The 72,089-nt window shown below is 41.9% G+C and overlaps 2 protein-coding genes and 1 non-coding gene across 4 annotated transcripts; 2 read left to right on the top strand and 1 right to left on the bottom strand.

The window, feature by feature from the left end:
* The first annotated feature begins 32,360 nt into the window (after positions 1-32,360).
* Positions 32,361-40,124, top strand: LOC117414332 (interferon-induced very large GTPase 1-like). The gene has a single exon (XM_034917010.2). The coding sequence runs from the start codon at positions 32,686-32,688 to the stop codon at positions 39,610-39,612; it is 6,927 nt and encodes a 2,308-aa protein (XP_034772901.2). The 5' UTR covers positions 32,361-32,685; the 3' UTR covers positions 39,613-40,124.
* Positions 40,125-46,786: 6,662 nt separating this feature from the next.
* LOC117409885 (small nucleolar RNA U3) lies at positions 46,787-47,004 on the bottom strand. The gene has a single exon (XR_004545610.3). It is a non-coding gene; the product is annotated as a small nucleolar RNA U3 (small nucleolar RNA).
* A 2,919-nt stretch (positions 47,005-49,923) lies between these two features.
* LOC117968866 (uncharacterized) lies at positions 49,924-64,652 on the top strand. Of its 2 annotated transcripts, XM_034916705.2 has the most exons (3): positions 49,924-50,430; positions 61,538-61,658; positions 63,573-64,652. In XM_034916705.2, the coding sequence occupies exons 2-3, from the start codon at positions 61,570-61,572 to the stop codon at positions 64,132-64,134; spliced, it is 651 nt and encodes a 216-aa protein (XP_034772596.2). In that variant the 5' UTR covers positions 49,924-50,430; positions 61,538-61,569; the 3' UTR covers positions 64,135-64,652. The 2 variants fall into 2 exon arrangements, with proteins under 2 accessions (XP_034772596.2, XP_058869318.1); XM_059013335.1 differs by lacking the exons at positions 61,538-61,658; positions 63,573-64,652 and adding an exon at positions 54,605-55,916 and having other exon boundaries at positions 50,090-50,430.
* Positions 64,653-72,089: the final 7,437 nt, after the last annotated feature.

The raw sequence follows: 72,089 nt of genomic DNA, 5'->3' as shown, positions 1-72,089 counted from the left end.
AGAGGAACGAGAGAGAAAGAGAGTAACGAGAAAGAGGGGAGTGAGAGAGAAAAAGGAGAACAAGAGAGAAAGAGGAGAACGAGAGAGAAAGAGGGGAACGAGAAAGAAAGAGTGGAAAGAGAGGAACGAGAGAGAAAGAGGGGAGCGAGAAAGAAAGAGGGGAACGAGAGAGAAAGAGAGGAACGAGACAGAAAGAGGAGGGTGACAGAGAAAGAGGGGAACGAGAGAGAAAGAGGGGAGTGATAGAGAAAGAGGGGAACGAGAGAGAAAGAGGGGAAAGAGAGAGAAAGAGAGGAGTGAAAGAGAGAGAGTAACGAGAGAGAAAGAGGGGAGTGATAGAGAAAGAGAGGAACGAGAGAGAAATAGGGGAAAGAGAGAGAAAGAGAGGAGTGAAAGAGAGGAACGATAGAGAAAGAGGGGAACGAGAGATAAAGAGGGGAGTGATAGAGAAACAGAGGAACATGAGAGAAAGAGGGGAACGAGAGAGAAAGAGAGGAGTGAAAGAGAAAGAGAGGAACGAGAGAGAAAGATGGGAACGAGAGAGAAAGAGAGGAGTGAAAGAGAAAGAGAGGAACGAGAGAGAAAGAGAGGAGTGAAAGAGAAAGAGAGGAACGAGAGACAAAGAGGGGAACGAGAGACAAAGAGAAGAACGAGAGAGAAAGAGGGGAGTGATTGAGAAAGAGGGGAACGAGTTAGAGAAAGAGGGGAACGAGAGAGAAAGAGAGGAACGAGAGAGAGAGAGGAGTGAGAGACAAAGAAAGGAATGAGAGACAAAGAAAGGAACGAGAGAGAAATAGGGGAGCGATAGAGAAAGAGAGGAACGAGAAAGAGAAGGGTGACAGAGAAAGAGGGGAACGACAGAGAAAGAGAGGAACGAGAGAGAAAGCGAGGAGCGAGAGAGAAAGAGAGGAACGAGAGAGAAAGAGAGGAACGAGAAAGAAAGAGGGGAACGAGAGAGAAAGAGGGGAACGAGAGAGAAAGAGGGGAAAGAGAGAAAGAGAGGAACCAGAGAGAAAGAGGAGGGTGACAGAGAAAGAGGGGAACGACAGAGAAAGAGAGGAACGAGAGAGAAAGAGGGGAGTGATAGAGAAAGAGGGGAACGAGAGAGAAAGAGAGGAACGAGAGAGAAAGAGAGGAACGAGAGAGAAAGAGGGGAGTGATAGAGAAAGAGGGGAAGGAGAGCGAAAGAGAGGAACAAGAGAGAAAGAGAAGGGTGATAGAGAAAGAGGGGAACTAGAGAGAAAGAGGGGAGTGATAGAGAAAGAGGGGAATGAAAGAGAAAGAGAGGAACGAGAGAGAAAGAGGGGAACGAGAGAGAAAGAGGGGAACGAGAGAGAAAGAGAAGAACGAGAGAGAAAGAGGGGAACGAGAAAGAAAGAGGGGAACGAGAGAGAAAGAGAGGAACGAGAGAGAAAGAGAGGAACGAGAGAGAAAGAGGGGAGTGATAGAGAAAGAGTGGAACGAGAGAGAAAGAGGGGAACGAGAGCGAAAGAGAGGAAGAAGAGAGAAAGAGAGGAACGAGAGAGAAAGAGAGGAACGAGAGAGAAAGAGAGGAACGAGAGAGAAAGAGAGGAACGAGAGAGAAAGAGGAGGGTGACAGAGAAAGAGGGGAACGACAGAGAAAGAGAGGAACGAGAGAGAAAGCGAGGAGTGAGAGAGAAAGAGAGGAACGAGAGAGAAAGAGAGGAACGAGAAAGAAAGAGGGGAACGAGAGAAAAAGAGAGGAACGAGAGAGAAAGAGGGGAACGAGAAAGAAAGAGGGGAATGAGAGAGAAAGAGAGGAACGAGAGAGAAAGAGGAGGGTGACAGAGAAAGAGGGGAACGACAGAGAAAGAGAGGAACAAGAGAGAAAGAGGGGAGTGATAGAGAAAGAGGGGAACGAGAGAGAAAGAGAGGAACGAGAGAGAAAGAGAGGAAGGAGAGAGAAAGAGGGGAGTGATAGAGAAAGAGTGGAACGAGAGAGAAAGAGGGGAACAAGAGCGAAAGAGAGGAACAAGAGAGAAAGAGAAGGGTGATAGAGAAAGAGGGGAACGAGAGAGAAAGAGAGGAACGAGAGAGAAAGAGAGGAACGAGAGAGAAAGAGGGGAACGAGAGAGAAAGAGAAAGAGAGAGAAAGAGAAGAACGAGAGAGAAAGAGGGGAACGAGAGAGAAAGAGGGGAACGAGAGAGAAAGAGGGGAACGAGAGAGAAAGAGGAGGGTGACAGAGAAAGAGGGGAATGAGAGAGAAAGAGGGAACGAGAGAGAAAGAGGAGGGTGACAGAGAAAGAGGGGAACGAGAGAGAAAGAGGGGAACGAGAGAGAAAGAGGAGGGTGACAGAGAAAGAGGGGAACGAGAGGGAAAGAGGGGAGTGATAGAGAAAGAGGGGAACGAAAGATAAAGAGAGGAACGAGAGAGAAAGAGGGGAACGAGAGAGAAAGAGAACGAGAAAGAGAAGAACGAGAGAGAGAGGGGAACGAGAGAGAAAGAGGGGAACGAGAGAGAAAGAGGAGGGTGACAGAGAAAGAGGGGAATGAGAGAGAAAGCGAGGAGCGAGAGAGAAAGAGGGGAACGAGAGAGAAAGAGGAGGGTGACAGAGAAAGAGAAGAACGAGAGAGAAAGAGAAGAACGAGAGAGAAAGAGGGGAAGGAGAGAGAAAGAGGGGAACAAGAGAGAAAGAGGAGGGTGACAGAGAAAGAGGGGAACGAGAGAGAAAGAGGAGCGAGAGAGAAAAAGGGGAACGAGAGAGAAAGAGGGGAACGAGAAAAAAAGAGGAGGGTTACAGAGAAAGAGGGGAACGAGAAAGAAAGAGGGGAACGAGAGAGAAAGAGGAGGGTGACAGAGAAAGAGGGGAACGACAGAGAAAGAGGAACGAGAGAGAAAGAGGGGAACGAGAAAGAAAGAGGGGAACGAGAGAGAAAGAGAGGAACGAGAGAGAAAGAGAGGAACGAGAGAGAAAGAGTGGAACGAGAGAGAAAGAGGGGAACGAGAGCGAAAGAGAGGAAGAAGAGAGAAAGAGAAGGGTGATAGAGAAAGAGGGGAACGACAGAGAAAGAGAGGAACGAGAGAGAAAGCGAGGAGTGAGAGAGAAAGAGAGGAACGAGAGAGAAAGAGAGGAACGAGAAAGAAAGAGGGGAACGAGAGAAAAAGAGAGGAACGAGAGAGAAAGAGGGGAACGAGAAAGAAAGAGGGGAATGAGAGAGAAAGAGAGGAACGAGAGAGAAAGAGAGGAACGAGAGAGAAAGAGAGGAACGAGAGCGAAAGAGAGGAACGAGAGAGAAAGAGGAGGGTGACAGAGAAAGAGGGGAACGACAGAGAAAGAGAGGAACGAGAGAGAAAGTGAGGAGTGAGAGAGAAAGCGAGGAACGAGAGAGAAAGAGAGGAACGAGAAAGAAAGAGGGGAACGAGAGAAAAAGAGAGGAACGAGAGAGAAAGAGGGGAACGAGAAAGAAAGAGGGGAATGAGAGAGAAAGAGAGGAACGAGAGAGAAAGAGGAGGGTGACAGAGAAAGAGGGGAACGACAGAGAAAGAGAGGAACGAGAGAGAAAGAGGGGAGTGATAGAGAAAGAGGGGAACGAGAGAGAAAGAGAGGAACGAGAGAGAAAGAGAGGAAGGAGAGAGAAAGAGGGGAGTGATAGAGAAAGAGTGGAACGAGAGAGAAAGAGGGGAACAAGAGCGAAAGAGAGGAACAAGAGAGAAAGAGAAGGGTGATAGAGAAAGAGGGGAACGAGAGAGAAAGAGTGGAACGAGAGAGAAAGAGAGGAACGAGAGAGAAAGAGGGGAACGAGAGAGAAAGAGGGGAACGAGAGAGAAAGAGAAAGAGAGAGAAAGAGAAGAACGAGAGAGAAAGAGGGGAACGAGAGAGAAAGAGGGGAACGAGAGAGAAAGAGGGGAACGAGAGAGAAAGAGGAGGGTGACAGAGAAAGAGGGGAATGAGAGAGAAAGAGGGAACGAGAGAGAAAGAGGAGGGTGACAGAGAAAGAGGGGAACGAGAGAGAAAGAGGGGAACGAGAGAGAAAGAGGAGGGTGACAGAGAAAGAGGGGAACGAGAGGGAAAGAGGGGAGTGATAGAGAAAGAGGGGAACGAAAGATAAAGAGAGGAACGAGAGAGAAAGAGGGGAACGAGAGAGAAAGAGAACGAGAAAGAGAAGAACGAGAGAGAAAGAGGAGGGTGACAGAGAAAGAGGGGAATGAGAGAGAAAGCAAGGAGCGAGAGAGAAAAAGGGGAACGAGAGAGAAAGAGGGGAACGAGAGAGAAAGAGGAGGGTGACAGAGAAAGAGAAGAACGAGAGAGAAAGAGAAGAACGAGAGAGAAAGAGGGGAAGGAGAGAGAAAGAGGGGAACAAGAGAGAAAGAGGAGGGTGACAGAGAAAGAGGGGAACGAGAGAGAAAGAGGAGCGAGAGAGAAAAAGGGGAACGAGAGAGAAAGAGGGGAACGAGAAAAAAAGAGGAGGGTTACAGAGAAAGAGGGGAACGAGAAAGAAAGAGGGGAACGAGAGAGAAAGAGGAGGGTGACAGAGAAAGAGGGGAACGACAGAGAAAGAGGAACGAGAGAGAAAGAGGGGAACGAGAAAGAAAGAGGGGAACGAGAGAGAAAGAGAGGAACGAGAGAGAAAGAGAGGAACGAGAGAGAAAGAGGGGAGTGATAGAGAAAGAGTGGAACGAGAGAGAAAGAGGGGAACGAGAGCGAAAGAGAGGAAGCAGAGAGAAAGAGAAGGGTGATAGAGAAAGAGAGGAACGAGAGCGAAAGAGAGGAACGAGAGAGAAAGAGGAGGGTGACAGAGAAAGAGGGGAACGACAGAGAAAGAGAGGAACGAGAGAGAAAGAGAGGAACGAGAGAGAAAGAGGGGAACGAGAGAGAAAGCGAGGAATGAGAGAGAAAGAGAGGAACGAGAAAGAAAGAGGGGAACGAGAGAGAAAGAGGGGAACGAGAGAGAAAGAGAGGAACGAGAGAGAAAGAGGAGGGTGACAGAGAAAGAGGGGAACGACAGAGAAAGAGAGGAACGAGAGAGAAAGAGGGGAGTGATAGAGAAAGAGGGGAACGAGAGAGAAAGAGAGGAACGAGAGAGAAAGAGAGGAACGACAGAGAAAGAGGGGAGTGATAGAGAAAGAGTGGAACGAGAGAGAAAGAGGGGAACGAGAGCGAAAGAGAGGAACAAGAGAGAAAGAGAAGGGTGATAGAGAAAGAGGGGAACGAGAGAGAAAGAGAGGAACGAGAGAGAAAGAGGGGAACTATAGAGATAGAGAGGAACAAGAGAGAAAGAGAGGAATGAGAGAGAAAGAGAGGAACGAGAGAGAAAGAGAGGAATGAGAGAGAAAGAGGAGGGTGATAGAGAAAGAGGGGAACGAGAGGGAAAGAGGGGAGTGATAAAGAGGGGAATGAAAGATAAAGAGAGGAACGAGAGAGAAAGAGGGGAACGAGAGAGAAAGAGAACGAGAGAGAAAGAGAAGAACGAGAGAGAAAGAGGGGAACGAGAGAGAAAGAGGGGAACGAGAGAGAAAGAGGAGGGTGACAGAGAAAGAGGGGAATGAGAGAGAAAGCAAGGAGCGAGAGAGAAAAAGGGGAACGAGAGAGAAAGAGGGGAACGAGAGAGAAAGAGGAGGGTGACAGAGAAAGAGGGGAACGAGAGAGAAAGAGAGGAACGAGAGAGAAAGAGAGTAACGAGAAAGAGGGGAGTGATAGAGAAAGAGGAGAACGAGAGAGAAAGAGGGGAACGAGAAAGAAAGAGGGGAAAGAGAGGAACGAGAGAGAAAGAGGGGAACGAGAAAGAAAGAGGGGAATGAGAGAGAAAGAGAGGAACGAGAGAGAAAGAGGAGGGTGACAGAGAAAGAGGGGAACGACAGAGAAAGAGAGGAACGAGAGAGAAAGAGGGGAGTGATAGAGAAAGAAGGGAACGAGAGAGAAAGAGAGGAACGAGAGAGAAAGAGAGGAAGGAGAGAGAAAGAGGGGAGTGATAGAGAAAGAGTGGAACGAGAGAGAAAGAGGGGAACAAGAGCGAAAGAGAGGAACAAGAGAGAAAGAGAAGGGTGATAGAGAAAGAGGGGAACGAGAGAGAAAGAGTGGAACGAGAGAGAAAGAGAGGAACGAGAGAGAAAGAGGGGAACGAGAGAGAAAGAGGGGAACGAGAGAGAAAGAGAAAGAGAGAGAAAGAGAAGAACGAGAGAGAAAGAGGGGAACGAGAGAGAAAGAGGGGAACGAGAGAGAAAGAGGGGAACGAGAGAGAAAGAGGGAACGAGAGAGAAAGAGGAGGGTGACAGAGAAAGAGGGGAACGAGAGAGAAAGAGGGGAACGAGAGAGAAAGAGGAGGGTGACAGAGAAAGAGGGGAACGAGAGGGAAAGAGGGGAGTGATAGAGAAAGAGGGGAACGAAAGATAAAGAGAGGAACGAGAGAGAAAGAGGGGAACGAGAGAGAAAGAGAACGAGAAAGAGAAGAACGAGAGAGAGAGGGGAACGAGAGAGAAAGAGGGGAACGAGAGAGAAAGAGGAGGGTGACAGAGAAAGAGGGGAATGAGAGAGAAAGCAAGGAGCGAGAGAGAAAAAGGGGAACGAGAGAGAAAGAGAAAGAGAGAGAAAGAGAAGAACGAGAGAGAAAGAGGGGAACGAGAGAGAAAGAGGAGGGTGACAGAGAAAGAGAAGAACGAGAGAGAAAGAGAAGAACGAGAGAGAAAGAGGGGAAGGAGAGAGAAAGAGGGGAACAAGAGAGAAAGAGGAGGGTGACAGAGAAAGAGGGGAACGAGAGAGAAAGAGGAGCGAGAGAGAAAAAGGGGAACGAGAGAGAAAGAGGGGAACGAGAAAAAAAGAGGAGGGTTACAGAGAAAGAGGGGAACGAGAAAGAAAGAGGGGAACGAGAGAGAAAGAGGAGGGTGACAGAGAAAGAGGGGAACGACAGAGAAAGAGGAACGAGAGAGAAAGAGGGGAACGAGAAAGAAAGAGGGGAACGAGAGAGAAAGAGAGGAACGAGAGAGAAAGAGAGGAACGAGAGAGAAAGAGGGGAGTGATAGAGAAAGAGTGGAACGAGAGAGAAAGAGGTTAACGAGAGAGAAAGAGAGGAAGAAGAGAGAAAGAGAAGGGTGATAGAGAAAGAGAGGAACGAGAGCGAAAGAGAGGAACGAGAGAGAAAGAGGAGGGTGACAGAGAAAGAGGGGAACGACAGAGAAAGAGAGGAACGAGAGAGAAAGAGAGGAACGAGAGAGAAAGAGGGGAACGAGAGAGAAAGCGAGGAATGAGAGAGAAAGAGAGGAACGAGAAAGAAAGAGGGGAACGAGAGAGAAAGAGGGGAACGAGAGAGAAAGAGAGGAACGAGAGAGAAAGAGGAGGGTGACAGAGAAAGAGGGGAACGACAGAGAAAGAGAGGAACGAGAGAGAAAGAGGGGAGTGATAGAGAAAGAGGGGAACGAGAGAGAAAGAGAGGAACGAGAGAGAAAGAGAGGAACGACAGAGAAAGAGGGGAGTGATAGAGAAAGAGTGGAACGAGAGAGAAAGAGGGGAACGAGAGCGAAAGAGAGGAACAAGAGAGAAAGAGAAGGGTGATAGAGAAAGAGGGGAACGAGAGAGAAAGAGAGGAACGAGAGAGAAAGAGGGGAACTATAGAGAAAGAGAGGAACGAGAGAGAAAGAGAGGAATGAGAGAGAAAGAGAGGAACGAGAGAGAAAGAGAGGAATGAGAGAGAAAGAGGAGGGTGATAGAGAAAGAGGGGAACGAGAGGGAAAGAGGGGAGTGATAAAGAGGGGAATGAAAGATAAAGAGAGGAACGAGAGAGAAAGAGGGGAACGAGAGAGAAAGAGAACGAGAGAGAAAGAGAAGAACGAGAGAGAAAGAGGGGAACGAGAGAGAAAGAGGGGAACGAGAGAGAAAGAGGAGGGTGACAGAGAAAGAGGGGAATGAGAGAGAAAGCAAGGAGCGAGAGAGAAAAAGGGGAACGAGAGAGAAAGAGGGGAACGAGAGAGAAAGAGGAGGGTGACAGAGAAAGAGGAGAACGAGAGAGAAAGAGGGGAACGAGAAAGAAAGAGGGGAAAGAGAGGAACGAGAGAGAAAGAGGGGAACGAGAAGGAAAGAGGAGAACGAGAGAGAAAGAGAGGAACGAGACAGAAAGAGGAGGGTGACAGAGAAAGAGGGGAACGACAGAATAAGAGAGGAACGACAGAATAAGAGAGGAACGAGAGAGAAAGAGGGGAACGAGAGTGAAAGAGAGGAACGAGAGAGAAAGAGAGGAACGAGAGAGAAAGAGAGGAACGAGAATGAGGAGAACGAGAGAGAAAGAGGAGAACGAGAGAGAAAGAGGAGAACGAGAGAGATAGAGGGGAACGAGAAAGAAAGAGGGGAACGAGAGAGAAAGAGGGGAACAAGAGAGAACGAGGAGAAGAAGAGAGAAAGAGGGGAACGAGAGAGAAAGAGGGGAACGAGAGAGAACGAGGAGGGTGATAGAGAAAGAGGGGAACGGGAGAGAAAGAGAGGATCGAGAGAGAAAGAGGAGGGTCACAGAGAAAGAGGGGAACGAGAGAGAAAGAGAGGAACGAGAGAGAAAGAGGAGGGTCACAGAGAAAGAGGGGAACGAGAGAGAAAGAGAGGAACGAGAGAGAAAGAGGGGAGTGATAGAGAAAGAGGGGAGTGATAGAGAAAGAGAGGGGAGTGAGAGAAAGAGAGGAACGAGAGAGAAAGAGGGGAACGAGAGAGAAAGAGGGGAACAAGAGAGAAAGAGGAGAAGAAGAGAGAAAGAGGGGAACGAGAGAGAAAGAGGGGAACGAGAGAGAACGAGGAGGGTGATAGAGAAAGAGGGGAACGGGAGAGAAAGAGAGGATCGAGAGAGAAAGAGGGGAACGAGAGAGAAAGAGAGGAACGAGAGAGAAAGAAGGAAACGAGAGAAAGAGGGGAGTGACAGAGAAAGAGAGGAACGAGAGAGAAAGAGGGGAGTGATAGAGAAAGAGAGGAACGAGAGCGAAAGAGGGGAGCGAGAGAGAAAGAGGGGAGTTATAGAGAAAGAGGGGAGTGAGAGAAAGAGGGGAATGAGAGAAAGAGGGGAGTGATAGAGAAAGAGGGGAACAAGAGCGAAAGGGGAACAATAGAGAAAGAGAGGAACGAGAGAGAAAGATGCGAACGAGAGAGAGAAAGAGGGAAACGAGAGAGAAAGAGGGGAGTGATAGAGAAAGAGGGGAACGAGAGAGAGAAAGAGGGGAACGAGAGAGAAAGAGGGGAACGAGAGAGACAGAGAGGAGCAAGAGAATAAGAGAGGAACGAGAGAGAAAGAGAGGAACGAGAGCGAAAGAGAGGAACGAGAGAGAAAGAGAAGGGTGATAGAGAAAGAGGGGAACAAGAGAGAAAGAGGGGAACGAGAGAGAAAGAGGGGAACGAGAGAGACAGAGGGGAAGGAGAGAGAAAGAGGGGAATGAGAGAGAAAGCGAGGAGCGAGAGAGAAAAAGGGGAACGAGAGAGAAAGAGGGGAACGAGAGAGAAAGCGAGGAGCGAGAGAGAAAAAGGGGAACGAGAGAGAAAGAGGGGAACGAGAGAGAAAGAGGGAAGTGATAGAGAAAGAGGCGAACGAGAGGGAAAGATTGGAGTGATAGAGAAAGAGGGGAACTAAAGAGAAAGAGAGGAACGAGAGAGAAAGAGGGGAACGAGAGAGAAAGAGAAGAACGAGAGAGAAAGAGGGGAAGGAGAGAGAAAGAGGGGAATGAGAGAGAAAGCGAGGAGTGAGAGAGAAAGAGAGGAACGAGAGAGAAAGAGAGGAACAAGAAAGAGGGGAGTGATAGAGAAAGAGGAGAACGAGAGGGAAAGAGGGGAACGAGAAAGAAAGAGGGGAACGAGAGAGAAAGAGGGGAACGAGAGACAAAGAGGGGAACGAGAGAGAAAGAGGGGAGTGATAGAGAAAGAGGGGAACGAGAGAGAAAGAGAGGAACGAGAGAGAAAGAGAGGAACGAGAGAGAAAGAGAGGAACAAGAGAGAAAGTGAGGAGTGAGAGAATAACAGGGGAGTGATAGAGAAAGAGGGGAACGAGAGAGAAAGTGAGGAGCGAGAGAATAAGAGTGGAATGTGGTGGAATTTTCTGCATAGAACCGAGCAGGCACCGGTCCCGTGCTGAGGGAACGATTGAGACAGAGACAAGTTGGAGCAAATTCACACTTTATTAGTCTGCAGACTGGAGCATTCAACAAAGTAACACAGACTCTGCAAGCAACCGCAAAGAAAGCTCAAAATACACTAAGTCAAACAGTTCCTTATATAATCAGTTTTTGCACAGAGTTCATGACTTGTGGTAATTATTATTATTATTATTATTATTATTATTATTATTATTATTATTATTATTTATTTCTTAGCAGACGTCCTTATCCAGGGCGACTTACAATTGTTACAAGATATCACATTATTTTTACATACAATTACCCATTTATACAGTTGGGTTTTTACTGGAGCAATCTAGGTAAAGTACCTTGCTCAAGGGTACAGCAGCAGTGTCCCCCACCTGGGATTGAACCCACAACCCTCCGGTCAAGAGTCCAGAGCCCTATCCACTACTCCACACTGCTTATCTTCCTTAGTCAGCTCAAACCAACCTTGTGGTATTCTTGATACTTTTGTCTACCGACTTTTCTGATTGGTTGATTTTTCTAGTTGCTAGGGAGAGAGTGTCTATCAGGTCCCACAAAGTTGATTGTCCCAATACAAGAATATTAGCTAAGTGACTGGGGAGAAAAGAGGAATTATCGCTGTCTCAAAATATTATCATTTGAGACAGTGTCCTATTCTCATGTTGCTGACTCATGCACTTCTCTGAAAACAAGGCTGCTGACCCTTGGCCACATTCCAGTGTGTTAGTTCAACATTGTAAATCTAATACTTTGTTAACATCAAACTTCATATAATATCATTATTCAGGTTATACAAATCACAGAAATCATCAAAACACATTAAATTAAAACTCTTCGTACGATTAGTCTAAATTACTACGATTAGTCCGAGTTGTTCTAACACAGTATCCCAAAAACGATGTTTGGTGGCCATCTTCGAATTGAAAGGGAACCCGGCTTTTAAAAGAGGCGCTTATTTACAACCACTTTTACAGTATAGCATAATTTACAGACTGTTGCGTAGCCTATTGACATTGTCACTAGCTTTGTGTCTATCAATCACATTTCAAATCTTTAAAGACGTCTGTGAAAGCGTTGTCAGTGAAATCTTTTCGCACACACAAATTGTTAGCTAGGCAGGCAGCGGACTCAAAAGTTAAATCATTATGTAATTGTGACAGACAGAATTGTCTAATGTCTAAGTTTTGTTTATCACACACTGGCCTCTATACTCAAAAGTGTCGGTACCAAAATGTCTTAATAAGGAACGTTTAAAGAATGTGGTACTTCTTTAAATGACTCGCAAAGCCAGACATTACTGGTGTATATGAAAATAATAGGCTCATGATTTTTGGGGATTTTATGCAGGGTCTTTTCAAATATCCAACGGAGAGATTTTATTTTTTTGTCAATCCCTGTGTCCTGTATCAAGTAACAGTTGCGTTACTTTATAAGGCAGTCAATTCTATAAATATTCTCTGCACTGACACCAGCGTCAAAAGAAATATGCGTTATAATAATGGTGAATTTCCATCAGTGCTGGGATGGCGCATAGCCTGTGAGGCATGAACACCTTCTGATGGGGCAGCAGTGTGAATAGAAAGGGAACCCAACTCTGAGATTGATTTATTGTATATATGTATATTATGAATAAAATATCATGAAGGTCTATAGCCTATTTTAAAAAAAAAGTTCTTAAAAAAATCAATTTATTAATTCTAGACTCAAGTTTTTATACAGATTGGATTTGCTTAAAAATCACCCTTAGATTAATCATACTGGTGTATCACTCTTAGATTAATCATATTGGTGTATCACCCTTAGATTAATCATATTGGTGTATCACCCTTAGATTAATCATATTGGTGTATCACCCTTAGATTAATCATATTGGTGTATCACCCTTAGATTAATCATATTGGTGTATCACCCTTAGATCAATCATATTGGTGTATCACTCTTAGATTAATCATATTGGTGTATCACTCTTAGATTAATCATATTGGTGTATCACTCTTAGATTAATCATAGTGGTGTATCACCCTTAGATTAATCATGTTGGTGTATCACTCTTAGATTAATCATGTTGGTGTATCACCCTTAGATTAATCATGTTGGTGTATCACCCTTAGATTAATCATATTGGTGTATAACACTTAGATTAATCATATTGATGTATCACTCTTAGATTAATCATATTGGTGTATCACTCTTAGATTAATCATATTGGTGTATCACCCTTAGATTAATCATATTGGTGTATCACTCTTAGGTTAATCATATTGGTGTATCACTCTTAGATTAATCATAGTGGTGTATCACCCTTAGATTAATCATGTTGGTGTATCACTCTTAGATTAATCATGTTGGTGTATCACCCTTAGATTAATCATATTGGTGTATCACTCTTAGATTAATCATATTGGTGTATCACTCTTAGATTAATCATATTGGTGTATCACCCTTAGATTAATCATATTGATGTATCACTCTTAGATTAATCATATTGGTGTATCACTCTTAGATTAATCATATTGATGTATCACTCTTAGATTAATCATATTGGTGTATCACTCTTAGATTAATCATGTTGGTGTTTTTGCTGTCAACACATGCCCCAGAAAGTGTCATGATTCTACCACCAGCGGATGGAAATATAAAAATATCATACCAGACAAATGTATAAAAACACACAGTTCAAGCTTATCTTTTGGACCTAGAAATGTCATTGTAAAGTATATAGGTGTGTCTGTGTGTGTGAATCATGTGTGTCAGTGCCAGGGCTTGTGCATGTGTGTGTGAGTGTGTGTGTGTGTGTGTGAAGGGTATGAGAAAAAGTTCCAAATAATAATTATTTATTGATTTCTTAGCAGACGGCCCCAGATACCCTTACCAAGGGCGACTTCCAAAAACAATGAATCATGAATCACAGTACAATTAAGAGCAAATGCAAAATATAACTAGAACTGCCAGGCAGCTTTAGGGCTTCCAAGCACAGTCCCAGGTACCAAATACTTTCGTGAATAGTGCAGGAAAGCCATTATATATTAATTCTACTGATTCCTACCAAGTTTGGAGTTAATTTGCTCAACAGTTTTCAAACAGAAGCAGCTTGACGTTTGGGCTGCATCTTGAGGCGGCCATCTTTGTTTTACACAACAGCATTTTGAAAAAAAAGTGAATTGTATTGACACAGGGATGGATGCTTGTCAGGTTCGGAGTTAATAAACTAAACCATTTGCCAACAGAAACGGTTATAAAATTTTAAAAGAAAATATCGATCTGGTGGCCACATTGTTTTACAGAAGAACACCATTCTATCCTATCTGAATTCGAATGCCCCTGGGATTTTGGAATTGGTTGGTGAAGTGTTTTCTCAGCAGAAGCAGTTTAGGTTTCATCAAATTTGGTGGAAGCCATTTTGTAGTTAAAATTTATTGCAGCAACTTATGCTTTGCAAACATGAAGTGGGTTTTGTTGGTGATGATATTTACCAAGTTTCAAATCAATCACTTTACCGGATCCCAAGAAGCAGATTTTAAAAGGTTTCTAAATAAATGTTTCTAGTAGCTATCTTGGTAGTTAAAAGTTAATCAACTGAACTGTTTTTCAAATGAAGTGGTTTTAAAATGAAAATATAGGTCTGGCACCCACCTTGTTTTAACACCATTTTGCCATATTTGTATTCTATTGTTCCTGGGATGAGGCCCACTAAGTTTGGAGTTTGTTTGCTCTGGTATAGTATAAAAACTACATTGAAGATGTACCGGTACAGTATAAGGATGACAGGTTAACCCAAAAACTGAAATCGATCACTGAACCTACAATATCAAATCGATCGATAAAATAATAGATATTTAGAGTTATTTTAGTTTTGCTTACAATACAAAATAAAACACCTCTATATTATACTCTTAACATATTTTAGTATCTTCGCAACCCTCACCTCTATAGAAGAACATGTGCATCTCCCCGCGACGCTTGATGGCATAACCGAGGACTGTCAAGATTAAAACTAAAGTAAAAATCCATCATTAAAAAACAAAGTAGAAACAAATAATATGTTTTCTTCAGAATATTCAAATGAAGAACACATTCAATGCAAACGATAAAAACAGGGTAGCCTGGTACACAAAATATAAGCTTTCAAATTTAAAAAGGATAAATTAATGTCCAGTAGCCTACTTACTGTGTGTTGTCCTTAGGAAATGTACACAGAATTGCAACAGTCCAAAGTATTACTCCTACATGTCAGTGTTCCGTTTGTTAGAAAAAGAAACGAAAACTACGTACATCCAGTGCTCTTCAGATGTGCGTATTTTAAAATATATTTCCGACAATGCACTATGGGATATAAACTTGAGCCGGGTATTTCAAGAAACCATCATGGTAGCGGCGTGTAAATTCAATGACAAAATAGGAAGTTAGCTCAACATTTACTTTCTAAATTCCAGAAATGTAATTAACTTTGCCATTATCGATGATCCACTTTTATTATTGATCATCATCACAAGGAGGGAAATCGATAAAAAATATCCATTTTCAATTTTATCGTTGCAGCTCTAGTACCGTATCTTTATACTGTATATATTTGACTTATAAAACTGCATTACATACATGCAAAAGCAGAGCGCGGCATCATTGTGCAGCTAAACCTTTCTACTCTGGAACACCTGTCTAACATTGGGGCCATAAAATGTATATCTCAATGTGGAAATTGAGCAAATAACTGAATGAATAGAGCCTTGTACTTTTTATTGTAGTATTATCTTTACAAACAACATTATCCAGGGCCTAAACTATTGCAAATAAAACTAAAAGGTACATGGAGTGTTGCCTAGCGCGCCCACGCTAGCTGCGCACATGAACATTTCAGATTAATCTCTCTGAGAAGTTCAAGGAAAGGAACTGAGATTGCCTCAAAATACAAAGTGGCCTTTAAACATTTCAGAGGCAATATAAAATGATTAACATTTCAAAGTAACTATAAAACCATTGCTGATAAAGTCCACAAGTCACACTTTAAAACAGGGATGGTCAAACCCAATCCTGGAGAGCCCCTTTCAACCAATTTGTAATAATGTTAAATTTAAACTCTGTTTTATTATTAAAATGTGTCAAATAACACTGCTGGTCTTACAGTGGATCGTTCCAGTGAGCCAGTGCATTCCAGTGAGTGTCAGACATGCATAAAGGGGGGTGGTGTTCAACAGGGAATAGGTATGTCTGAAAAAAAAAAAAAAAACAGCGGCCCCCGGGTAGTGAGGTTTAAATCCTTGGGTAGTCCTTGTCTCACCGCGCACCAGCCACTCCGATGGCGGCTGGGCGGCTGTGGGCTGGCTGAGTTGACGGCGGAACTGGGTTTCCTCTCACGCAACAGGTCTGGTTGGCTTAACTGTTGGCTTGCAGAGTGAAGGAAAGTTAGCGGCCTGACAGTGCACATTTTGGATGACGCTTAAGTGCGCTTGTCTTTGCCTCTCCAAAGTCACTGCAGGGTTGCAGCAGTCAGACAAGGTCTTAAAAACAATTGGCGATTCTAAATTAGGGTGAAAACGGGGGTAAAATAATTGGCAATTCCAAATTTTGTCGTGCATAAATACATTCTATATGTCTATTATATAGCCTACTAACAGCTTTCAAGAGATCCGAGTTGTAATAAAGCTTACGTTTATACTTTAACTGCAATTTCATAAGTTACATGTATTCTATAGTTAAAAAACGCTATACGATGTTTAATGGAAACTTTAGAATAAAGAATAAATAATTTGGCAAGATAGTTAAAAGCACATTTTCTAGTAAAATACAACAACAAATTCACAATAGGTCATTTTAATAGACAGAAGGACCGAGAGTGATGAGTCGCAAGGACAGCGGCAGCGGACTTCAAACAGCAATTACACAGACCACACACAGACAGGTCAAGCCACCCTGCTGTGAATTGGTTAACTTTCTTTCCATAGACTTCAATGCACGCTGCAGCCCCGCCCGTCCTTTAACAGTAGATTGCAAATACTGGAAAAGAGTTTTTGTTTATTTGTATTTTATTAAGTATTTACTCGTTTAAAATAAAAGCGAACACGAACAGTGATATATTTATCTGATCTGAGTGGACAGTGTGACTATTCAATAGACTAACGTTAACTAAACAGACTATATATCTATTAAAAGAGATTATATATATATAATATATATAAAGCAAATCTGTTTACATGAAACAAGTGATATGCTATTAAGGGGTTAATATATAGAAGATTAGATTTAGATATTAGAAATCTTTATATGACCAACTTGCTTGAAAATTGCCCTTTTTTCAATGAGCCCCTGCCCTTTTAATGTTCTCTGCACGTTGAAATTAGCTGCCAATTACATAATTAACAGATAGTATAGATCATGCAAGTAGAGAAAATGAACACAACGTGCAGCATATAGCATGTATCAGAATGACACCAGCCTATTATGCAATTAATTAACCAGTGTATTAGCAGCATGTGCACTCTGTTACACCACCCTCACTCACACAGTTTGCAGTTCAATTTATAGGTCCAAAAGTTAAGCTTGTATTTTTTTTTTTGTATCCAATTGTTTTACAGCTACTGTAATGTTGCCTGGCAACATCCTGTGCCCTTACCTTCAACTTGCAATTTCCAAGAAATGACTGCATGAAGGGCGCCACCCACCCCTTTGCCTTTTACCGTGTCACGTGAGTTCTCTATATATGGCTCTGGCTGTGGTTAATGAACAGCGCGCGGCGGGCAGGGATAAGTACTGCAGAGACAGCGCGCAGCTGGAGCAGGCCAGTGCAGGAGCAGCTGATGTTGCAGTGCTGTTTTCATGCGTGATTGGAGACCTGTAAGTTAATAATCGCTATTTTAAAAGCATTAAAAGAGTAGTGGAAAATATTTAATTGTTATTTGGAGAACATCTTTTCAGCTCTTTGGTAAAGGTTCGGTTCGGTAGCCTGCGTTTAAAATCATAACTTCAAGAGGTTCAGTTGGGATTTGTATTCGCGTGCGATTTATTTATTTATTTATTTATTTATTTATTTACAGGGTTTTCTTTTCAAAAACTTTAGAGCAGCAAAACTATAGGTTGGGCAGAGCGAGGGTGCGGCTCAGAGTTCAGAGATGGACCGTAATATGCTTTCACTTTTAGAAATGCATTTCTGAAGCTCAACATAAAAAAATAACTTAAAGGGGGTTAATATTGGGTAACTTGGTTGTTTTTTTTTTTAAATGTATGTAAGTGTGCTAGTGATGAAAATAATTGTATTGTCATAAAAATGACAATATTTCAATTCTGAGCTTTCACCAGTTTGTTTCTGTAACTTGAAGATCACAGGTGTAGCATGAGACAGTGCCTCCCATGAGACAGTGCATCATCCTATGAGACAGTGCCTCCCATGAGACAGTGCCTCCCATGAGACAGTGCATCATCCTATGAGACAGTGCATCATCCCATGAGACAGTGCCTCCCATGAGACAGTGCATCATCCTATGAGACAGTGCCTCCCATGAGACAGTGCCTCCCATGAGACAGTGCCTCCCATGAGACAGTGCATCATCCTATGAGACAGTGCATCATCCCATGAGACAGTGCCTCCCATGAGACAGTGCATCATCCTATGAGACAGTGCCTCCCATGAGACAGTGCCTCCCATGAGACAGTGCCTCCCATGAGACAGTGCATCATCCTATGAGACAGTGCTTCCCATGAGACAGTGCCTCCCATGAGACAGTGCATCATCCTATGAGACAGTGCCTCCCATGAGACAGTGCCTCCCATGAGACAGTGCATCATCCTATGAGACAGTGCATCATCCCATGAGACAGTGCCTCCCATGAGACAGTGCCTCCCATGAGACAGTGCATCATCCTATGAGACAGTGCCTCCCATGAGACAGTGCCTCCCATGAGAAAGTGAATCATCCTATGAGACAGTGCCTCCCATGAGACAGTGCCTCCCATGAGACAGTGCCTCCCATGAGACAGTGCATCATCCTATGAGACAGTGCATCATCCCATGAGACAGTGCCTCCCATGAGACAGTGCCTCCCATGAGACAGTGCATCATCCTATGAGACAGTGCATCATCCCATGAGACAGTGCCTCCCATGAGACAGTGCCTCCCATGAGACAGTGCCTCCCATGAGACAGTGCATCATCCTATGAGACAGTGCATCATCCTATGAGACAGTGCCTCCCATGAGACAGTGCCTCCCATGAGACAGTGCATCATCCTATGAGACAGTGCCTCCCATGAGACAGTGCCTCCCATGAGACAGTGCATCATCCTATGAGAGTGCACCCCTGGGGCCAGTTGTATGAAACCCTTTAAGTTAAATTCCATGTTAGTTTTACCCTTCAGTGTTCTTTAAACTATAGGGGGTTGCAGAAGTCAATGCACCAGTTCAGGGAAAATGCATCCTTAGTGTTTTCCTCAAACTTAATACTTAAGGTGTTTTGCAACCAGACCCTGTCCCTTATTAATGGATTTGATGCTATACATATCCTGATTAGACACGGGAAACAGCTGTTACCCATTACTTTCATATGAGCAGCGTATGTTTTCATGCAGAGGATTCACTATATTCCAGGCAGCACTTTCGGTGGCGCGCATGCGTGTTAACTCCTATGGACCTCATGGTTTCTCATGGGATGCAGTTTCTCATGCTACACATGCGGTGCAGTGTTCTGTATGCAAGAGTGCTCTTGCCATAGCGCTTCGAGGCGGAAGTTAGCTCTTATTGAATGGTGTGTTAGAGAGCACTTTTCAAGAAAGCAAGGACTACATCACCCAGCGTTCAATACTGTAGCTACAACACGTTGACAACATTCATACATAGGTTTTAAAAATACATAAATAATGTAGGTTGAACTTATCACATACTGTAGGTGTTGTCAAAAAAAGAAGAAGAAAAAAAACACTTTGGAAAAATCACGTATCGGCCACTGGACTTGTTAGGAAGCGCTCTCGGCGAACAGGGCGTTCAGTAGAACACGTTCCGTAGCGCTCTGCTCTCGATGAACAGGGCGTTCAGTAGAACACGTTCCGTAGCGCTCTGCTCTCGGCGAACAGGGCGTTCAGTAGAACACGTTCCGTAGCGCTCTGCTCTCGGCGAACAGGGCGTTCAGTAGAACACGTTCCGTAGCGCTCTGCTCTCGATGAACAGGGCGTTCAGTAGAACACGTTCCGTAGCGCTCTGCTCTCGATGAACAGGGTGTTCAGTAGAACACGTTCCGTAGCGCTCTGCTCTCGATGAACAGGGTGTTCAGTAGAACACGTTCCGTAGCGCTCTGCTCTCGGCGAACAGGGCGTTCAGTAGAACACGTTCCGTAGCGCTCTGCTCTCGATGAACAGGGCGTTCAGTAGAACACGTTCCGTAGCGCTCTGCTCTCGGCGAGCAGGGCGTTCAGTAGAACACGTTCCGTAGCGCTCTGCTCTCGGCGAACAGGGCGTTCAGTAGAACACGTTCCGTAGCGCTCTGCTCTCGATGAACAGGGCGTTCAGTAGAACACGTTCCGTAGCGCTCTGCTCTGGACGAGCAGGGCGTTCAGTAGAACACGTTCCGTAGCGCTCTGCTCTCGATGAACAGGGTGTTCAGTAGAACACGTTCCGTAGCGCTCTGCTCTCGGCGAGCAGGGCGTTCAGTAGAACACGTTCCGTAGCGCTCTGCTCTCGATGAACAGGGTGTTCAGTAGAACACGTTCCGTAGCGCTCTGCTCTCGATGAACAGGGTGTTCAGTAGAACACGTTCCGTAGCGCTCTGCTCTCGATGAACAGGGCGTTCAGTAGAACACGTTCCGTAGCGCTCTGCTCTCGGCGTTCAGTAGAACACGTTCCGTAGCGCTCTGCTCTCGATGAACAGGGCGTTCAGTAGAACACGTTCCGTAGCGCTCTGCTCTCGATGAACAGGGCGTTCAGTAGAACACGTTCCGTAGCGCTCTGCTCTCGATGAACAGGGCGTTCAGTAGAACACGTTCCGTAGCGCTCTGCTCTCGATGAACAGGGCGTTCAGTAGAACACGTTCCGTAGCGCTCTGCTCTCGGCGAGCAGGGCGTTCAGTAGAACACGTTCCGTAGCGCTCTGCTCTCGACGAACAGGGCGTTCAGTAGAACACGTTCCGTAGCGCTCTGCTCTCGGCGTTCAGTAGAACACGTTCCGTAGCGCTCTGCTCTCGATGAACAGGGCGTTCAGTAGAACACGTTCCGTAGCGCTCTGCTCTCGATGAACAGGGCGTTCAGTAGAACACGTTCCGTAGCGCTCTGCTCTCGATGAACAGGGCGTTCAGTAGAACACGTTCCGTAGCGCTCTGCTCTCGGCGAGCAGGGCGTTCAGTAGAACACGTTCCGTAGCGCTCTGCTCTCGATGAACAGGGTGTTCAGTAGAACACGTTCCGTAGCGCTCTGCTCTCGATGAACAGGGTGTTCAGTAGAACACGTTCCGTAGCGCTCTGCTCTCGATGAACAGGGCGTTCAGTAGAACACGTTCCGTAGCGCTCTGCTCTCGATGAACAGGGCGTTCAGTAGAACACGTTCCGTAGCGCTCTGCTCTCGATGAACAGGGCGTTCAGTAGAACACGTTCCGTAGCGCTCTGCTCTCGGCGAGCAGGGCGTTCAGTAGAACACGTTCCGTAGCGCTCTGCTCTCGACGAACAGGGCGTTCAGTAGAACACGTTCCGTAGCGCTCTGCTCTCGGCGAGCAGGGTGTTCAGTAGAACACGTTCCGTAGCGCTCTGCTCTCGATGAACAGGGCGTTCAGTAGAACACGTTCCGTAGCGCTCTGCTCTCGGCGAACAGGGCGTTCAGTAGAACACGTTCCGTAGCGCTCTGCTCTCGACGAACAGGGCGTTCAGTAGAACACGTTCCGTAGCGCTCTGCTCTCGATGAACAGGGTGTTCAGTAGAACACGTTCCGTAGCGCTCTGCTCTCGATGAACAGGGCGTTCAGTAGAACACGTTCCGTAGCGCTCTGCTCTCGGCGAACAGGGCGTTCAGTAGAACACGTTCCGTAGCGCTCTGCTCTCGACGAACAGGGCGTTCAGTAGAACACGTTCCGTAGCGCTCTGCTCTCGACGAACAGGGCGTTCAGTAGAACACGTTCCGTAGCGCTCTGCTCTCGACGAACAGGGCGTTCAGTAGAACACGTTCCGTAGCGCTCTGCTCTGGACGAGCAGAGCGTTCAGTAGAACACGTTCAGTAGCGCTCTGCTCTCGATGAACAGGGTGTTCAGTAGAACACGTTCAGTAGCGCTCTGCTCTCGACGAACAGGGCGTTCAGTAGAACACGTTCCGTAGCGCTCTGCTCTGGACGAGCAGGGCGTTCAGTAGAACACGTTCAGTAGAACACGTTCCGTAGCGCTCTGCTCTCGGCGAACAGGGCGTTCAGTAGAACACGTTCCGTAGCGCTCTGCCTAGTGAGCGCACCCCGGGTCCTGTGATGGAAGTTTTCCACTCAACTTCTGAAAGAGACTCAGTGAGACAGTCAAGGTTGAATCAAACAAGTTTATAGTTCAAGGGTTGCAAACCTGAGAACACACTCAACACACACAAGTGTTAGAAAACGGAGCAATGTTCTGACTTCACAGAGTCAGTAAGCATAATATATACCTTGTAATCTGCAGTTATTATGAGCCAATCACAGAAGCTTAACTCAGTATTCATAGATAGCAACAACTTGGAAGATTAAGATGAGGCCAATCATATGCAACAATAACAGCTTATTTAAATTGCAAGCATCTCATTCTAACTAATCGGTAACATTTCTGTGAAGTGTCACGGATGCTGCTTGCGGTTGCTAAATAAAGAGAACTTCCTCTTTTCTAGCTCGTAGTCAGTTTCTTTCCATCCCTTATATGGGCCACCTGCCCTGCAGCAAGAACAGAGGAAGTATGTTCAAAAACAACTACTGATACATTATTATCATATTATACCTAGATCTTATAACCCGTAATAGCATTTAAACCTGAGCATGGAAACCCTAAACAGTTTTCCCACCACAGTCCCCACTTGAATGATCAGTTGCGCAACCCAATCGCTCCCGAAATCGCGCAACTCAATTGCGAGCAATTACTGTGTCCACATCTGAGCCATTATTCATGCAACAAGGTTGCCGCGTAGTTTTTCGTTGTTTTTTTTTAAATTGTTTTGACAACTGAGGTGACACTCTGTTATTGTTTTTTTCTGAACCAGACTTTAACGTTTTTAAGTCTTTACTGAAAGCAAACTTTACCACGTTTGAAATAAAATAAATGTGCTTGTAGCAGCCTGTGTTACAGTGCAAATATGTGCACTTATTCCTGGCTGTACACTCGGTCTGCTACCGTGAGCATTTCAAATCCCACTCACTTTTCTTTTTTTCTCTTCCTTACAGGATTCACACAACCCAGACCCGGCGCTAGAAACACCATCCCAGGTCAGTTTAACAATTCATCATTTATTTTCCTATTTTTTAACCCGAACTATACACATAGATATTCATCTATATACATAGATATTCATCTATACACATAGATATTCATCTGTACACATAGAGATTCATCTATATACATAGCTATCTATACACATAGATATTCATCTATACACACAGATATTCATCTATACACATAGATATCTATACACCTAGATATTCATACATTCTTATTTTGTTCCTGATATACAGACAGTAGTTAGCCAGCAAATAATGTTTCACAAATGATGGAACTGATATTTTATTGAAATTCACTCCATCACACTATACAACAACAACGAGTCTTTTTAATGCTGTTGTGTTTTTCACTTCATCATTGGTGGAGTTTGCATGTGTGTGCTAAACTTACTCGAGACAATTTGCTCGAGCCAAAGACAAAATGACCCTATCCCTCTTGGGGTTTACATGCTCTTGGCTTAAAGGCAACAAAGGTAATTCACTCTCTATTACTAGTATATCTGTTAGAAATGTATCTTCGCCTTCAGCCCGGGTGGCTGTGGGCAGTTGGCAAACTGCCCGGGTAGATGATGAAATGACACCAAATTCAATGTTAATTCGGCATCTGCCCGCCGCAGCTGTGCAGTTTGCCGACTGCCCGGGCATTACTGCCCGACTTCAGCAACGGTCCATGACATCCACATTAACGATGTGCAGTTCCTGAATGATTCGTTCTTTTTGACCGAATCATTATCGTGAATCATGAGAATCGGATCAGAGTCCCCTTTAAATTGGTTCTTTTGATTCACCCCATGAACAAACTGCGTGGCACACAGGGGTCGAGTTACCAGCCTGTCAAACTCATGAACTGATTCAGTCCTTCTGATTCGCTGAAACGAGGAAATCTTATCAGCCATGTTGGATCCAAGTTCTCTCTAATTTAGTGCATGATGGGACTCTGGGAGCTAAAATGGTGTCAGTTACACACTGCAAGCCGTAGCGATCTTATCACAGGCAGGGCACTGCTGTACACTGTCCATTCAATCCTATCATAAGAACCTTTGGCTAATTTAGAGTTTTATGTAGTGCAGTTTGCATGGACACTGTAACTTTGTTTTTACAGTTTTTCTAAGTTTATTTTTCAAAATAAAATAATACGCAATTTTTAGGAACAACTCTTGTTGTGTATCGTTCCTGTTACGTCATCCTGTGGCTGTAAATGGCCTGTCATTATAAAATGATTTATTATTATTATTATTATTATTATTATTATTATTATTATTATTATTATTAATAGCTGGTTGCAAATGGTCACCAATAAACATATATCACTCAAAGGTGAAATATGTGTTGTTTTTATTCCAGGTTTATTGTTTGTCAAAATATATTTCATTTCATGTTTTCAACCCAGACAAACAGGTTTAGTTAGATTTTATCTGTGCGCAGTTCGTGATCGAGTTAGTATTTCCCGTTCAAATAACCCGTCTTAACCAAGTGATTCATTCATCACGCATCGGTTTCGTTTCACTGAATCGACCAAACTGAATCAAAATGAATCAGTAAAAAGAATCGAACTGCCCATCGTTCATATACATCCCCTTCATGATGGTGTGGTTACAGTATGTTGTTGGCACTCAATCGTTTTCTAATTCTGGTTATACTGTAATGACTTGAAAATGAAACTACTTGGATATGAAGAAAACCACTCAAACAAAACCAGATTTATAATATGTATATTCTTTAATACAATTTCATTTTATTACAGATCTGAAGAAGATTTGCATGATGGAGAGGGTATGTTTGTTTTCTGTTCTTTCAAAAGCCCCATTCGCACGGGATTAAAAAACAGGGGGTCAAAAGCAGAGGAGGTCCAGTAACCTCCCAGACGTGGACTAGAGAAGACGATAACATTTTAATTAAATGCCTGAATTAGCGCTTTCCCACGAGATCTAGGAACAGATCACAGATCACTTGCACAAGATATTTTAAAATGACAGAAATTGAAATAAATTGCATAACTTACCAGTGCAGTGCAGTTAAATGCATCTGCAAACATTAATTTTGATAACTCTATTGTATTTTCAGTCTCCTCTAAACCGTTGAGTTGAAAAACCCAGAAATACTTGTTATTAATTCGAACAAAACACTGATGTTCGATTTGCACGGGACTAAAAATGTACAGTATGAGTGAGTTTGAAAATGTACAGGAGGTCACGATGCCCTGAAAACAAGCAGAGGACCTCTGGAAAAAGTATCTGGGGTAAAACGAAACGGACAATTCCCTTTCAAGTGGAATGACAACCATTACTGAATGTGAAGGCCTCTCTGACCCATCAATCGCTGAGCACATATAAAAAAGCTGCCCTACCAGGGCTCTGCTGTGAGGAGGAAGTCCCTCCACCTCCTGCTGAAGAGGGACGTCCTCGCAGTAGCATATCTCCATTTTCTCTCTCGCCTCACTGAGACGACGGATGGCTTTGGCTCTCTTTGTGCTGGAATGTGGCAGAAACACTCAGGATCGAGTCTCTAGCCTGCAAAACTGATCGCTACAGTAAGATTCTACATTTTACGAGTATGTTGAACATGTTGACCGCACAGCGTATCCTCCAGTCCGTCCAGCCGGGCGACTGGTTCACATCGATCGACCTGCAAGATGCCTACTTCCATGTCATTTTCAAAGTGCATGGTCGCAGCACTGGCTCCACTCAGGCTGCGGGGTATTCGGATTTGAACTACCTGGACGATTGGCTAGTTTGCGCGTGTTCCAAAGCACGCGCCGAAGCACACACCAGATCATGTGACGAAGTTAGGGCTCTCCATACATCAACAGAAGAGCAACTTCGTACCATCTCAGTCCACAGTGTGGGGATCAAATTGAACTCCGTGAGCATGCTTGCCTCACTGTCAGAAGACAGGATTCGGTCGTTGGAAGTCACGCTCTCCCAATTCAGGGAGGATGCTCTTCTACGGGTCAGAACGTTTCAAAGGTTGTTGGGGCTGATGGCAGCCGCCTCGAGAATCCTTCCCCTAGGGCTGCTTAGAATCCGCCCGCTTCAAGCTTGGGTGAATGGGCTCAAGGTGCACCCAGTCCGCGAGTGTCCAGACAATGCCGGAACGGAAGTGATCACTACAGACACCTCCAGCCTGTGGTGGGGGCGGTCTAAAATGGGAGAGGAATAAGAGGTCAGTAGAAGGGACGCACTTCCTGGCAGTGCAATTTCTTAAAGGAGCCCGGAGGCTCCGTCCTCCGACGAAAAGCATGGTCCCTAAGTGGGAGCTGGTGCTGGGGGTCCTAATGGGTCCCCCCATTTGAGCCCATGGCCTCAGCAGAGCTGCGCCCTGTTTCCCTCCAAAGTGGCTTTTTTATTAGCCATTACGCCTGCCAGAAGAGTAAGTGAGCTTCATGCGCTGTCCATTGACACATGTAGGGGTTTCACTGGGAATGACTCACGGGCAACATTAAGAACTAACCCGGCCTTTTTGCCAAAGGTGGTCTCTTCATTCCATATTAACCAACCAGTGGTTTTGGAAGCTTTCAGACCTCCCCCGCATGAGTCGGAGGAGGATCGCAGACAGCACACTCATTGCCTGGTCCGGGCTCTGCGCTGTTACCTGGATAGGACGGCGTCTTGGAGGCAGTCCAACCAGCTGTTTGTCTGCTATGGGTCCCGCTCTAGAGGACTGGCCCTATCGAAGCAGCGTCTAGCACACTGGGTGACAGATGCCACACGTCTGGCATGTGAACATACAGACTCCCCCATGCCGGAGGCCATTATGGCCCATTCCACCAGGGGCCAAGCGACATCGTGGGCTCTCTTTCATGGCGCCTCCTTGGGTGAGCTTTGCAATGCTGCTACATGGACAGGTAGTCAGACACTAGCGCATTTTTACCGCCTTGAACCGTGTGAGACCCTCTCTGGGCTCTAGGGTGTTGCAGGCGGCATGCCCTTAGGCATCATGTGGGCTCTGGGCTATCGCCGTGGGGCTTGTATGGTCAGTACTCTGGAGCCACGACAGCTTTGGTACAGCTTCCCATTCGATAATGGTTTTCATTCCATTGAAAGGAAACGTTAAATTATTACCATAACCCTGGTTCCCTGAAAGAGAATGACAACCATTACCCTTCAAGGTCATGTCCCCAGCTGACCTCCGATTTCGAAAGAAAATGGCGATGTGCTACTGTGAGGACATCACTCTTCAGCAGGAGGAGGGAGGGACTTCCCCCTCACAGAAGGGCTCTGATAGGGCAGCTTTTTATATATGCTTAGTGATTGACGGGTCAGAGAGGCTCTTCCCATTTGGTGATGGTTGTCATTCTTTTCAGGGAACCAGGGTTATGGTAATAACCTAACGTTCGAGCTCCATTACCAAACGGTGTATAATGCGTGGTAATGCCCCAAACTTATTTACTTACATGCTTGCTGTATATGTTCCCTTTTACAAGCAGTACGCAAACAACATTACAAAACTCTTTCAACATTACACAGTAAAAAAAATTGAAAACAGTTGTTCAACACACAGTTACAAATAAAACTCGCTGTTCAGATTCTGAACATACAATGTGTTTTCAGAACTATTTTACAGTCAACTCTCGGTTTTCCGGGGCAATGGTGGAGAGGGGAGTGATTCTATGGATAAAACACAAACACAGAATAATGCAAATCATAATCAAGTAGTCAGTCATGCTTGTTTGTCTCATCGACTGGCTTTCCTTTTTTGTAATATTAGTCCGTAGCCCTCGCACGAGGCTTCATTCTGCTGCTTATTAAAATAATCCACCAGCATATTAGAGGCTCAGATTCTTTTAGGAAGCATTAAAATCAACCCCCATCCCCAGCGCATCAAAATGAAAAAAAAAAAACTTGGCTTGTTTAGCACAAATTAGTCCAGATGCTGGCGTACCTTCGGCTCTTTGCTGTTTCTTTTTCCAATCATTTCCGTTTACTCGCAGCCATATTAGCATTTACAACGGCACTGAGTTATTATAACTGACTGTGGCAATGCGCCCCGCCCCTGTGTGCATTTGTGTGTTATGTGTTGTATGTTGCGTGTGTTAATGTCGGTGTATAGTCATTGGTACACGGGATATAACCGGGTCTGTGTTTCACGTGTGATTTAAAAAGTGTAGATTTGTATTTAGGCACGAGGAGGGCACAAATCACTTCACGTGCTGATTAAATGTAATATGTGAGCACGTGGTTGCACAGAATTAATTCACGTGCTGGGATTCAAGTGAATAATTAATCAGTAATTGAATCCCAGCACAACAGTATATATAGATGCACATTTCTGTCACTCGAGGTTAGGTGTTCGGTGAGTGGAGAACGGGAGAGAGAAGAGGAGTAAAGTAAATATAAAAGAACGTAAATATTAGTGTTATCTGCTCACCGTGTTTTGTTCGTCTGTCTGTGCACTGTCTAGTCCGTTTTGTTCGTCTGTTTATTTTGGCTACAAGTGCCGTGTCCTGTGTTTTTGTCTGTTCAAACCTTTTATTTTCTGTTCTGTTTATTAAATGCTGAGCGCGATCACGCGCTCAGCCTCACCAAACTCCAAGTCTCTGTGTGTGTTACTTCCTGGCTCTGGTCTGACACCACCCACTCCGGCCGTCTTTGTGACACTGACCTATAGAGCATGCGCAATATGTGTTTCTGTTAGCAGGGATGATCCGCAAACCAGAAAATCTGCCCACGCAAGATCGAGAGTCGACTGTATTGTGAAGTGTTGTTTGCTCTTTACTTTGAGTAATAAGAATAAAACATTGACTCATTTTTACATTTCAAAAGGGATATCATTAATATGCAAAATCCAAGATTAAATGTGTACATATTTAAATTATTTTCTGAGGCCTATTTCAGTCAGTGGGCTCTATTCTGATCACAGTGCTAATGGAGCGGAGGAGCTTTATTAAGAAAATAAATACGGTCAGACACCAAGTCCGGATTCAAAACCAGAAGTCGCTTTATTGTAATATGCAAGAGCAAAAGTCTGCAAGAGTTCTCTGCCAGTTACAACTTTACATTGGTTTATATAGGATAAAAATAGCAAGCCTGGCATGCACAAATCATGCTTTTTACCAGTAATTTTCTATTCCAAATAAGGAGTTGTTTTCTATCTCCAGACCCCATGCCTAAGTTCCCCATTTCTCTGTCTGGTATGCAGGTCCTCGTTGTCCAGAGTTTTACAAGCAGCATTTGTACAATAAGCAGAAGAAAGCACCAAACCTCTGGACCTCTATTGCTAGTATACATCCATACTGTGCCTAATATAAGCACAGTCATTGCAAGAATAACATTGATTACATGTATGAAGCACATCATATTCACAGATACTTTCTTTTGTGAATCAATATTACTGATGTTGTTATAAAAGTATAAACGGTTAATATACGATCAGTACAGAGTACTATCATTACATTTTCCTCCTACACTGCCTACAAATGTCTTGTGTCGTTATAGAGGACCTGTCCCATCGCCACGGGTCACCATAGATTCCGGGGTGTCGTATCATTAATATTCATCAAAGCGCTTCTGATGACAGCGCTGTGGGGTCCTGAAAAGACAATTGAGCACTGTGTTAAGACCTGTCAAACCAGGTTCATTTAGTGGCGCGACCGGGAACTCTAACAATAAAAAGCAAAGTAGTCCTAACTAGCAACTGCATGCATTAAGACCAAGCCCCTTCATTTGGGGTTTTTATTTTTGATCACCCTGTGATGTCTCCTTCAAACATATTTTGAGCCGACTCGCTTTCTTAATCAAACTCTAATTACCAAAGGAAGTTGCTTCTTTTTTACCCTCCTATATCCTGATTGAGTTCACAAACAATGTGAATAATTCTTTTTTAACCTGGATTTCGTTTGGCTCGGGTCTAATCATTGCCGAATTCAGCTTATCAACTTCCACTGCTTTCGTTAGTTTCAAGAAGTGTGTTTGTTTTCTCCTGATTATTTAAACAGTGTTTCTCTTATCCAGTTTGCAGCTTAACAGCTGTTATTTAAGGCTTAACAGCTGTTAACTAAGGTTTAAAGGAAGGTAGAGAGATAGAAAATAAAAACCGAAAATGAAGGGGCTTGACTAAGACGGACACAGAAAGAGGAAATCAAACGCAGAAAAGTGAAAAGAAAAAAAACTAAAAAACGACAATGTAGAATAAAAATGGTTGTCAAGTCCTTGAGAGTGTGCGTGGGTATTTTACGCAGTATTAGGAATTGGACAGTTTGTACTACGTAATATCAGTGCCATGCAATTAATGTTCCTGGTTTCCCCTGTCGTTTACAGTACCGGGTAGGATTTTCAAAGACGTTTGTTTTATGGTATTGTTGTAGCTGGGGCATATTGTGAGTTCTTCAGTGGCGAAATACAAAAAAGGCAGGGCTGCTTTAGATAGCAATTCAAATTAAAAACAGTGTGAACACCTGCCCTCCTCCCCCCCCCCATACACCACACACACACACACACACACACACACACACACACCACACACACACACACACACACACACACACACACACACACACCACACACACACACACCACACACACACACACACACACACACACACACACACACACGTTTGTATTCCTGCATTGGTGGGGACTTCCCATTGACTCTCATTATATTTTTATTTACTATTCCCAACTCCAGTCAAACAAAACTCCACACGAGGTGAAAGTCAACAACAAATAAAGTATTTTGGCACTTTTTTGTTTATTAAAAAAAAAAAAAAGATTTACAATTACTATTACAATCAATCTACTCAATGCAATTACTATTACAATCAATCCACTCAATTCAATTACTATTACAATCAATCCACTCAATACAATTACTATTACAATCAATCCACTCAATGCAATTACTATTACAATCAATCCACTCAATTCAATTACTATTACAATCAATCCACTCAATGCAATTACTATTACAATCAATCCACTCAATGCAATTACTATTACAATCAATCCACTCAATTCAATTACTATTACAATCAATCCACTCAATTCAATTACTATTACAATCAATCCACTCAATGCAATTACTATTACAATCAATCTACTCAATGCAATTACTATTACAATCAATCCACTCAATGCAATTACTATTACAATCAATCCACTCAATTCAATTACTATTACAATCAATCCACTCAATGCAATTACTATTACAATCAATCCACTCAATTCAATTACTATTACAATCAATCCACTCAATGCAATTACTATTACAATCAATCCACTCAATGCAATTACTATTACAATCAATCCACTCAATTCAATTACTATTACAATCAATCCACTCAATTCAATTACTATTACAATCAATCCACTCAATGCAATTACTATTACAATCAATCCACTCAATTCAATTACTATTACAATCAATCCACTCAATGCAATTACTATTACAATCAATCCACTCAATTCAATTACTATTACAATCAATCCACTCAATGCAATTACTATTACAATCAATCTACTCAATGCAATTACTATTACAATCAATCCACTCAATGCAATTACTATTACAATCAATCCACTCAATGCAATTACTATTACAATCTATCTACTCAATGCAATTACTATTACAATCAATCCACTCAATTCAATTACTATTACAATCAATCCACTCAATTCATGATTTCACGAAAATCAGGAAATACTGGATTGTCCATGAAATTAACCTTCAAAGTATTATTTAAAATTGTGAATTACTAATAATTTGTTTGTTTGTTTGTTTTAAAGCTTCTCCGCGGGGATTGCAATGCAAAAACACTTTACGTCCTCCTTTATGAGGTCATGTGATCATTTAATCCAATCACTGGCTCACTGAACGGGTGTCTGAATAGTTTGTAAGATGTGTACAGCACGTGTGCATCAGATAAATAAATCAGATAGACAAATACAAAAGAAGCAAAATGTGTTTCCAACCGGTTTCCTTATCTTCAAGTTGGCAAGCACTGTGGATACACAGCGTGCAATCTTAATGTACAGGCTGGTATTTACATCAGAGACAGAGCCGGGTGTGTTTGAGCAGCGTACGGAATGCTGACATTTCAATCAATCCATTTTTATTTTTGAATAGCGCTTTTAACAGGTACCGTCACAAAGCAATTCACACGAAATAAAAACATTTACAAATACTGTATAGTAAACAAGAGAACGACTGAGAAGTACTACTGAATAACATTTAATGAATAAGATGGACCGTTTTATGGAGGTAGGCATAAATGTGTATTTCTATATTTTGGATGTAATAGATACACAGTATATACAGTGTGTGTGTATATATAATATATAGTATACTTTCTATATTGCATTAATGCAGCCGCAAAATATCCACGAATGATGCTGTTTATGCCGAGACAGAACCGTGAAATTTGTTTTATTTCTCCGCTATTTAAGTAGACCGCTACTTATAAGTCGGTTTTCTTTTGGTCGTGACCTGAAGTCTGCAGCACCAGACTGACTGGAACATGAAAAATAAAAACAGTGCTGTGGCTCCAGAGCAACAAAGATCATTGCAGAAGTTACTCCTAATGCAGGGTCTGGGGTTGCAGGCAATGTTAGAATGATATGGTAATGATTGTTAAATTAATCGACCCACCAGAGCATACCTCGCGACCCATATGTATATGGATCACTAAAGTGTTATTTCTGGATATAACCACTAGATGGAGCCACAGTGACCCTACAGGTAACGCTGGGTTTTTCTTTTTCCAGCAGGTATTTATTTCGGCAGGTGTTTTGTTTTATTCCAGTGTTACCCAATTTCAAGCTTTAACAGAAACCCTGTAAGCATAGCATAGCCTTAGGTTAGGACAAAATTACATAGGCTAGTCTAGGAGTAGTGCTAATCGTGAAACCAGCCCGTAATGTTTCATAAAATAAGCTCAATTTCACATGCTGTTTTTAAGGTGACATCAGGAGGAGAGCATCAGAAGGAGTCTGATCAAGAAGAGCTTGAGAAGAAGCTCCAGGATGTCGGGATCGATCCACTCATCTGGCTGCCGAGACTGCGGGGGCATCTTAACATTACCAGAGCACAAGCTTTACAATACGTGGGCTTCAAGGACTATCAGAAATTAGAACGTTACTGTGAGCATGAATGGGAAAAAGAGGCCCTCAAAAAACTCCTCAATATACAAGAGAAGGAGTCACAGTCCAGAAAGTTGCAGGGTGAGCGGTCCGAGGCATTTAAAAAGAGACAGCAGGAGGCCAGGTCTGCACTCGCTGAGCTTCAACAGATGCAAGAAAAAGGAAGAAATCGCAATGATGGCCTTGTGAAGGAAAAAGAAGAGCAGCTTCAGTCAGCCTTACAGGTACCCAAAGAATACTGGGTGCGTTCTGGGGTACCGCTTAAGGATCTGATAGAGAACATGCATAAGCAGTTAGACCTTGCAGATTGTTCAGTGTTAGAAAGAGATAATCTATCTGATGAAGAGCTTTTGAAGTGTGCTTCAGGAGGACTTGCTTTGGAGGGGATTTACAAATCCAATCGACTGGAGGATGCTATGGTGAAACGAGAGCGGCTTCTTGATGTCCCCGAGTCTTTCTCTCTCTCCGGCTCTGAACAGATGCCTCTGCTCAAGCAACAAGAAGTTTCTTCCCATGAAGCAGAATCTACTTTTAGGAAAGCCATGGAAAAAATAGGCCTCAGCATCACCTGCTCAGCCAAAGCTGGCTTTTGGGGTTTTGATTTAGAAACCAACACAAATGTTAAATCTTCCTCTCAATTTGAGCAAACACACCAGTCAGATTCTGCACACAGCTACGCTTGCACCACAAAGTACAATTACATTCCTCTAGCCTCCTGTTTTTTTGGGAAGGACCAACTTCATCTGTCAACTTCAGCACTAAGAGAGCTGAAAGGTATCGATGAAGCATATCTTAAAAATAATAAAGAATTCAGCGAACAAAGATGTTTGGAATTCTTCAACAGATTTGGTACCCATGCAAACCAAGGGCCTCTTCACTTCGGAGGGATATTCTGGTGGAAGGCGTCTTCTGAAGGCTTTAGTGCACATGAGATGAACGAGGTGAAAACGCTGACATCGGAAGCATTGAGTACTTATGTTGGTGCCAGCTACAGTGGACCTGTATTGAGCTGTTCAGCAGGGGTTGATGTAACATGTTCAAAATCAGCAGGATCTGTAAGTCATGATCGCAGAGAAACTCTTTTGCGTAATATACAGCTTTCTGTATCGAAAACAGGGGGTTCAGCTGAAGCAGATAGTCTCTTGCAGTGGAAAGCTGGTCTGATTGCCAGTAACAAGACATGGTGTGTTATTGACAGAGGCCTTCAGATTGTACCTGTGTGGGATATAATCATTTGCAATCATAAGGAGGATTTCAGAGATGCTGTGAAACTTGCCCATAGTCTTTTGGCAGCATACGACATGTTAACAAAGCTTGACAAAAAAGCAGCAGTTCTATGTGGGGGAGAACTAAACACTCTAGAAGTTGAAGCACAAGCTGTCCTTCATGGCATTCGCATGTGGAATGTTTCTACTGCTGAGCAGCACTTAATGAAACTGATTGAATTTAAAAGGAAGCTGACTGATGAAAAGGAGAATGTCAGTGTGTGGTCCAGCAGATTTCTCTCGGATGAGGATTTTCAGGATTTCTTGACAACACTTGTTGCAACACATTCAAATTCCCCTTGTGATGACACAGTTAAAATCAGGATTCTAATGCGTCATCTTCTTGAAGATGACATCTATGATGTAAGCACAGAAAACTTCCCAAATCGATCCAGCATTGTGAAATGGATTCATCAGTCCAACAATGACCAACCAAGTGAAGTTTCAGTATCTGAATTTTCTCAGTTGGCTACACTTTTAACTCAAGCAAAAAATGACATCCAGGAGGTTTCTTATGTTTGCGGTTCTTCTGAGGATTCTATACGTAGCGCAAAGGTCCAAAGCACCCGTCTGATTACTGATGCTCTCTACACTCTACGTAAGAGTTTAATAGAGATGAAGAAGACAGAGGAAGAGTTGCTATTGCTTACAATTAGTGCAGTCAAAGGATACTCTGATAAGGATAACACCTTTGATCACATTCTTGGATGGCCAGAAATTGAATTCTTACTCAGTAAACTACAAAGTGCCCACGCCAAGTATTCCAGTCTTAGGAATGAAAGTGTTGCCAAAGCTCAAGCCTTCTTGATCTCCACGGGGTTGACAGTAGCAGCGGATTGCACTGAAGTATCTCCTTATGAGAAGAAACAACGTTTGGCCTTCATGAAAGCTCATTTGAAAGAAACTGTATCTGAAGAAATTGCAATGCTAATTGACTTCTCTGCTGAACCGGTCAGTGGTTGGGACAGACTTGAGGAAGACTTGAATTCTGTTTCAAAAGGAACCGACCAAGCAATGGTTAAGAATGTGCAAAATCAAGAAGGAAGTTTAACAAATGATTTGGAGGATATTTCTAAAATGAAACCACAGGCAGTGTCAACAATAGAAGAAATATCCGTAACATTAACAAACAAGGAGTGGGGTGTAATTGAAAGACTGGGGCTTCAGAAATACTATCCAAAGAAAATGACAATATCTGACATCCTTGTGATTGACAGATCGGCTTTAGAAGACTGCCAGCCCTCCACAGAACAGGAATTGCTGTTTTTTTTCCTGCAAAAGCTTTTGATGTTGGACTACAAGGCGAGGGATGTGTTTTGCAATCTCAAAAGCACTGCACAGCAAACCACAAGCAGTACTCCAACTGTGGAAATGAGTCTTGAGGACTTTTTTTGTGACGGAAATGCAAAAATAAATCAAAATACTGAAGATGAACCAAAACACATTCACCCCATGGATGTTGAAATGGCTATTTATCACTGTGCAGACAGTTTTCTGTGGCAGTACATTTCAGCAAAGCTTTCATTCTGTCAGTATGCACTTCCTTGTTTGGTGCCCAACCCCTTCACATCAAACATAGAATTTCCTTCCTGGTCTTTTGTGCAACTTAAAAAGAGCTGGAAATGTTCGGAAAGGTCTGATCAACAAAGTAAGACAGCAAAGTGCAAAAGCCAATCACTTTATGAAGCTGAACTTCCGACCGTATCGTTCGTACGGTTTGGTCCTTCTCCATCCTCAAAGTCTCAGATCTTGAACAATTTATTGAACAATCAAAAGCACAATACCTTTTTCCATAGAAACTGCAAAGGCAGCAGTGCACCTCGCCTCTTAATGGATGGGGTTGTGGAGATATCATGGTATTTCCCAGGTGGGAAGGACGATGACGTTTTTGGTGACTGCGTTGCATTCACTAATCTTCATGGCGATGCAAGAGAACATGAGAAACAGTTTGAATTTCTACTCAAGACTGCAACCATCAATGTAGTCCTTCTCACAGGCTCTGATCGAAATGAAAGAGGCAATGCAATTCTACAACAACTTTTGAAATCTCCAAAGCCCCTAATCTGTCTTTGTGCTGACATGAAAGTAACTCCAAAAGAACAACAAGGAACAAAGATTAGAATAGCTGCTGAGAGCAGAAATGAGGCTGACCTTGTTGAGGATCTTGTAACAACAATTAAGCGTCTATTGGACAGCCTGAAGCATACCTCCAGTATTAAGACATGCACGGGTATTGCTAGGAACCTTGACTTTCTGATTGAAGAAGACCATGAACACTGCAAGCAGGGCAAGTCCTTAGCAGAGGCATTACTGGCACCACTGAAAAGTGAGAAGTTGTCTGTCATTAAAGACAAGTACCTACCACTGCAAGGGGAACTATGGCATACATGGTGCAAGAAAAACAAGGAGCTTTTACGTTTGCAGATCAAAGGAAACATAAGTGTTGAACAACACAAAAGTCACATTGAACAGGCCAAAAATGACATCAGAAAAAAACAGTTTAGTAAAGCTTCTCCTATGAACAATGTAATTAAAACATTTCTTACAAATCTGCAGTGCAACTCGGAGGCTACTAAAGTGTTTTTTCTCAAATGGATGGAAATATTTTTATATGACCTTACATCAGAACAGCATTCGGGACTTGATGAAACACAGCATGAGACGTGGTCAAAGATGCAAGCTTTAAAAAAAGGTGGGAAAAACGTCGACCACATACAAAAGGAACTGGACAAGTTATCGAATGAGCGAATTGCTTCTACTTTTAGCCTTGAACACTTTTTAAGGGAACTAGGTCAAATTTATGAAGCTTTGGAGTCCCAGTCAAGAAATGAAGAAGTAAGATTTTCTCTCCCAGAAATTGCTGCAGATATGATGATTTCGGGATATCCTATTGAACTGATGGATGGGGATGCTTCACATGTGCCCCTGAAATGGATCAGCTCAGTTCTTGACAAAGTCATTGAGAAGCTTGGTGACCAAAGAGTCTTTGTTCTTTCTGTACTGGGCATTCAGAGCACTGGAAAGTCCACGTTGTTGAATGCGATGTTCGGACTCCAGTTTGCAGTCAGTGCAGGCAGATGCACCCGAGGGGCTTTCATGCAGCTGGTCAGAGTGAAGGAGGAGCTGAGACAAGAGAAGGAGTTGGATTATGTTCTTGTGGTAGACACAGAAGGCCTTCGGACTTTAGAAGTTGGCAAATCAACTCTTAACCATGACAATGAGTTAGCAACCTTTGTCATTGGTCTTGGTAACTTGACCTTGATAAATATATTTGGAGAGAACCCCTCTGATATGCAAGATGTTATTCAAATTGCTGTTCAGGCATTTCTGAGAATGAAGCAAATACATCTGACCCCCAGCTGCATGTTTGTGCACCAGAACGTTGGAGAAGTGACTGCAGGAGACAAAAACATGGAAGGAAAAAGGCGAATGCTCGAAAAATTAGATGACATGTCCCGTACAGCTGCGAAGCAGGAGCTGTGTGATGTTAGCTGCTTTAGTGATGTCATCAGATTTGATGTTAACACACACATCCACTACTTTGCTCATCTTTGGGAAGGTAATCCACCAATGGCACCTCCTAATCCAAGCTACAGTGAACACATTCAGAAACTGAAACGGATGCTGCTCTGTTCTGTGACACACCAGAATACATTGAAGATCTCAGGGTTTAAAACACGTGTCCAAGATCTCTGGAGCGCACTCCTTGCAGAAAACTTTGTTTTTAGCTTCAAGAACACACTTGAGATTGCAGCATACAGGAAATTAGAGGAAATGTATGCGGACTGGACTTGGAGACTGAGAAGTCAGATGCTTGACATTGAAAACAAACTGAAGATTAAAATTGAGCATGACAGAGGAGAAGTTGTGGAAAAGAAGGACCTTGAATCAGACATGAAGGCAGAATACAATGCTGTCACAAAAGAGATGGAATGTTATTTTTCGGAAGACAATGACCGAGAGATACTGATTCAATGGAAAAGAAAAATTGAACAGCAACTTGCAGATGTTAAAGATCAGATCATTGGAGAAACTAAAAGGAAATTTGACAAACTTGTTCGGCAGAAGAAAAGTTGTTGGGATTTGGAGGAAAAGAAATCTAAATATGAAGATCAACTGCTGCAGCGGAGCAAAGAGCTGGCGCTGAGACTTAAAGCCAAAGATTTGGATGAAGATAAACTAAAGAGTGAATTTCAAAAGTTGTGGTCGGATTGGGTGTATGCTGTGTCTTCAGACATGCCCCCTGCTAAAAAGACAGATGTCAAAATTGAGACTGATCAAATTCTCTTTGAGTGTTTCGCAGGTGAGTCTCTTTCTACAAGAATGGAGAGTGGCTCATATAAAAACTTACAGTCTTTCTTGAATTTCTCCAATTACATATCGATAAACAAACATTTCCGGTGCTTGAATAAAATGATCACAGTAGAAAAAGCTAACCAGCTTTCCATAAGGTTGACACGAGACATAATCCACAGTGTTACTGAAAGTATTGCAGTAAAGGAGCGTGCCAATAGTGATTACAGTCCAACCTTCATACATGAAATTGTCAATAAAATAGGCAAGGATATACAAGATTTTCAATCTAAGGAAAAAAGATTTGTGTTTAAAAACGATTACAAAACAGATTTATGTTTAATGTTATGTTATCAAGCAGCACAGAGGTTTCAAGAAATGCACAATGCCTTCCAAGCAGCTAATGATCCACTAACATACCTGACAAATAAGAAAGAGGGCTACTTCGGGATCTTTGCAAACTTCTGCAAGGGTGCGACATCCACCACTGGGCTAGCTGACTTTGTCGGTAGCCAGTTAAAAGAGGCAATCCGTCAGGAGGTCTATAATAAAACAAATGCAGACCTAGCAGGTGAAATCAGGTCCAACACTCCTGCCTTTAAGGGCAATAGATCCAATCTGGAAAGCCACATTCTGAAAACTCTGGCAGAAGATGAAAACTTTGATAAGTTTATGGAATACATACATTTTCCAAAACAGTATTTTAAGGAATTTATTAACCAATCCATTGACAATTATTGCTGGCATGGGAAAGATCCCAGAATACTTAAAGTCTTCAGAAAAAGTCTTGAGCATTATAAGATCCGTGTTTTGTTCGCAATTTCTAAATCAACTGAAGTGGTTCAAGACAAAAATGGCGATGTTCCAATGTGGCTGGATGAGTTTTGTTTGCAGCTCAAAGAAGACCTAGAGTTCACAAGACGTGACTTGAAAAGTGTTGAATATCAGGAGATCAATGATATCAAGTTTCTTGAAGAAGCAATGACTACAGTGCTGGAACATGTTGTTAAAGATTTAGAAAAGGACTTTAGTATGGAATCTTCAACAAATACAAAATCATCCAGGACAGAAATTCAAGAAAAACTGCTTGATCACCTCTGTGGATGCTGGGAGAAGTGTCCTTTTTGCAGTGCGATCTGCACAAACACGATCTCGGGTCACGATGGAGATCACAGTGTCGGCTTCCATCGCCCTCAAGGAATATCTGGTGCAGAATGGTACGAAACTGGCAGTCTAGTTGTAGATATTTGCTCTAGCCTTGTAGCTAGTGACTCTCGGCTGGAACTGAGTGATGACAAAAGCATTCCTTTCAGAAATTACAGGGAAGCTGGGCCCAGCTATGCAAAGTGGAGCATTACACCAGACAGCTCGTTACAACCATACTGGAAATGGTTTGTGTGTCAATTCCAATCAAACCTGGAAAACAACTATTCAAAAACATTCCATGAACAGGGTGAGATTCCAGCTCAGTGGAAGACCATCACAAAAAGTGCAGCTATTGAAAGCTTAGACCTGTGAACAAGATATCTTGTAAGGCAAGTCTTGTATGGTATATTAGTTATATATCATCCTCCAACAAATGTGTTATTTTAGAAGAAGAAAAATACATAACCTAATAAGTAAAATGAACAAAAGTTATTTTTCATTATTTTGCTTTGCACAAAGCTGAAAATGTATTTGGATTAATTTTGTTTGAATTTGTAATGTTTTTAATGTCATGATATTTTGTGTCAGTATATCTTCACAAACTTAAATAATTATAGCTACCAAATTAGGGCTAAAATCATTCATGTGGCATTGCAGAGTTATTATTTACCATTAAACTTTTACTTTTGAATACAACACCTTATTATTATTGTCACTGTTGTATCTGTAGTTTGAAAATAATCGCACACAAATATATAGAAATGTGCTTCTGTTAATCTCTTGTAATTGCATTCCCTAGTGACTTGATTGTGTGATTATTTTGACAAGTACCACAACAATGTAACGTATGTAGTAATTCCTGTGTACTCCGATTCCCTGAATAAAACTTTAGCAGCAAATTTCTTCACGATTCTGTGTGTGTGTAATAATGACTCTTTAATAGATTCTCATTTAATTCATTAATTGCATTCAGAAACTCTTTCTTATTGACTAAAGAAAAGCTATCATAGTAATTTGTTTCTTTTACTTTAGTTTGATGCACCCTATAGCCCGGAGATCACTGGGTCGAATCCGTGCTATTCTGGCGTGGCCGGGATTTCCCAGGGGGTGGCGCACAATTGGCCGAGCGCTGCCCGGGTGGGGAGAGTCACTGTCACTTGATCTGTGTTGCACGATAGGTCGGGTGGCTTAGCCGTGGGTATGCAGTGTGTAAAAGGTCGGTTGGCGGCACATGTTTCAGAGGACGCAGGTGCTTGTCTTCATCTCTCCCGAGTTGATACCGGAGTTGCAGCGCTGAGACAAGGTCTTAAAAACAATTGGATATTCCAAATTGGGAGAAAACGAGAGTAAAAAGAATTGGCAATTCCAAATTATAAAAACAATAAATAATAATGTGTAAGGGTCATTCCACACCAACTCATCCAGAAAAGGGACATTTCGTTGCCCGTCCATCTCAGATTTTCCTAGAAAAATTCACGTGGGTGTTTTCTGACACGCTGAGTTCAGAAATTATAGCCATTTTTTTTTTAAATTTCCCCTTTGACCTGTGACCTTGCAAAGATCAACCTAAAGTGAGAAAGGGACCTTGACCAGAAATATCACCCTGGGCGCAATTGAGATGCTACAATCATATGTAGCACCTCGTTCTTCTCGTATTGAATTTCAGGAAAAATTCTAGGAGCACCCTACTCACTTCTGGCAAATTGCCAGATGAGGGGTGACTGACACATTTTATTCGAACTTCAGCCTAACCCTTTACCCTGTAGGGGGTGTGGGTCCTAAAATGTAAGTATTGCTGAAAGACCCTTAGGAACCAGTCTTCCAAATTCTGTGAAACACTTTTGGTTTCAAGTCCCACCACTGGTCATTAAACCCCCTGAAATTTGAATTTTTGCTATTTGTACCAAGTTTAGGCCGTAATAACTTGCGTGGGGGGACTCAAAAAAATCACCCAAAGAAATGTTTGGATAGAGTTTGATTAGATCTACAAGCATCAAGCAAAATATTATGGTATCTGGGGATTTGGCAGATGTTTGAAGTTGCATTTGTCATGCATTGAGCATTGCTTATGGGCACTTTGGTGAGGCTAAAGTACCTCATAGTTCTATCCAAACTGGTTATTTCTTCAATTTTGCATTCTCTGAGGATTGATCTAGAGGAAAAGTAACAATGTGTGCTTAGACTGGCACTTGCTTGGAGCTGAGGGGTTATGAACTTGCATATGGGACTTCAATGTTACGATGATACATTTGAAACTACCAAAACCTTAGTTGGATTTTAAAAACTAAATTCACTGTTTTTCTTAAAAAAAAAAAAATCTTCCATGTTTACAGCACCATTTAAACACAGCTGTCTGTGTTATCGAAGACCTCCTCAACCAAAGACTTTCAGCTGTGCCTGAAACTGACTGATTGGCCAGCATAAGAATAAAGCCAATGGTGTTTTCACAATCAATCAATTATCCCCCTAGGCTGGCATCACAACTTACAAAAAAACAACTTTACTTTCACTTTTTGTTTTTTATCCAACTAAGTAAGGTTTTGGTAGTTTCATATGTTTCATTGTAACAACGAAGTCCCAAGTCTTCAAGTTTTCTGTTCAAGGTCCCTTTCTCACTTTAGGTTGACCTTTGCAAGGTTAGGGTTAGGGTTAAAGGGGAAATTAAAAAAAAAAATTATGCCTATCATTTCTGAACTCAGCGTGTCTGAAAACCCCCAGGTGAATCTTTCTAGGAAAATCTGAGACGGACGGGCAATGTCACTGGTTGAGTTGATATGGAATGACGCGTTAACATATTTAAATAATTATTATCTCATGTTTAATCACTTAAAACTCTCTTCAAGCAGAGACTGGCAACGGGTCCGTGGTGAGAACTGTCAGTGTCCATGGCTGGTGCATTTTACTTATTACACAATTTTTTGTTTTAATATAGTAACTGTTTTGTGTTTTCTGTTACTTGTTTATGATGAATACCTTTTTTTGGACATCAGACTACTTATTTTTAATATTGTGTAATTTTAGCAGCTTTTTCTTGGTATCTGATTTGTTAACTTTCGCAATAGGAACGCATTACACATTAGTCTTTGCAGTGCAGTCATGTGAGAACAGAGCAGCAGGTAATGCATTTGCTTGATTATTCGAAAGTACAAACGTCGTAATAGCAAAAGTTCATAACCCTGTATGGGAAGAGCATATTTTTAACTGAGCTGTCCAAAACTGGGCAAAGGTTTTCTGAGCAAATCAATGGTTCTGAATTGGAATCTCAATACTCTGGGTTTTGTGAAGATAACACAATGGCAGTGCAATATGTTGGTGCCAACTTAACAGCGAGGAGTACATGAGTTAGCCAGTCTAGACACTTGTAGTTTTGAACAGGACTTCAGTCACATAAATGGGATCCAAGAACACGCACAGTAAGAGATTCACTCTGCTTGTACATATTGACTGAACACAAATCAGTTTACAAACACGCGAGTTCAGAAGGTAGGTACTGGGGACCTGCAGCATTTCATTGACATACGTGTGTGTATATATATATATATATATATATATATATATATATATATATATATATAAAGCATGATATGTATGCTGCCTTCATGGATATCCATCCATATGAAGACAGTATCTCAAACAGTTCAAGAGGGATGTAATCTTTTTTTGAAACTGCAAAACAGTTCACTTCATCTTTTGTCTTGAATTGTAGGATGCAGTAATCATGTACCGGATGGGTATATGAAGGCTGTATATCACAGTGTTAGGGCTTCATCAAGAGGAAAGAGGAGAAAGGTACAGAACCTGGTAGAAGGAGAGATGAAGAGGAGGTGAGGACTGCACTGCTCTCAAGTTCTTTAATAGCTGCAGCAATGTTTTCTACTCTTCTGTTACTTTCATTTTCAATTTCAGTTGTGTTTAGGGAGACACTATATATTATCTTAGCGTCACCAATGTTACTTAAAAATAATTGAGAAAATGTTATCTGTAAGATGAAACCCTCTACTAATATCATGTGGTTCCAGGCTGCTGACCACATGGATCATGAAGCCAAACAAGAGATACATGTCAACACTGTTAAACACTGTTACGGGTCTGTGGCAGGAAATGGCTGAGCGGTGACGTCAGACCAGAAGAAGGACGAAGAAAACAAAGGTATCTGCAGTTTACAGGCGCGGCGTGCGCCGTTTATTAAACACACAAAAAACAAATAAAATATTTAAACAAAAACACTGCTCACAGAGCAAAACAAAAAGATGAACAAAAACAAATCGCGAACACAAAATAATACCTATAACTAAGGTCAGGCTGGGCATTCGCCTTTACTGATCCTTTACTGATCCTTTACTGATCCTTTACTGATCCTTTACTGATCCTTTACTGATCCTTTACTGATCGCTCGTGCTCGTGCTCGTGCTCGTGCTCGTGCTCGTGCTCGTGCTCGTGCTCGTGCTCGTGCTCGTGCTCGCTCCTCTGAACACCCCACCCGGAGTGCAGAGCGCTGCAGGCTTTTTATAACAGGTGACCATCTCCCGATTAGCAACAAATTAATCACTTAATTAATTCGGGAGATGGACACCTTCTGCACGAGTTTTAATTAAACGTGGATGGGGTTCCCCATCCACGCTGCAAAAACAAAACACACACACACACACGGCGCTTCGCCGTCATACAATAAATACAAACATAAATCATAATAAACAAACCACGAAATAAGATCGGGGCGGAGGGGGAACCCCGTTCTAAAATAAACAAATAATACATGTAAGCAGGGCTTTCCTACCGCCCTGCTACAGAGTCATTCCAACTTACAACAGATTTAAGAATTTAAAATAAATCTGTACCTGTAGATAAAGTTAAATATTAACACTGACCCCTGTCTTTGCTTATAAGTATCGTGTTCTTTTGCTTTATCATATTCTGAAGTAGGGATGTGCGATAATGAAACTCTCAGTTATTGATTATTGCCTGTAAATGATCACGATAATCATGATTATTGTCTAAAGTAAAATGTCTCAAATATCCTGTTATCACGTAAAACTATTTATACCTGGGCAGTAGCATGATGACTAGTCACTGAGTGTAAAAAACGGGTTGGGGTGTGGGGGGTTTGATTAAGAAAAAGAGAAAGAAAGAGAAAGAAAGCAAGCGAATCGGCTGAGAGTAATTCACATTAGTCCTCCCTCATCGCGACTCGTCTGGTGGGCTTGCAGTGTGAAAGAAAGAAAGCGGGCGGCTTGACAACTTGAAGCACGTTTCGGAAGAGGCTTGCTTGAGTGCGATTGACTTCGCCTCTCCCAGCCGAGTCACTGCGGGGCAGCAGCGGTGAGACAGACGGGGACTTAAAAACAACTGGGCATTCCAAATTGGAGTGAAAAACGGGGGTAAAATAAATGATTGGCGACTCCAAAAATAAGGATTGATTGCTGTTAAACAGTGTGTTTGTGTGTGTGCAGGTTTACTGTCAATATAAAAAACAAATAGTCAAAATTGGAATTTTATTGAAAGATTGAGGAATATAAAATAGTAAATGAAGGGTAGTTATTAAAATAATCCCTTGATTTATAGACATCAAGTTTATGAGCAAACAAAGGAGGTTACCGGTAATGTTGGTTGTTGTTGTTATTATTATTTAAGTAAGTTTTTAATCTCACAAACATTTCCAATTTAAAACCGCTTATATAATATTGAATATCTTCTGGCTCGCAATGAGCTGCTCTGAAGGTTAGATGTGATTTGCAGGTATGAATATAATCCTAACACACTGCTATTGATGTACTACAGAAGTGCTTCTCAACCCTGCCTGCCCTGCTGTTTTTTGTTCCAACAACTGCGCTGCTCTCAATTACTTCATTGAACCCGAAACTGAACGAAGATTTTGCCTGGTCTGATCTTTTAATTTTTTATACAGTTGGGAGAGATTTCAAGCTAACTCTAAAATTGCATAACAAGGAACTTGATTTCTCCAACTTTTTATAGGCTGCTAAACAATTTGAAAAGTCAAATTAATTAGTTCAATTAACCCCCCTGAAGCACCGAACGCAATGTATACGTCCAGCACAGGTTGGTCACATTTGACCGATCCCGTCTCTCAAGCGTTGTATTTTACTTTTTTTTTTAAGTTTTCAGCGCCGAAATTCTTCAGTATGTGTTAAAAGTGCCCAGCTTTTCTCTTGCCCGTTTCGCCAGTCAGCGTCACTCTGGAAATATTATACAGTGCATGGGATTTTATACAGCTCTGCTATGCCTGCATCTTGCATTGAGAAAGCACCACGTTTGGAATCGGAATGAAGGAACTTATGATGATGTCACAGAATGACAATTTAGTCTCCAGCCAGTCTCCAATTTCGCACTGTTTGTATTATTAATAACACTATTTTACTGGTTTATCGCGTATTTAAGTTTTTTTTTTTTTTGTGAGAGCACCATATTATTTATTTGTTTGAATTGCACGTAGTACTATGACTGAGGACAAGCAGGAGTGTGACGTCATCAACCCGCGCATTATGTAGATATTTCCTGGTAGATTTGGGGAAATGTAGTTTTTGAGCCGGTGCTAGTGCTGGTTAGATATTGGGGGTGTCTGATTGGTCTTGAGCAGGAATAGGAGTGGCCAACTGGGTTTATAAGCAGCACAGCATGAACCAGGAGACTGGGAGAACTGGGGAAAAGAATCATGGTGCGCCTTGTGATTGTGGACTGAAGTATTGGACTGTGGCTGCTACCTGGACAGTGGGGTGCACTAAAGGAAATTGCAGTGTGATTTTAGAATTGTCAGCAAACCTAGTTGTTACAGTGAACCCTGGTGCATCCTTTCTTCTCATTGGTTGTATTGATTCTGGTTTGGAAGTGCTTCTATCTTTCTGTGGGATTTTAGATATGATTTTAATTTGCCCTTTTTATAATGCCATCCTTTCAGCCTGTCTGGCAAGGTGTGTTATTGAAAAGGTCTAAGTGCTGTTGGCATGGATTACTGCTGCTGTTTGCTTTCTTTCCCTTTTCTCCAGCAGGGGGTGCATGTTATGTTATGTTATGTCTTGAAATGAAAGACAGGGATTTTGCGGAGTCAGCAAGATGCTGTTCACATGCTCCTGGGGACTCAAGTGGAGATTGAGCGAATTGGAACTTTAGCTCCTTAGCTAGTATAGGAGGGTTTTATTAATTTATTTTGTTACTTTACACCCTAGCCACTGTAGTGGGTGTTATGTTTGGGTTTTTATTTTGTAATTTAATTTACTGGTTTATTGTGCTGTTTTAATAAAGTGTTTTATACAGTGTAATTTGTGTCTGCCTCTTGGTGTGGTGAGCGTCTCTGGAGGTTTCCAACTTGTCACATTTTAAAACGAACCTCTGTAAGCATGATGAAATTCGGGTCCTGGTGCCAGGCCATCACCACGTGGTGTAGTTGGCTACCAATAAATCAAAAATTTACTAGAAATAAGGTATTAGATTAAGAAGCCTCATGCTTTGACGACTGGTGACACTATCAGTCATCAAAAAAGCAGCAGTGCTTTGCAACTGTAGTTAGTCTTTTGTGCCTCTTGATAGGACATCCGCTCAGAACGTGTCCGCTTCCTCCAGCCCCCCCCAAGGAACACTGGAGCGGTCATCAATAACAGCGAGCAGTTGGTGAAAAACAACACTCGCTGTGCCATTCACGCTAAAAAAACGAACACTCCCACTCCTCCTCGTGGATAGCGAACACAAAGACTTAACAAACGCATTTCGATAGTAAATCACTATAGAAATAATCCCTGAAAGTATTGTTTTATGTGCAATTGGCCGTCCGTCTCCAGCTGTGCTGGTGACAAATAAACAGGAGCACTTTCATATAATGCAATCGCTGTAGTCCAGTGAGGTGTACAATAACATAATGTACAAATAGTCGAACTGGCCAGCCAGATCAGTGTTGATGCAATGGGCAACAATACCAGCAGACAGTGCACTGCTGCACGACTGTGTTGGTAGTGTGTTAGCAGCCCCTTTGCACTTGTTCTGCTGAAACAGTGGATTGCACATGTGAGAACTGGGATTGTATTCCATGGGTTATTGCATCACCATCATTCCATGTGATGTCATAGCCTGCCTGTTCAAACTGCAAAGATACTGTAAGTTTCAGCCTCTTCATAAGTTGACAGATATTTGCTTCCAATTATTTTCAAGTGTTTTGGTTCAAATCGGACCAGAGTGGATCTTTTTTTTTTTTTTCAAACAATCTTTATGTTGAGCTTCAACAAATGTAATCAATATTGGAACATGATCTTGTTTAAATAATCTGAGGGAAATGGCACAACTGGGCTTACACATGTTGAAAAAAATAAGACTCCACTTCCACAGTCAATATTTCATGTTTGCCCAGCACTTGTAGATCAGATTCCCATCTCTTAGACATTTTTATATGGGTGTCAACTTTTACAAACAGCTACTACTGCATATTAAAATGGACATGCCATTCATTTTCACCACGTCATGTTTAATATATGTTGTCTGCTGTTGTGTTATTATTATTGTTTCTGCTACAGGTCACGTCCTCGAGATAGTGTAGGGTGTACCCCATATTTTATAATGATCAATAAATATAACGACCTCGACAGATTGATCAAATCTAATGTGTCAACTATATGAAAAACAGCAAGTTCTTTAGAAAATGGCAAGAATTACAAATGAAATGAAAATCACTTGATGTAGAAAAGTGATTGGATATTAAAGGTTTTCATTTTATAATTTTTTACTTTTGCTGGGATACTTTTCAGGTCAGTGATACCAGAAGTATGGAGCTTAGAATCATAAACCGTGCATTTAGAATAGCAGTGTATTGCATGTGTTATTTCAATGGCAGTGTGTAATGCATGTGTTATTTCAATGGCAGTGTGTAATGCATGTATTATTTCAATGGCAGTGTGTAATGCATGTATTATTTCAATGGCAGTGTGTAATGCATGTATTATTTCAATGGCAGTGTGTAATGCATGTATTATTTCAATGGCAGTGTGTAATGCATGTGTTCTTTCAATGGCAGTGTGTAATGCATGTGTTCTTTCAATGGCAGTGTGTAATGCATGTGTTCTTTCAATGGCAGTGTGTAATGCATGTGTTCTTTCAATGGCAGTGTGTAATGCATGTGTTCTTTCAATGGCAGTGTGTAATGCATGTGTTATTTCAATGGCAGTGTGTAATGCATGTATTATTTCAATGGCAGTGTGTAATGCATGTGTTATTTCGATGGCAGTGTGTAATGCATGTGTTATTTCGATGGCAGTGTGCAATGCATGTGTTATTTCAATGGCAGTGTGTAATGCATGTATTATTTCGATGGCAGTGTGTAATGCATGTGTTATTTCGATGGCAGTGTGTAATGCATGTGTTCTTTCGATGGCAGTGTGTAATGCATGTATTATTTCAATGGCAGTGTGTAATGCATGTGTTATTTCAATGGCAGTGTGTAATGCATGTGTTATTTCAATGGCAGTGTGTAATGCATGTGTTATTTCAATGGCAGTGTGTAATGCATGTATTATTTCAATGGCAGTGTGTAATGCATGTATTATTTCAATGGCAGTGTGTAATGCATGTGTTATTTCAATGGCAGTGTGTAATGCATGTATTATTTCAATGGCAGTGTGTAATGCATGTGTTATTTCAATGGCAGTGTGTAATGCATGTGTTCTTTCAATGGCAGTGTGTAATGCATGTGTTCTTTCAATGGCAGTGTGTAATGCATGTGTTCTTTCAATGGCAGTGTGTAATGCATGTATTATTTCAATGGCAGTGTGTAATGCATGTATTATTTCAATGGCAGTGTGCAATGCATGTGTTATTTCAATGGCAGTGTGTAATGCATGTATTATTTCAATGGCAGTGTGTAATGCATGTATTATTTCAATGGCAGTGTGTAATGCATGTATTATTTCAATGGCAGTGTGCAATGCATGTGTTATTTCAATGGCAGTGTGTAATGCATGTATTATTTCAATGGCAGTGTGTAATGCATGTGTTCTTTCAATGGCAGTGTGTAATGCATGTGTTCTTTCAATGGCAGTGTGTAATGCATGTATTATTCCAATGGCAGTGTGTAATGCATGTGTTATTTCAATGGCAGTGTGTAATTGTGGCAAAGTGTCTGGTAAGGGGAACCGGTGTAGCGGTGATGCGGTGCAGGAGTGATGAACAGACAACGGTATTTCAGTGAACAAGGTGCATTAATTGGTAATCCAGGTCCAGTGACCGTTAAATAATAAATCCCCGGCTATACACAACAATGTGTAAAGCGCGGGGATAACAAAAACTGGGCACAGTCACGAACAAAACACAAGACGCGGTCACCAGTCCTAGGTGCGTGCAGACGTGCAGGTGCTCGGTGCAGACACAGGTTTGTGTGGAGTGTAGTGGTGCTCCGGATCGTGCTGACCCTGCCGACAGCTCCGGAGGTGTGCTTAACTGTCTAATAGTGAACACGAAAACAGACAGTTTCACGGACAGACACAATAACACAAAACACGAACACAATTCACTCTGAGAGCTCCTCTCTCAGCCCTTCTCTCTCCAAGCGTTTAACCCAAACGAAGGAAAAGAACAGCGTTACCCTGGCCCCTATATGTAATCCCGCATGATATCTAGGTAAACGGTTGCAGCTGCCTTATTACTTGCAGCTGCCCCTCGTTTACCTTTCAAGTCATTACGGTCTTACAACAGAGTCTCGCTTCTTTCCAGGCTGACCCACTTCCCGGTCCCGGAAACAAACTGTCAGGCCAGCCCTTCCAGATACTTCTCCTCCCGTTCTTTAGCGCCCTCACAGGTCGGGAGGAAGATTTATCACCAGAACTCATTGTATTTCTGTCACAGGCAGTATGAAGGTTAAACTATGATACTGGCTCTTTAAATGAAGGGGCATTTTCAACAGAACTGAGCAAGGGGAGACGAGAATCCAGCCCTTTTCAATCACATGGTTTGAATGGAATGAGGAAGACTCGCTGTCAGTGTCAGAGAAATGCAACATTGCAGCAACAGAACCCGGAACCTCTCAGAATGATGGAAATAACATGAAACAGTACCTCTATAACAGAAAGGAACGACATTCACAGGTCTTACTAATTGATTGTATTGTGTGAGAGACTGAGAGCCAGGGACAGAGCAGATGAACCAGCTGAGAATGAGCGAGCTGCTGGATAGAGACCTGGCCAGGACCGAGAAAACCAGGTATTATCACCGAGAGCCGTAACTAGGCATTTTAGCATCCAGAGCAGGCAATCATTTGCGCCTCCTGCCCCCTCCAGTTTTTGTTATTTTCTCTCTGACAGGGCTAGGATCCCTGCACATGAAAAGGGGGCGCAGCAAAGCCCTGCCATAGAAATGCATGTCTTTTGTTTTGTGTTCCATTGTTTGTGGTTATTTTAGAACGGGGAAGCCCTCCGCCCCTGTGTGCAGTTTTGTATTTGTGTTTTATGATTTCGTTCTGTAGTTATAAATATGACGGTGAAGCAGTATTTGTTGTATTTGTTTTAAAATACCTCGTGGGAACGTGTGGCTGTGGGCTAGTCATGGTTAGTCTCACATATAATTAACAAACTCGTGCAGATTGTGGCCGAGGGGTAATAGGATAATAGCTCATTAAACCCCTCGGCCACAGTATAAAAGCCTGCAGCTCTCCACGTTCCTGGTGGAGGGTAGGTGGGTGTTGAGAGCGAGGGGGAAATGAAATGAAATGAAATGGAATGGAATGGAAAATAACCTTTTTATTTGCTCTGTGTTTTTTTTAATAAGCACGGTGCCCAGCGTCTTTACTGCCTGTGTGTTTCTGGTCCTGCACTCTGGCCTGACGTCACCCTCAGCCATTCCTGTCACACTCTCTCTCTTTCTTTCTGGGAGTTAGGTGTTAGGATGCTATATTTGCTTGTGTTTTTAGTTTTGATTATTGTTATTATTGTTATTTCCGAATCCCTCCTTCAATATTTTTGAAGGGAACAAGACATGACTTAAAACGTAAAGGAACTTGTTAAAAGGTGTAACTGCAGGGTTCGATTTCCTGCCTTTACGATTATATTCAATCCTTGCATTTTTAGTACCAATAAATGATAACAAATTTATTTTACATATCACAATTCTTTGTTAGTCAAAGCTGGGGTTCAGTTTTTGACTCCACAGTACCAACTAAGGCAGAGTCTGATCAAGCTGATAATAAGGAAGATTACATTGTGTTCTTTTTCTGATCACATTAAACTGTGAGCAGTATGGCTGGCATGTGTGGAATTTTAGCAGTGTCGCTGGAAACTATCAATCTACCGTATGGTTCTTTTCCACATTAACCCTTACAGAATCCTTTTATATCTCTATAGCTCCTCCGGTATAACTAGACTTGCTACTTTCCGAATTTGGTACTGAATTTGGTACTACACTTTAGGATATTTTTAGGAGGTACTGAATTTGGTACTACACTTTAGGATATTTTTAGGAGGTACTGAATTTGGTACTACACTTTAGGATATTTTTAGAAGATTACTAGGGGTCATGAAAACACATCTAATAAATAATTGAAGGTGTTCCTCTGGAAGCTGCGTGTTATTTCAGACAGACAGCAGCCAGGAGCAGCCGCTGCAGCAGCAAGCCCTGGGATACAAAAACGCAACCAATGCCGGGGGGCGCTGACAGCCGACACGTGAAAACATCGAGAACCACGCGACACAATGATCACTCGAGTGGCAATACATTTCACTCATGTTTCCACCCCTCACGGCTTTGCACCCAGGGTGGCTGCCCCGCTCGCCCCGCTCGCCCCGCCCTAGTTACAGCTCTGATATCACCTTCCGTTAATCAGGTAATATCACTGCCCATAAACCAGGTAATATCACTGCCCATAAACCAGGTAATATCACTGCCCATAAACCAGGTAATATCACTGCCCATAAACCAGGTAATATCAACTTCCATAAACCAGGTAATATCACTGCCCATAAACCAGGTAATATCACTGCCCATAAACCAGGTAATATCACTGCCCATAAACCAGGTAATATCATCTTCCATAAACCAGGTAATATCATCTTCCATAAACCAGGTAATATCACTGCCATAAACCAGGTAATATCACTGCCCATAAACCAGGTAATATCACCCTCCATAAACCAGGTAATATCACTGCCCATAAACCAGGTAATATCATCTTCCATAAACCAGGTAATATCACTGCCCATAAACCAGGTAATATCACTGCCCATAAACCAGGTAATATCATCTTCCATAAACCAGGTAATATCATCTTCCATAAACCAGGTAATATCACTGCCCATAAACCAGGCAATATCATCTTCCATAAACCAGGTAATATCACTGCCCATAAACCAGGTAATATCATCTTCCATAAACCAGGTAATATCACTGCCCATAAACCAGGTAATATCATCTTTCATAAACCAGGTAATATCACTGCCCATAAACCAGGTAATATCACCCTCCATAAACCAGGTAATATCACTGCCCATAAACCAGGTAATATCATCTTCCATAAACCAGGTAATATCACTGCCCATAAACCAGGTAATATCATCTTCCATAAACCAGGTAATATCACTGCCATAAACCAGGTAATATCACTGCCCATAAACCAGGTAATATCACCCTCCATAAACCAGGTAATATCACTGCCCATAAACCAGGTAATATCACTGCCATAAACCAGGTAATATCACTGCCCATAAACCAGGTAATATCACCCTCCATAAACCAGGTAATATCACTGCCCATAAACCAGGTAATATCATCTTCCATAAACCAGGTAATATCACTGCCCATAAACCAGGTAATATCACTGCCCATAAACCAGGTAATATCATCTTCCATAAACCAGGTAATATCATCTTCCATAAACCAGGTAATATCACTGCCCATAAACCAGGCAATATCATCTTCCATAAACCAGGTAATATCACTGCCCATAAACCAGGTAATATCATCTTCCATAAACCAGGTAATATCACTGCCCATAAACCAGGTAATATCATCTTTCATAAACCAGGTAATATCACTGCCCATAAACCAGGTAATATCACCCTCCATAAACCAGGTAATATCACTGCCCATAAACCAGGTAATATCACCCTCCATAAACCAGGTAATATCACTGCCCATAAACCAGGCAATATCATCTTCCATAAACCAGGTAATATCACTGCCCATAAACCAGGTAATATAATCTTCCATAAACCAGGTAATATCACTGCCCATAAACCAGGTAATATCATCTTTCATAAACCAGGTAATATCACTGCCCATAAACCAGGTAATATCACCCTCCATAAACCAGGTAATATCACTGCCCATAAACCAGGTAATATCATCTTCCATAAACCAGGTAATATCACTGCCCATAAACCAGGTAATATCATCTTCCATAAACCAGGTAATATCATCTTCCATAAACCAGGTAATATCACTGCCCATAAACCAGGCAATATCATCTTCCATAAACCAGGTAATATCACTGCCCATAAACCAGGTAATATCATCTTCCATAAACCAGGTAATATCACTGCCCATAAACCAGGTAATATCATCTTTCATAAACCAGGTAATATCACTGCCCATAAACCAGGTAATATCACCCTCCATAAACCAGGTAATATCACTGCCCATAAACCAGGTAATATCATCTTCCATAAACCAGGTAATATCACTGCCCATAAACCAGGTAATATCATCTTCCATAAACCAGGTAATCATCACCCATAATTTAGTTTCCCCAACATTATGAACCTGTATACAACAGTTCAGATAAATCCATCAAGGACTATAGTGAATTAAATTAGTACATCTTACCCGTTTTGCGCTTCCATTAGTTAAACAGGTCTCAAGCGTGCACTCTCATAGCGCCCGTGTATTTTAAATTGAAAACATGAAGGGAGCTCCTAGTTTCTGTGCCTTATTTTTGGGTTGTCTGTTTGCACTTCCTGGGTCATCTCAGTAGTGTCTTCTGGGTCATTTTACTTGCTGAAAACATCAGTCAATGGGGGAAGCAGCTGGCTGATAAATCATAGGAAGGAAGCCATTGCAGGGGTGGGGACAGTCTCACCATCTATAGTATTATATGTCATGTTTTGGCCATGTCTCACAGCTAGCAGTTTTCTTTACAACAGCCTTTTCCCTCTTTTCAATGAGAAGTTAAGTTTTCAATAAAGTTTGGTCATGAATATAAATGAATTATCTATAAAACAAATATAGCTGGATTATATTACTTTTATTGTGACAATAAAGCAACACATAATAGTTATAGGTTTGGAAGTGTCTGTGTATTGGTTATATTGACACTTGTAGCTCGTAAACAGACCGTTCACTTTTACCCGTGCCTATATTCCTGTTCTAACACCCATTTCCCCCACAGAGAGGAGAAAATAAAGGCGATTGAGAAGTTTGTTGAGGAGTACTTGGAAAAGAAGAGGACCATAGTCAAGGAAACCAGGAAGCTTCAAGTGGTTGCTGATGGCATTGAGCCTGTTAGGCTTGCTATATATGTGGGGACTGCACTTGGCTTCAGCGGTTTGGCAGGAATGCTAACAGTTACACAAGGAGCCCCACATGCAGCAGCCAGCATAGGGGCTGGTATTGCTGCGGGTGGAGCCGCTGTCCTTGTTGGTGGCACCGCTGCCATGGTCAGGCTCATCAGGAAAATAGAAACTATGAGTGAAAAAGTGGCAACTGGGATCCAAGACATCACTGAATCAGCCAGTTGCATTACTGAATCCATACTAACGTTAGACCCGTATCCACGATCACAAGTCTACAGTGACTTGGCTCTTAAAAGGGCACGGGAAGCGCACACCAGAGCCATCAAGAGAAAACGAGAGTATGAAAACGAGTTAGCCAGTCGGGAGATTGACCTCCTCGAATACTATGAAGAGCTAGCCAGGAGAGAAAGGGACATCCGAGGAATAATCGAAGAGGGGTTAGCGATCCAAGAGATCGACCTCAGAATCAGGGAGAATGTCGAGGAGTTGGCAAGGAAACAGGAAATCGAATTCGGAACTCAGAAATGCCAGGAGAAGCTAGCGAGGAGGCGGGAGCAGTACCTCACCACACTAAGACAGTACAAGGAAGAGCTGGAGAACAGAGAAATGAAGGTATATGTATTTGGAGTTGAAGAAGCTCTTTATCAGGGAAGGGTTGCAGAAACCAAGATCCTGGAGTTTGCTGAATGGACAGAGTCGGTGCTGAAGTTAGTGGATAAAATATATTTTGAGATTAAATACTTAGCAAAAACCCTATGGTAACAGTGTTTTGTACTGTGTGTAAGCTGTCAACAGCTTAACAAGGTTAGCTGTCAGGAGAGATTCATTGTGAGTAAGCAATGCTGAATATTGCATACCCATTTTACAATTAAAATAGTCATGCATGTGAGTTGTTAATAATTTCGATTGAAATAGTGTTGAAATAGGGGAACATTCACAGAAGTGCTGTGGCTATTCCACAAATGAGGAGGAGTCTGGAAAACCCAGGGGAGCCCCCAAAGGGTTGCTTACTTGGTGAAATAACTACAGCAGCACTCTGACTGCCTTCAGAATGAAGAATCGTGATTATATTAAAAGTACAAAGTATGGCAATCAAAATGTAGTTAAACCCTACATTAAAGTAGACAATGTTTGAAAATGTTTTAAAAATATGTAACCCTTTCATTTTCAATAAATGTTTCAAGCTGGTACATTGTGTTTTCTCCGTTATAAATTACTAATACAAAATAAACACAATCCCTGTTAAGCATTTGTTTAGGTTCCAGTGTATGTTGTGTACAAAAGGTTGAGTCTACAGAAGGAACAGGTGGGTGGATCCTCATGAAGAAACAGCTGCTTGGGTTTCTGTGGATTGCTCTGAGAAAAGCAGCAGTCCTCACAAATCCAAGCAGCTGTTTCTTCACTCGTTTCACTCTGAATTTTATTTTTTATTTATTTATTAGCAGATGCCCTTATCCAGGGCAACTTACAATCGTAAGCAAATACATTTCAAGTGTTACAATACAAGTAATACAATAAGAGCAAGAAATACAATAACTTTTGTTCAAGCAAATTACAAGTGTGACAAACCACAATTCAATAATACAGCAGATAATAGTGGTAGTTACATCAGAATATGATTAAATACAAAATACTACAGGTTAAACACTTGACAGATTACAGTACTCTGAAGTGCAGGATTAAATGCAGTAAAATAGGGGGCAGATAAGAGCAAAATAAAGCACATTTAAATGAAGGGTGATGGTGTCCCAAGATACAAACAGAGGAGTTCTACAGGTGCTGTTTGAAGAGGTGCCGGAATGTGGTCAGGGACTGGGCAGTCCTGACATCTGTAGGAAGGTCATTCCACCACTGCGGAGCAAGGGTGGAGAAGGAGGGGGCTCGGGAGGCAGGGGAGCGTAGCGGAGGTAGAGCCAGTCTTCTAGTGCAGGCGGAGCGGAGAGGTCGAGTGGGGGTGTAGGGAGAGATGAGGGTCTGGAGGTAGCTGGGTGCAGTCTGATCAAGGCATCTGTAGGCTAGTACAAGAGTCTTGAACTGGATGCGAGCGGTGATCGGGAGCCAGTGGAGTGAGCGGAGTAGCGGAGTTGCGTGGGAGAAGCGAGGCAGAGAGAACACCAGGCGGGCAGCAGAGTTCTGGATGAGCTGGAGCGGACAGGTGGCGGACGCAGGGAGGCCAGCCAGGAGGGAGTTGCAGTAGTCTAGGCGGGAGAGTACCAGGGCCTGGACGAGGAGCTGGGTAGCATAGTTGGTGAGGAATAATAAAAATAAAAAAAATAACTGTTTATAGTAAAAGACAAGAGTGCTGTTTCATCTAATATTTTTCAATATTTAATAATAATACGTTGAGTGCGATGGAAAGAACATTATTTATTAAAGCTTAGACCACAAATACAACATTCTACACATTTTCATGACATCTTTGGCCTCTCCGAGTTGCCCCTGCCCATCATTTAGTTTGCTGACAGAGGAGAGGCTGGCTATAGTGAAGCCATGGGCAGGATAGCTGCCTGTCCCGTTATGGGGCTGGGGAGGAGAAGGTGAACTCTGACGCACAGCAGGGACGAATGGAGTGAGGTAAGGTATTAATTCCTTTCTAGCTGATCATTGTCCGTGTTGTTTATCGAATGACGAATGAGATATGAGCCACTTGGCTGACGAATGTTCTGGTAATGGGGGCTCCTCATATTCTTGATGTTTTCAATTTTAATCTAGTTTTAAACTGAACCACGCTTTGCTAAATATACTCATAGTTGAAACATTAGTCATTGAATTTTAGTTTTCATGTTTTACATTTTCAGAGAATCTTTATTCATAATTGTACATGCTTTTTATTATGTACTGTGGCAAGAAATGGCGTTGCGTTGACTCAGACCAGAAGGAGGAACAACAACAGACGGGTACGGTGCAATGGCGCGTGCGCCGTTTTATTTAATGAAAACAAAAATAAATAAAATATTTAAACAAAAATAAACACTGTTCACAAAGCAAAATAAAACAATTAAACAAAATAAATCTCGAACACAAAATAAACGCTAAGGTCAGGCTGAGCAGCTGCCTTCACTGAGCCTTATATTCTTTTAGTTTTAACTATCTCTCTCGCCTCTCCCCCTCCCGTTCTCCACTTCCAGCCGGAGTGCGGAGAGCTGCAGGTATTTATACGGGCGACCATCTCCCAATTAGCAACAAATTAATCAATTAATTAATTCGGGAGATGGCCACCTTCTGCACGAGTTTTTGAATTGCTGGCAGAGACGAGTTTGCCAAACCTTGTCTCTGCCAAAATGTACACACATGCACACACACACGCCGTCTTTTAAATAACAGAACAAATATACAGTCATAATACAAATATAAAACAATAAAGAAAACACACGGCGGTTCGCCGACATCTACCTCCAAAATAAAACACAATAAACAAATGCAATAAATAACACAGGGACAGAGGGGGAGACCCCGCTCTAAAAATAAACAAACACAATATATTTAAGCAGGGCTTTCCTACCGCCCTGCTACATGTACATAAATGTTTTTAATAAATGTGTTGATTAAAGATGTAACTGCTCTAGATATTGCTGCTCTAGAAAGAGTGCAAAGAAGAGCGACCAGAATTATCCCGGGTTTAAAAGGCATGTCATATGCAGACAGGCTTAAAGAACTGAATCTACTCATTCTTGAACAAAGACTATGCAGCAATCTGATTCAAGCATTCAGAATTCTAAAAAGTATTGACAATGTCGACCCGGGGCACTTTTTCAACCTGAAAAAAGAAATAAGGACCAGGGGTCACGTGGAGATTAGATAAAGGGGTATTTAGAACAGAAAATAGGAGGCACAGAGAATTGTGGGAATCTGGAACCAACTCCCCAGTAATGTTGTTGAAGCTGACACCCTGGGGTCCTTAAGCTGCTTGATGAGATTCTGGGATCAATAAGCTACTAACAACCAAACGAGCAAGATGGGCCGAATGGCCTCTCGTTTGTAACCTGTTCTTCTGTTCTGTTTTCACTGCAGTATGAAATCACCACGGTACACTGGCAGTTTGTGTAATTATTCTTATCATTCTTAGTGTTATGCTAGGGAGCGCAGTGGGTGAATGCACAAGCCTGGCTGAATCCCTGTGAAATCTATCAGTGGAAAGATTAAACACAAACTCCTTATCAATTACTTATTCATTGTAAAACTCTATTTTAAAATCTGATTGAGATTTGAGACTGACCTTTTCATTCATGCCCCCCTACTGCTGTAAGTACATTAGCAGCGAGAGCCAAAGTATTTAGCTTTGTCTTGAATGATACAGAGTCTAAATGGTGTCAAAGAGGGCGTCGGCCTACTAAAATGTAAGCAAAATGGATTGTCAACAAGAGCTGCTTTTGGTGATATAGAGTTCTCAAAAGGCTAAACTCTGGAAACCTATAAAAAAAGCCACTTTGGTCTTTAACACAGCAAAGTGCCCTTACTGTAGCTTTCAAACCTGCTGTCTTACTTCAACGTTGGTCTGCTGTAATAAGCGCTAATCTTACCTAACGTCCTGTCAGCACTTGAAACATTACCACTGCCCCCTTTTAAAATAAATCCCAATCAAAGCCTGAATTCAATTGAAGATTATGGCGCTTCTATACTCTGGGTTGAATGCTTCTGTTTTATTTCTTAATTCTGTTGTCTATACTCACAGGCTAGTTCTTACTCTCTGTTCAGAATGATAGTTTCGGTTTCCATTTAGAGTTAACAGGATACCAGCCCTTATCTTTCTGTGTAGCTTTATATAACCCCGCGGCCAGCCTTGCTTTGAAGTGGTAGTCTAAAGTTCAGATAGAGAGCATTTAAACAGGCACTTTACTGCGAAAACACAACAGAGGAGAAAGACCAAATTAACCACTCAAGTTCTATTTGCAAAAGGTAAAACTGCAGCAGAATTCGTTATATATTATAAATATTCGTTGCTGGTGGAACATAATGTTCCACCAGCAACGAATATTTATAATATATAACGAAAAAAATTAACACTAAATTAACACATTTTAGAAATTATATTTAATGTTTCTGTATTTCTCTGTGCATTGTAAATCAAATATTTAAGAATTAAACATAAAATGTGTAGATTATAAACCAATTTTAGTTTGAACTCGTTTTCTTTAGACTTTGATACTAGCACAGTTTAACGTGTATATAATACTAAACGTGTTCATAAGCTGCTGTATAAAGGTTAGTTCTTGAAACACCTTTTAATTCGGTGATCTGAATATGTAATTTGAATATAAAACAATGACACCCCGCACACCGTATTAACTCATTTGAAATACACTTGCTTTGGAGATCACACACGTTATTTTTATAACAACACTTCAAATACTGTTTTATACCAATTGCAGCTGTAACTCTGATAAGCTGTAAATGAAAAACATGTATCTAAGGTAATGCCACAAGACTATAGACAGTATTTTATAAACCCCGTTTTGTCTGTCTTTGTGATAACATTCTTAGGGCCTCATGCACTAAACGGTGGCAAATGACCTGAAATACTGTAAGAGAAACCCATATTGCGTGCAAAAAATGAAGGTGTGACCGCTCTATTCACTAATATAATAATATGCACGAATAAGGCGCGCTAAATGATTCATTTTCCAGTCATCCTAGCACGCGAAATGCTGCGCGCGTTACACACCCTTTATTAAATAAATAAACAAATACGTTTGCTTCAATCTTGGGAGTTTAATTATTTCCGAGTGTGCAACACTACAGTTCCCATGCAGCGGTCTTTTGGTAAGTTGCATTTTCAGAATCATATCATTATGTATAGTATTACAAGTTAACACTGTATGTTAAAACACTGCCCTTAATCCACAAAACCAACTAAATCCATCCTATGTAGCCTATATGTGACATTTTATTTGTAGTGTTCTTTGGAACATGGTTTAACCTGGAATAAATGTAATGCAGTACCTGAAAGCAGATATACGCGTTTATTATGTTTCCCACACAGCACTAGTTCTGGTCTGCCCTGTTTGTATTGTGATTTAGACAGACACCGCCTGGTTTCAATAAGCAGTACTCTTAACACGCGCTGAGACACTTGGTAAAGTTAGATGCTTTCAGTGAATATGGTTTTTATATCAAGTCCCTCCCTCGCCGTATTAGCATTATTAATTGTCTGTAAATGACATGCACGCAGTATCTTTTTCCAGGCGATTAATTTCGCGTGCAAAGTCATTTGCCGCTGGGTAGTGAATACAGCATGTGTTCAAAGCACGCAGTAACGGGCTTAGTGCCTGGTAAACTGTTTAGTGCATGAGGCCTTTAGAGATGTAATTGTTTTTCTATGTCATTTTCTGCACATGGCTTATCTTCGCTGTATATTTCCTATATACTTTACTGACTGACATGAGGACTGTTGTATGACACCTGAAATGTATTTTTTTAAATATTAATGAAAAAAAGGTAACCTAGGTATGTGTAAAATGAATTGCTGATGTTATAGAGGTGTTGTCATCACATTCTGTTGTTGTGGTGACCACTGCATTCTAGCTGTGTGGGGAAACGTTATATTTGATTTTTAAAAGGAAGGCACACTGCAATATCTGTGTCTGCACTGTAGCCTATAGGGGAAGCATTTCTGCACTGACAGTGTAAGCTGGGTCAGTAATGATCTAAGCAGAAACAGCAATACAGAATCATACAGAACAAACATAAGCAGGTAAGACTTGAAGTATTAGGGAAGTGATATAAACTGATACAGGCTGATAGAGGACTAATTGCTTCAGTGATATAAAAACATGCCTTTTGACTAACAGGTGATTGCTTTGCTGTTGCAGACTGAGAACAGAGCCAGCTGCAGGATACAGCCATGTACCAGCTGCCAAAAACAAGGGCAAACACCTGGGAGTACGAACCCTCTTTCATGACAGGAGAGGAGGTGGAGTTTGAGGGAAGCAGGTAATCTCTCCTTCCATTCTTCATTATGAATCCCATGTGAAAACTCAATCAATCCCTGATCAGGATCTGTCAGGCTTCCCGTACATCTTAGTCTGTTTATAGATGTTATCCCATGCACAGAGCATGACCTAGTTTATAGTTTTATGTCTGATAGTTGTTCATAGGTTAATATGTGCCAGGTGTCTCTTATTATAACAGAAGTTATGTTGCACAGTCAGAGCCGCCCAGCTTGCACAAGGATCCTGCATTTTCAGATGTATTTTCAGGATCAGAGCCAGTGAACCACTCTTATCTCTCCCTCCATAGTTCATTTAGTCATTACAGCAGGGAACAAAACAATAATCATCTCCACAAGTGGCTCCTGTAAATACTGCAGAGCTACACCCAACCAGAGCCCTGCCACGCTTATGGGTAACTAGCAAACAGGGAGCTGCTTGGGTTAGTTCAAATCAAAGCTCTGATGAGCCAAGTCCAAGTCCTTGACTTGTTATATACAGAATCATTTGATCTGTGAACTATGGCTGTATCTTTTAAAACCTGCATATCTTCTAAAAGTAATTCAGAATTCTGTATTTCAGCACAGCAATGCCTTGACCTTTGTCTGATCTGTAGCCTGTACAGCAATGCCTTGACCTTTGTGTGATCTATAGCCTGTACAGCAATGCCTTGACCTTTGTCTGATCTATAGCCTGTACAGCAATGCCTTGACCTTTATCTGATCTATAGCCTGTACAGCAATGCCTTGACCTTTGTCTGATCTGTAGCCTGTACAGCAATGCCTTGACCTTTGTCTGATCTATAGCCTGTCGCAGCTGGATTTCTATCAGGGCATCTTAGTGGTGGGAAATGACCTGGATTGTCTGGATTGCAGTGGCCCTGCACTTTGCTTGAGTTCTTGCAAAGGAAACAAATTGAGAAGAGCGGTAGTCTAAAAACAAATTATTCATTGAATTGTTGTTCCTTTAACAAGAACTCCCAGAAACAACATTCCTATCGTCTGCGTTCCTTCATGCCCTGTAGCATTGAAAAAAATATTAGTGTTCACTACCAGCGATGAACATCATTACAAATACACATTCAACACAATGTGTGTATCTTTCATGTAGGCAAATGTGAGATCTACAAAGTGATGGTAATACAAATTAGAATTAATATAATTATTTTGTTAGCTCTGAGTACATTATAGTCCCCCGTGAAAAGCTCGGCAAATTGTTCCAAATTCTTCGGCAAGGGTCCATGAGTTCTGCAACAGAAGTTCTTGAATTCTGCGGTAGCCTTTTAAAAGTTAAAACCACACACAAGCATAAATGCATTTAGGATAACCAATCAGAGTAGCTTTTGTCAACCTTTTAGGATTGGTTCATTCGATAAAGAGGACGAACGTAACTCCATCGGAATCTCTGATAGGTGGATTTCAAATAAGATGCTATTTTATGACCCCATAAACTACACGTCAATCAGCATTCTCACAAGCATTGTGGAAAGCATGTTTCATTTCTTTTTTTTCTAGAGCTGTTTTCAAAGTTTGTTACAGTACATGCTAAAACAAATAGCAGAATGAATACACAAAAACATTTATTGAAACTTTAATAACTTATTAATTCCAAAAACGAAATTGTGAGACCACTGTCAGCAGGTAGAAAAGTACGAAACATTTCTTCAAATAGTGTTGTTCTGAATAAAATTGACTGAAAGAAAAGTAAAAAAAAATTAAAATGTTATGCAAAACAGTTTACCCCCGTCCTCATACAAGTGTCTCGCATAGTCCCGCGCACCATTGCTTGCTGTTTTATTTTCTAAGTGGCTTTTGCCTCCAGACACGTTTGCTCTCAACAAGTTTATCCATTTTAGCTCAGGATTTTAATAGCCACAGCATGTCAGTGTCTAACTCTTCTTTGCGTTTCCCTTTCACAGCACAGAGCAGAGCATGGAGGAGTTTGTCCAGCTGTTCAAATCCAAGAAGCCGTTGATAAAGAGACACCTCCGAGAACTCAAAGAGATTGCGGATGGCTTGGATGAGGCCAGCATGAACGCAACCCTTGCTAAGACTATAGGGAGCTTCTTAGGGGCGGCCGGGGGGGATCATGACCCTAGCAGGGCTATTCCTGGACCCCGAGTCACCCACAGCACAGCCTGCAGTTTGCAAGATATCGGAGAGAAAGGGGTCTCCTTAGGACAGTTTGCCAAAACTGCCACTGATATAACCCAGGCCGTCAGTGAGAGAACACACAACCAAAGAGCAGATGAGATACTGGGGAAGGTAGAGGCTGCGATGATAGAGCTGAGCAAATCGATCGACATCGCCTTTAAATCACTCCTGAAATTGAAAGAGTCTCGCCTCGAGGACAAGAGCAGTTTACTTTTACAGCTCTGCAGTAGCGTGGGTCCTATCATTAGTAGGTACATAGGGACGAGAGTGATGTGTGATGTGGGCTATTCTTCTACAGCCCTCTCTCTGTGTGTGATGACAGGCTAGCTAGAGGGGTTCAAGTTGGACTCTGTGTGGTTAAAGATGTCTATGAGATGACTTCGTATTATGAAGACATGCAGCAAGGCTGCAAGACTGAAAGAGCAGAGGAGATCAGGAGTGTGGTGAAATCTGTAGCCTCAGATCTGTCGAGACTGGAACAGCTGTATCAATACATGCGGCAATGAAGCTTCTTAAAGGAAATGTGATAACATATAGATTCAGAGAGGACATCAGTAATCTGGAGCAGAGCTCTTCACTGTATTGTGAGGTATAAGAACATAAGAAAGTTTACAAACGAGAGGAGGCCATTTAGCCCATCTTGCTCGTTTGGTTGTTAGTAGCTTATTTATCCCAGAATCTCATCAAGCAGCTTCTTGAAGGATCCCAGGGTGTCAGCTTCAACAACATTACTGGGGAGATGGTTCCAGACCCTCATGATTCTCTGTGTAAAAAAGTGCCTCCTATTTTCTTTTCTGAATGCCCCTTTGTCTAATCTCCATGTCCCCTGGGTCGACATTGTCTATACCTTTTAGGATTTTGAATGCTTGAATCAGGTCTTTTAGCCTGTCTGCATATGACATGCCTTTTAAACCTGGGATAATTCTGGTCTCTCTTCTTTGCACTCTTTCTAGAGCAGCAATATCTTTTTTATAGCGAGGTAACCAGAACTGAACACAATATTCTAGGTGAGGTCTTACTAATGCATTGTAAAGTTTTAACATTACTTCCCTTGATTTAAATTCAACACTTCTCACAATATATCCGAGCAACTTGTTAGCCTTTTTTATAGCTTCCCCACATTGTCTAGATGAAGACATTTCTGAGTCAACATAAACTCCTAGGTCTTTTTCATAGATTCCTTCTTCAATTTCAGTATCTCCCATATGATATGTATAATGCACATTTTTATTGCCTGCATGCAATACTTTACACTTTTCTCTATTAAATTTCATTTGCCATGTGTCTGCCCAGTTCTCAATGCTGTCTAGATCATTTTGAATGACCTTTGCTGCTGCAACAGTGTTTGCCACTCCTCCTGTTTTTGTGTCGTCTGCAAATTTAATGAGTTTGCTTACTATACCAGAATCTAAATCATTAATGTAGATTAGGAATAGCAGAGGACCTAATACTGATCCCTGTGGTACACCACTGGTTACCTCGCTCCATTTTGAGGTTTCTCCTCTAATCAGTACTTTCTGTTTTCTACATGTTAACCACTCCCTAATCCATGTGCATGCATTTCCTTGAATCCCTACTGCGTTCAGTTTGAGAATTAATCTTTTATGCGGGACTTTGTCAAAAGCTTTCTGGAAATCTAAATAGACCATGTCGTATGCTTTGCAATTATCCATTTTCAATGTTGCATCCTCAAAAAAGTCAAGTAGGTTAGTTAGACATGATCTCCCTTTCCTAAAACCATGCTGACTGTCTCCCAGGATATTGTAACCATATAGGTAATATCTTATTATAGATCCATAAGTTTACATATAATAGAAGTCAGGCTTACTGGTCTGTAGTTACCTGGTTCGGTTTTGTCTCCCTTTTTGTGGATTGGTATTACGTTTGCTATTTTCCAGTCTGTTGGTACAACCCCTGTGTCAAGAGACTGTTGCATGATCTTGGTTAGCGGTTTTTAAATAACTTCTTTCATTTCTTTGAGTACTATTGGGAGGATCTCATCCGGCCCAGGGGATTTGTTTATTTTAAGAGCTCCTAGTCCCTTTAACACTTCTGCCTCTGTTATGCTAAAGTTATTTAAAATTGGATAGGAACAGGTCGACATGTGGGGCATGTTGTCCGTGTCCTCCTTTGTAAAAACCTGTGAAAAGTAATCATTTAATATACTCGCTATTTTTTTTTCCTTCATCTGTGATTTTGCCGTTTGTGTCTCTTAGACATTTAACCTCCTCTCTTACTGTTATAATATTGGAAAAACATTTTGGAATTGGCTTTAGCCCCCTTAGCAATGTTCATTTCTGTCTCTCTCTTGGCCTTTCTAACTTCCTTTTTGACTTGTGTTTGCAGTTCCAAACAGGAGGAGTGGCAAACGCTGTTGCAGCAGCAAAGGTCATTCAAAATGATCTCGACAGCATTCAGAACTGGGCAGACACATGGCAAATGACATTTAATAGAGGAAAGTGGAAGGTGCTGCACGCAGGCAATACATTTCTCCCCCCTTCCTTTCTATATTGGTTAATTGTGGGCTCCAGTTATTTTATTTAACATCGCTGAGTCCCTTGTCCCTGTGGATTGCAACCACAATGTAGAAACATTTAGAGAATGGATGGGAATGGGCAATAAACATCTCTGCTGTTTCTCTTAAAGCGTGTTTATTTATTTCTAATACTGGACCCTGTCTTAATACTCTATCACATTCTGAATATGAATATAGCTGAGTTATTAATTGTACATAATACTTAGAATACCAGATACATATTTAGCATTAAAAAGCAATCCATGTGATTTCTTTACCAGTCGTTCATTATTTTGTGTATCAGCCTCCACACAAAGCCGAGCGCAGTGCGGTATACTGTAATGATGCTGCAGTCAGTCTGCCCGGACTGCACCTGAACCATCTTAAAAACACGAAGCCTCCAATAAGCTCATTTGTAAAAGTTAGTAAAGAATGGCGCTATATAATCTAAGGAAGCTGAATGTGAACTCCTAGCTGGAGCAACGAGAGAGGGGGCGGGGCAGAGAAGGAGGCGGAGACGCTGCTAGGCAACCGGCTCCTGAACATTCCACTCCGCTGAGCAGAGACCGTTAGGATTTAAAAATGCCAAAGTTCCGAGCGCCGTTAGTATGGGCTGCCAGAAATGAGGATAAAATAAATACAGCTTTTTATAAATGTGTGCATTCAGATATCATTTAGAAATCTAGTTACAAGATTTAACAGTTAGCTAAATATTTAAATAAATCTTAAATCTCTTAGCTAGATTTAAGAGTTAGCTAAATATTTAAATAAATCTTAAATCTCTTAGCTAGATTTAACAGTTAGCTAAATATTTAAATACATCTTAAATCTCTCTTAGCTAGATTTAACAGTTAGCTAAATATTTAAATAAATCTTAACTCACTTAACTAGATTTAACATTTAGTTAAATATTTAACTGGCAGCTAAAGTGCATAGCATAAGTGTACCTGTGTGTGTGTGTGTGTGCGTGTCAGTACGTGTGTGTGTCTGTGTCAGTACCTGTGTGTGTGTGCGTGTGCGACAGTACCTGTGTCTGTCACTATCTGTGTGTGTGTGCGTCTCAGTTTCTGAGTGTGTGTGTCTCAGTGTGTGTGTGTGTGTCAGTACCTGTGTGTGTATCAGTGTGTGTGTCAGTTCCTGTGTGTGTGTGTGTCTCTGTCAGTACCTGTGTGTGTGTGTGCTTGTCAGTACCTGTGTGTGTGTGTCTGTGTGTGTGTCACTCTGTGTCTGTGTGTGTGTCTCAGTGTGTCTTAGTGTATGTGTCTCAGTGTGTGTGTGTGTGTGTCTCAGTGTGTGTGTGTTTGTCAGTACCTGTGTGTGTGTGAAGATGTCAGTACCTGTGTGTGTGTGTGTGTCAGTACCTGTGTGTGTGTCTGTCAGTACCTGTATGTGCGCAGGACAGTACCTGTGTGTGTGTGGGTGTGGCTCAGTGCCTCTGTGTGTGTGTGTGTGTGTGTTTCAGTACCTGTGTCTGTGTGTCAGAACCTGTGTGTGTGTCAGTACCTGTGTGTGTGTGTGTGTGCGCAGGTCAGTACCTGTGTGTGTGTGTCAGTACCTGTGTGTGTAGGGGGGGTCAGTACCTGTGTGTGTGTGTGTGTGTGTTTGTGTCAGTACCTGTGTGTGTGTGTGTGCGCGTGCGCATGCGTGCGTCAGTACCTGTGTGTCTCTGGGAGATATATTTTTTGTTTCAAGTCCCCTCCCGCGCTCCGTTCATAACTGATGGAAAACTAAAACAACTCCTCAGAACTATTCATGACGAGGGACATGTTAATAAAAACATAAACCATGGCGATTGTGTTGTTAAAGATATCGCAGGAATAAGTCCAGGCAGCAGAACGCCAGGGAAAGCGACGCGTTGTGTTTTAAACCTGTCAGCGAGCCCGGCTCTGAAGAACAACAAAACACAAAACAAGAGACGCACATCGAGGGCCTGTCAAATTTGAAAATTCATTTATTACATTTCTCTTCATAGAATCCTCTGTAAGGTTAACATACAACCAGTCAGATACAGAACAATAGATTTTGATAATTTACTCTAGTTATTGATAAATAATTAGTAATATTTGTAAAACTTCCATCCTTTCCACAAGTCTCAAAACACCTGAACCGTGCCGTCTGAAGATATCCCTGTGTCTCTATCAGATGAATCTATAACAGCACAGCAGCTCAAATTAAAATGTGCATCGCTGCCCGAACCCAGCGACTGTCTATCACATGTCTGCAAACCTCAAGCCTAGAGGCCGTCCCAAACTGCACAGAACCACGGAAATCTGAAGAGAATCTGTAATCTGCAGAGGGAGCATCTTACCTGTTTAGTATTTGAATGATAAAAATGGAAATCAAGTAAACATACTATCAAACTCTTTACAGGCGAAGCACTTCCAATGTAACATATCAGGCCTTTTTGTCAGTAAAATCTTTATACGCTGTCAAACAAAAACAAGACTTCTCATTGGGTCACGTTTTCAAACCCTCAACTCCAGCCTTTATGAACTCCTACTACTTAAAAGGAGACACAACGTCTGTCGATTTCACAAAACTAGAACCGAGCAGCTGAGTTCATGTATTCCAGGTCACTTTAGCGGTCCGTTTGTGATAATTCCGATGACGATGTCGCTGAGGAAGATGGCGGCTCCCTGGAGGAGTGCGAATTCCCAGGAATTCACTCCTCCACAGATTCGGACCGTCTCTACTCCAGACCGACTGGTTAATTGCAATCCCAAAACACCACTTCCGAGAGACTTCCTTAAAAACAAAGTGCTTGATTACTTTCCCATAAACTGATTTCCTTGTCAATTTCAAAGATCGCAGGTGTGTGTATCAGCCTCCACACAAAGCCGAGCGCAGTGCGGTATACTGTAATGATGCTCCAGTCAGTCTGCCCGGACTGCACCTGAACCATCTTAAAAACACGAAGCCTCCAATAAGCTCATTTGTAAAAGTTAGTAAAGAATGGCGCTATATAATCTAAGGAAGCTGAATGTGAACTCCTAGCTGGAGCAACGAGAGAGGGAGAGAGGGGGCGGGGCAGAGAAGGAGGCGGAGACGCTGCTAGGCAACCGGCTCCTGAACATTCCACTCCGCTGAGCAGAGACCGTTAGGATTTAAAAATGCCAAAGTTCCGAGCGCCGTTAGTATGGGCTGCCAGAAATGAGGAGAAAATAAATACAGCTTTTTATAAATGTGTGCATTCAGATATCATTTAGAAATCTAGTTACAAGATTTAACCGTTAGCTAAATATTTAAATAAATCTTAAATCTCTTAGCTAGATTTAACATTTACCTAAATATTTAAATAAATCTTAAATCTCTTAGCTAGATTTAACATTTAGTTAATTATTTAACTAGCAGCAAACTCTGTGTGTGTGTGTGTGTGTGTGTGTGTCAGTACCTCTGTGTGTGTGTGTGTCAGTACCTGTGTGTGTGTGGGTCTCTGTGTCTCTATGTGTGTGTGTCTCAGTGTGTGTGTGTGTGTGTGTCTGTCGTAGTCTCAGTGTGTGTGTGTCTCAGTGTGTGAGTGTGTGTCTCAGTGCGTGTGTGTTAGTGTGTCTGTGTGTGTCTCGGTGTGTGTCTCAGTGTGTGTGTGTGTGTGTCTGTCGCAGTCTCAGTGTGTGTGTGTCTCAGTCACTTCAAGTCATACAAAGAGCATTTCAAGTGCAGCGATAAAGTGGAGCGATGCGATCAAAAAAAGACGCCAAGTTAGAAGCAAGAATTGTGTGAATCTTGGGCCCCAGCACCTTTCCAATTGTGTCCATTTGCTTGATGCTTGACAAGATTGGCCTGATTGCTTCTCCTAACTTGGGCTTTTGTGTTTGATATCACCCCTTTAAACGGCTGTTGCGTTTTTCTAACTTGTTTATTTACATTGACAATGTTTGTCATGGGATTGAGAGGAGTTAGAAAAACATGTTTGAAACGACCGAGAGTCTCTATACAGCTCCAAGAGTTTAGCTGTTTTCACCATGTTGCAGCGGCAAAACTAAATCACTTAGAATTACCATCTGTACCAAAAGACTGAAACACTCTTACATCAAATGTGATAAAAAATATATATATATACAGTACATGTATATCATCCTCCTCCTCATCCTCATCATCCTCCTCATCCTCATCAGTTCAATCAGGGTGGCTGTTTCCAGACTTGACCCTTAACCGTTGTGTAGCAGTCGTATTTATTTCTTAGCAGACTTCCTTATCCAGACTCCGTTATCCAGGGTGACTTGCAATTATTACAAGTTCTCTCAGTACAAAGTAACACATTAAAAAATATCATGATACAGATACGAAAGTATAAAATCAATTCAAGTAAGAGGAAAATAATAAAGCATACAGTAAACTATAAACAAGAGGAAATTCGACTAAAACCAGAACGCAGCTCTCGTTAATCCTTATCCAATGCTGCCATCGTGTGGCCATTTATTAGAACTGTTGGTATATTAATATTCTTTTTTTTTTTTTTTATCAGAGCACAGCTCAGTGACAAGCGGTTGCTGGTGCCCTCTGCTGTTTACAATGGGTAGTACAGGTAGTGAAATTCACAATGACATTGTTACTGTTATTATTATTTATTTCTTAGCAGACATCCAGGGCTTCTTACAATTGTTACAAGTTATCACAGTACAAAGTATCACATTATAAAACATCACATTACAGAATATTATAATACAGATAAGAGCAGTTATGAAAGTACCATAAAATCAATTCAAGTAAGATCAGAATAATAAAGCACACAGTATATTATAAGAACGAATTCGACTAAGAGCAGCTAAACCTGATAGTAACTATTTTTTTATATGAGTACAGTAAGAACAGGCAGTAAGCATGATAAATACATGAGAAAGATTTCAAATAAGAGCAATTACAGAAAACGTTATTATTTATACACACAGTACTCTCCTGGCTATCCTGTAAATATTGTTTTTGCTGTATTTTAAGAATGTATCTGAAATGTCTATTTTTGCACAGGGGTTAAGGTGAATACGAGTCATTTCAAAGGGCAACTGAGCTGATAGATAGATAGATAGATATGGATTAGATATATTAAAAAACAGTTCTAGTAAATGGCCACACGATGGCAGCATTGGATAAGGAATAGCGAGAGCTGCGTTCTGCCCGTCTCCATGACGACCAGGTTTACAGCACAGGAAGCCCCGCGACCCGATACCTCCCCATGTGAGTTTAATTATTTATTCTTAAAACCAATACTATTTTAATCCACAGCAGGGACTGATAAAACAGCCTTTGTACAGCAGTTGCCCTGGGGTGTGCAGGTCAGGGAGCTGTGTGGGTGCTGGAGTGCGCTGCAGAGCAGATTTCCACTCGATCACACAAGGGAATATAAAGGATGCCGTGTTCAGAGCTGACTCTGTGATTTAGTGCGTGGAGAGATTGAAACCACTGAAGCTGTTTTAAAAAAAAAAAAAAGTAAAGAAAATGTACGTGGTCTTTAACTCGCTGTATTTTACAAACAAAAAGTCAAAAATGAAAGCGTGCGTGCCGCTTATTTCCCTACAAGCCCTTGTCTTTAACCACGGGAGCACACAGACTCTTACGGGGGTTTGAAACCGCACATCACTTTGCGCGGATCCTTACTCATGTCTGTCCCACAGGAGTTCCCTGGCTGTAGTTTATGTGGCTGTTCTTTGATCTCATGCAGTGTTACAGGAGTGTGCAGAGCTGCTAGTCTGTGATGGTTGAAAAGTGCCTCCTATTTTCTGTTCTGAATGCTTCTTTATCTAATCTCCATTTGTGACCCCTGGTTTCTTTT

The sequence above is a fragment of the Acipenser ruthenus genome, chromosome 45 (assembly GCF_902713425.1).
Source record: "Acipenser ruthenus chromosome 45, fAciRut3.2 maternal haplotype, whole genome shotgun sequence".
Classification (NCBI taxonomy): Eukaryota; Metazoa; Chordata; class Actinopteri; order Acipenseriformes; family Acipenseridae; genus Acipenser; species Acipenser ruthenus.
Note: the sequence above shows the minus strand (reverse complement) of the source record. Positions and strands in the feature narration are given on the sequence as shown.

Bases quoted from the DNA above. Each gene is read 5' to 3' on its own strand.
- LOC117414332 (XM_034917010.2), top strand. From the start codon at position 32,686: ATGCAAGAAAAAGGAAGAAATCGCAATGATGGCCTTGTGAAGGAAAAA.
- LOC117968866 (XM_059013335.1), top strand. From the start codon at position 50,369: ATGAACCAGCTGAGAATGAGCGAGCTGCTGGATAGAGACCTGGCCAGG. The intron at 50,431-54,604 runs GTATTATCACCG...TTTCCCCCACAG, and splicing joins GCCAGGACCGAGAAAACCAG to AGAGGAGAAAATAAAGGCGA.